The following is a 57640-nucleotide window of genomic DNA, read 5'->3' as shown; positions in this document are numbered from 1 at the left end:
CATTATCTTATCTATGTTTATTCGCGTTATGTAACATGACATGAATGGAGAGTTGTGGTGTAAATAAGGAAATCCACCCGTTTTGGTTTTCCCCCACGGCCACGCACACACACATGTTACCGGAAGTAACGTGACCGACTGTATCTTAACAAAGTCAGCACTTCACTTCAGGGCTTGATGAATTAATATTTATCTTAAAATAAAGGAAAATAACGCATGCTTCGGACTACTATAATTAAAAAAAAATGTGAATAACATTACATTAGCTGATTTTTTTTTATTTTTTCCACCGGAACTAACCTTTGACCCCATGCGGTCAACCAAATGAACCAATCAAAAGCGTGCTTACTACGGCGCTGGCTGTATCGGCTGTATCCAATGATACTTGGCGGAGGGTTATTTGAATGCTGAGGAGCTTGTTGTTAGCTGCATAGTTGATGTCCCGCAACAAAAGCGGTTTAAATACGAGATAAGCATTTATTTAGCGGACACTGCAACGACCATAACAATTATCGTTAGCTAGCGTTAGTTGAATACTCCAGGAAAGCATGTCGTCTTTGGAAGTTCAAGCTGCGGTGAGTAAACAAACGTTAACAAGTTAACGTTAGCTAGCTTAGCTCATTGCATTTGATCCCTGTGAGCGTTAACGTTAGTTTGTTTAGCTAGCAACGTAGCAACGACCATAAGTTAACATTATCGTTAACTAGCGTTAGTTGAATACTTCAGGTAAAGCATGTCGTCTTTGGAAGTTCAAACTGCGGTGAGTAAACGAACGTTAACAAGTTAACGTTAGCTTAGCTCAGTGCATTTTGACTCCTGTGAGCGTTAACGTTAGTTTGCTTCTATAGCAACGTAGCAACGACCATACCACTATCGTTAGCTAGCGTGAATTCCCCAGCAGCATGTCGTCTTTGGAAGTTCAAGCTGCGGTGACTAAACGAACGTTAACAAGCTAACGTTAGCTTAGCTCGGTGCATTTGATCCATGTGAGCGTTTAACGTTAGTTTGTTTCGCTAGCAACGTTAGCGTGCCTCCTTCATCAAGTTCTGTACTCTGCTTTATTTAGCGTTAGTTATTCCTTTGCCCGTCGTATATATCAATGCAGTAATTGTTCATGTTGTGTGGAGAACAGCTGCCACATCCTTACATTATTTAGCTATGCTTTGTTTTGATTTGTTTTGAATGGTTCTTCCTAACAGCTTACGGGCACCGAAAACCCAACACAGATGGGGAAAGCCACGGCACCTGTTCAAAAGAGACCTGTACTTGGAGAGCGGACCACCAACTGTCCAGGGATGCCGGTTAACACAAAGGTAACGTTATGAATCAACATGTGTTGTGTTGAACTAGCTAAGTCTAACTCTGAGAGTGACATTTAATTGTACTTTGTTTTCCTTCAGAAGACGGAGCCAGGCAAAGGTTCAGCCAAACAGTCTGTGAAACAAAAAGTGAAACAAGCTGTTCGTCCCATGCCCCGTGAAGAAGCACCTGAAGACCCACTACCCCCTGTGGCAGAGGAGACAGCTGGTGATGTGTACATGGAGGAGGAGGAAGAACTGTGCCAGGCGTTCTCCGAGTCACTCCTCGAGGATGTTGATGAACAGGACGGAGACATGCCGCAGCTTTGCTCAGAGTATGTCAAAGACATCTATGAATATCTTCGCCAGCTTGAGGTAATTCATTGTCTTTATTTGACCTTCCTATGCCATGTTCTTTCGTTGGCATTGGAGTGTGTATTTTATATTACAAGTTCTGTCTCCACAGGTGCAGCAGGCTGTGCGCCCCAAGTATATGCAGGGATACGAAATTACTGAACGGATGCGAGCTCTCTTAGTTGACTGGATGATCCAGGTTCATTCCAGGTTCCAGCTGCTTCAGGAGACTTTGTATCTGACAGTTGCCATCATGGACCGTTTCCTACAGGTACAAACTATTTGAAGCGTTTTCTTGTCTCAAACAAACAACAAAGCTAAACAGTTTAGCTTTTTGTGAACTAGCTCTCTAACATTTCCCATTCCCTCCCCACCTCATCACTTTTCTGCTCTCCCTCCCCTGCACGCTCCCCACCTCCTCCTAAAACATGGCACCGATTCTACCCTAAAGCATGGCACCCATTCTATCCTATATATTTTCTATATCTCTATCAATTGTTCAATGTGTTATCATTACTACTGCAATTTGCTACTGTTGTGTCAGCTAGAATTAGCTAGACATATTTTCTATGAATCCCTCTGGGACATGCTTGTGAATTAGGGCTATACAAATAAACTTGACTTGACACTCTTCTTAATGTGCTGCAGGTCCAGCCAGTGTCTCGCCGAAAGCTGCAGCTTGTCGGTGTCACTTCCATGTGGGTGGCCTCAAAGTACGAGGAGATGTACAGTCCGGAAGTTGCAGACTTTGCGTACATCACAGACGATGCTTTCACCAAGGGCCAGATTCTGGAGATGGAGCAAGTGATATTGAAGACGCTTAATTTTGAGCTGGGACGCCCTCTGCCTCTCCATTTCCTCAGGAGGGCATCAAAGGTTGCAGGCGTGAGTTTGTCTACTAAATAGTTCCCAACACCTTGAGGATGAAGTATGCATTCATGGCCGTTGGCAGAAAGCTTTTTTTATTATTTATTTGTTAATTTATTTATTTTTATGAATAGAAGTTCTGGGATGCAAACTATTCACCTTTAGGTGACAGTTGTCTTTTTTTATCCTAAATACAGTATGTCTGTCCTGGTATTTGTCACCTTTTATTATCCATGCATTTGCATCCCTGGAAGTTAGAGAGTTGGAATTTTGTCTCCTGTTTTCATGTAGTTTATGTCATCGAGGCTCTCAAAGTGACTGTCTTCCTTCTGTTTAGTGTGATGCAGAGAGACACACGCTGGCGAAGTACCTGATGGAGCTAACTCTCCTCGATTACAACATGGTGCATTACCGCCCATCAGAGATCGGTGCTGCTGCCCTCTGCCTCTCCCAGCTGCTGCTGGGTGGGCTGCTGTGGGTGAGTTCCCTGGAGTCAATCGGGCTACGAATGGATTCAAAGGTTGACTGAAGCAAGTAAACATGAGTTCATAAGGCAAATGACATTGAGTGACTTGATCTCTTCTCCTCCCTTGTGTTGCAGTCCCCTACTCAGCAGCACTACTCAACTTACGATGAGGCCCACCTCAAGCCGATAATGCAACTCATGGCCAAGAACGTGGTTACTGTAAACGAGGGGAAAACTAAGTTCCTGGTGAGTTTGTTGGCATCAGTGCAGTCTCAATAAGATGAAAGTGTCTTTTGGCATGATCTAATGTCTTCTATTCCCCTCCAGGCTGTCAAGAACAAGTATGCGAGCAGCAAGCTGATGATCAGCCTCCTCCCTCGGCTTAACTCTCAACTCCTCAAGGAAATGGCTGCTGCTGTGCTCGACAATCCATGAGTTGTTTTTCATTCGTGATTTGAATTAGTTTTACCTTGCACTTTATTTTAGCCAGACCAAGACTGGAGAAATTCACTAAATTTTAATCAAGGTGTTTTTCTTTTTCTTTTTGCTAATGCTTACTTGCTAACTTTGTTAGTAATTCTTGGCCCAAAATCTTGAGGTACACATGAACCCCCCCCCCCCCCCCCCCAACACACCTTAACTGTGGTGTACTACAGCCTGTCATCAAACCTGACTACCTGGGGGCTAAGAAGTCTTATATGACATGTTTACCTATAGCAAGGTTATAGTTGACAGCAGAAGTGTTCGAAAGTTAAGATGCTGTCGACACATGGGGTTTTTTGGGCTCACGGTCGTTCTAGAGAACATGCAGTTTAAAACTCCTGTTCCAAAATGCATTTTCTGCTGCCCGTTCTGTTTGGTGTGAGGACATTTCTTTGCCTGATTGTGTGCATGGCATGCTCAGTTTCACACGCACATGGCTGGTACATTTGTTTCAAATTATATTTGAAACGAATGAGCACAATCTTGGTTCCAGTTTGACTTTTCTACAATAAGGCACTAGGGTCAAAAGCTTGTCATGGACATAAGTATGTCCATGACAAGCTTTTTGTTGTGCAACATTGGGTTTTCTACCTCAATCGGTGACCCTAGTGCCTCATTGTAGAAAAGTCCAACTGGACCAAGATTGTGCTCATTCTTATTTTCCTGTAAGCAAATACCCCATCAGATGTGTTGACATTAGCAGAATTAAGGTGTCTGTAGAATGTGGTTTTTGTTTTTTGGACTTTGATAGCATCAAGAAGTCATGGGGATTTCTTTTCTATTGTGTATATATATCTATATGTACAAAAAGTTGTTCTTATTCTGGTTTTTGACTTTCATTTTGTTTTTCACTACATTTCTGATCCACCCTGTATAAGACAGTCAGAATTAATATACATTACTATCAGCTACATATACTTTACAGCTGCAGTGCAGGAGTTGTATCTCTGCTGTGATACATGCGGTGAGGGCCTATTGTATGATAAACATGAATCGTTCAATTCTTGACATTGATTTGGCTCCACATAGATTGTTTTAGAAGTGTGTAATTTGTTATATTCCCTTTGTGTTTTAGAAGTACTGTGAATAATTTGTTCATGGGGGGAAATTAAACCATCTTGATTTTTCTACCATAATTTAGTACATGGCTTGTCTTTCACCTTTTCATCCTTGTGTGCTGTTGATTCTGCAGCCTATATTCTGAGCGTTTCTTGGATCTGAATCATAGACTGTATATCTGAATATTCACAAATAGGGCAAGTTTACAAAAAAATGCTAACTTCATCCTTTTACTTAGACTGGAATGCCAAAATACAGAAGTGCTTGAGTTGTCACAGGACTTGGACTCGAGTCAAACGCAGAGGGGATCCAGTCGTCTAGGTCTAAAGTCTAATATGTTATGGTCTATATCTAATCTACATGAACCAAGCTCATCTGTGACCCCAACAATTTTGCAACCAAATTCATTTATTTTATTCATTTATTGTTCTAACCGGTGCCTCAGCTCTCCCTTGTAGCATCAACACTTCATATCCTGAGGAATGTGATGGGGATTTGTATTTAAATGAAGGAGTTCACCAGGATTTCTTGTCCTAAACAAGATCATGAGTCAAACAAATGCAACCTCTGCCTCACTTTGAACAAAGTCATGTCTTACCCAAAACATGACTGTCTTGAGTCCTTGACTTACGCTTAAAGACAAGACCTTGAAAGTAATTCAAAATTAATTGAATTTGTCCAGGAAACTTGTCTCACATTATAGTTATAAATTATTATTATTTTTAATCATATATTATAGTTTTTTTTCTTACATTATTTTTTGGCTCCATAGATTTAATTTATGTTATAAATGTCTTGATAAAAGTCTAATACAATTTTGATTTTCTTAGCATAAATGTATCTGACGTTTCACATCCTTTTAAGTTTGCCAACAATTCTGCACCTTATGAGCATTGATTAAATGACAAAATGAACAAGTGCTTTGTCTTTTCACCATTTATTACTAAAATAGGTTTTTGGTGTGTTTGTGCAAAGCTGACAGGTTTCATGTGTGTGCGTTGGTGGGAAGTGAGTCCTCAGGTCCTCTTGCCTGGAGTCAGGGGAGAGGAGAGGGGGGGTTGTCTCAGTTGAAGCGGACTCTGCGCATGGAGCCCACAGTGCTGCTCTGGCTGCCCCAGTCAGAGGAGTTGTTGTAGTCACGTTTCTCCAGAACGTAATGAGGACCTCTGTAGTTTGGCTCCTGGTACACCACCCACCTGTGGACACACAGAGGCTGGTTAGACTGGTGTACTGGTCTGTATTGAACACTTAAAGGAACACTCCGCCCATTTTCAACCAGCTTTGTATCATTAGAACATCAGTAGTATATCAGAAAACTAAACGGTTTTGAAGTCTCATTTAATTTGACAGTTATTGAGTGTTAAAGTGTGGACCAGTGACATCACTGGTCCACACTAACTCAAATTAATAACTCATTAACTCAAATCAACTCTCAATAACTGTCAAACTATTCATCATTCATCTAGTTTGACAGTTATTGAGAGTTGATTTGAGTTAATGAGTTATTAATTTGAGTTAGTGTGGACCAGTGATGTCACTGGTCCACACTTTAACACTCAATAACTGTCCAATTAAATGACAGACTTCAAAACCGTTTACAGTTTTCTGATATACTACTGATGTTCTAATGATACTGACAGCAGGAGATGGAGTGTGAGCGAGGCGGTGCACTTACGCTCCTCCCTGGACGCGGATGGAGGCGGCTCTGTTGAGGCTGTAGCGGTTCATCAGGTTGGGGATGTCGTCCTGGATCTCCATCTTCTTACCAGAGAAGCCGGCTCTCTCGAACAGCTGGGCTCTGGCGGGGTTGTTGTCCTATACAGGCGGCATCACATAGAGATACACTGAGTGGGTGTGTTTGTGGACACAATGTTATCCCTTTCCAAAACGGGACATTCTTTGTAATCAGAGACCTCCAGCAGGATTGGTGACACTGCACAAACCAGACTGTCTCAAGGGTTTGTGGCAAAAAAAAAAGGAAAAAATTTGATTGTGGGGGGAGTTTAAGAGACATTTTTGTTACAGCAGAGCAGAACTTTACAATAAAAACATAAATACTGTCCTTATACTATTTTAACATGAGTTTAATATTCTACTCTGGGGTGTCAAACATGCGGCCCGGGTGCCATAACCAGCCCGCCAGAGGGTCCAATCTGGCCCCACAGGATGACTTTACAAAGTGTGAAAATTGCACTGAGAAGTCCTTCAATCCAATGTGATGCACTTAAGGCTAATAGCTTATGTTCTATATTTTCAGTACCATTGAATACAAAGTTACAGACAACAGATTTCATCATTTATTTGATAGTCCTATCATAGCTGAGATAACCCTATGTGAGCACGTGTTCTTTATATGTACACAGTACGTGTAATTCTTTACACTAAAAGAAACTTGTAGATGTTATTTCCAAGTCATTATGCATGGAGTTTCTTTATCTGGTCCATTTGAGACCAAATTGGATCGCATGTGGCCTGTGAACTCAAATGAGTTTGACACCTCTGACCTCTGACCTCTGTCTACATAACGCTATTAACTTGTTACTTCTTTCTTTCTTTCTTTTTACCACCAAATCTATCTAGGGTTTTTGCTAGATTCTTTTGGATTTGTCCTCCATTTATTTAGATTTTGATCTTGTTTACAAATGTGTTTTTTTGACCATCAGACGAAGTTCAATAAGAGCTTTCCAATAACACACATTTTAAACCCTTTTGCATCAAACTCTTGATCTGATTGTCTCTTAATAAGGACAATAGAAATTATGCTCAGATTGAGTGCAATCCATTTATCTCTTGATTGATACATATTTGTATTTTTCTGACCACCTGATGTACACACCTGTATGTGGCTGCTGTACTGTACGTGTGCGCCTCACCTGCTTGACAGCGCGGACAGAGGAGATGTGGTCCATCTGGGCGCACCACTTCTCGTAGCAGTTGTACTCCCCTCTGTCGGACATGTCCCACAGGTACTGACGTCCCCGGAAGTTGTCATGCTCGTAACCGATCCACCTGCAAAGGACAGGAAGGAAGGAGAGGTGAGTCAAAGATAGGAACACAGAGAGAGGAGCAAGGGGGGAAAAAACAGGAAACCCAGAGCGCAAACCTTTAGCCAGTACTGCAGGAGAATTCTCTAACTTGATGATGTTACACCCCGACACATCTTTCCTATCACTTCAAATTTTGAATGTTAAATTGATTTCTTGATCCTGCAAACATATTCTAAGGAGTTGGAATCAAGACTATATCCCTGTGAGTTTCGTAGTTGGGGCTAAACAGCAATAACTCATCCAGTGGTTGAAATTCCAGATCACCACACACACACACACACACACACACACACACACACACACGTCACACACACACACACACACACAGACACACACACATGTCACACACATGTCACACACATGTCACACACATGTCACACACACACACACACACACACACACACACAGTACACACACACATGCACAAAATCACCAAAGGTCAATCTGTCCACCAATTTTCATGGAATCCATTCATACGTTTTTGAGATATTCTTCTTAAAGATTGAAAAACAAACCGATGAAAACATAACGTCCTTGGCAGAGGTAAAAATGGTGATATACTTGTGGATTATATATATATTATATCCTGTCCAGGTGTTTTTAGATGGTTTGTCAACTGTATATGTCTACTTTTTACACACGTGGAGCTTCTGTGAGCGGGTTTAACCAATAAAAGGCATACTGTGATGATGGAAGAAGAATGACCACTGAAAGGTCACGTCAAGAGAAAAAGGTTGGGTTTTTATTTTCAACATAAAATAGGTCTATACTCCACTTTTCATGCGATTAAGAGTGTGTGTGTTGCAGTGACATATACTGTGCCGTAGGTGGCGGTGTGTGGCCCACTTACGCTCCGCTCTCCACTTGCACAGAGTTGCATCTCTCAGGGAAGTTCTTCTCACTGAGTTTCTGGCAGTCGGAACTCAGGTCCAGCCGTCTGCCGGCGAAGTTCCTCTGCTCGAAAAGGGTCACCTGAGAGAAACACGAGAGGCTTGTGACCCCTTCAAATGAACTTTCCTGACAACCCCCCAACACGGCGAGTGGTGAACAGTTCGACATTCTTTCCGATTTGACCATCATCATCATCATCATCAGAGGTCAAGAGGCTGAAAACTAGTCAGTATTTCACAAGAAAGAAGATACATTTAGGAAACGTCAGAAAACTACACATGAAGTTGTATAGGCCTACTGTAGTAGAAATGTGCCCCCCCCTTCCCTATCCTATAAAACAGGGATACTCAACTTGCTTTGCTATGATAGGAGGCCAGGGGCCAGTTAATAAACAAACAATATACATTTTTCTGTAGCGGATTGTAGGTTTTTGGGGTGTCAGCCGGAGTTTAGTCTGACAATGTTGTGCACACCGGATAGTTAGTTAGGTTAAGTTAGTTAGGTTAAGTACATACATAAGTGCCTGGGTAGTGAGCAGACGGCGGTATTTGACAATTTAGCTGGAGCTCAGTCAAACTTTATTTCATGTTAGTTTTACAATGAAAACTAACGTGAAATTATTAGAAAATGGTCGGGGGGCCACTCTGCACCCTGTCGCGGGCCGCCTCTGGCCCCCGGGCCGCAAGTTGACTATCACTGCTATAAAACATCTGGGAACCCCCAAAATTATATATATATATATACAAAAGTACAATAAACTTATTATAAACATTATTTAGGTCAGCGCTACAAACACACTATTCAGTACCATATATCCCACACAGTCATGTGACTCACCCTCCCACTGGACCCGTAGAAGGCACGTTGGAGCACAGACCCCAGCTTGCTGTGGACAGAGAAACACGTTCATGGGGAATTATGTCATTCAATATGAAGAAGATTAATATGTTCAAGAGACACTTTTGAAGTGAAAACTGGAGTTATTGATCATTTTCATGAGTTGCTGTGGAAGTATTTGCATATCAGATCTGAGTCCCTGAGAATTATCGATGGAATTTTGGCTATGAATTTGAATTTTCAACTGAAATTTCAATTTCAAATTTCAGCTCTGTTGGGGCGTCTGGGTAGTGTACGTAAAAGCCCTCGCCTACCACCGTGGAGACCCGGGTTAAATTCCCGCCAGTGGTACTTCTACTGGTTCCTATACAGACACAATTAGCCGTGTCTGCGGGTGGGATCTGAGTCCTGGTCGCCGCACTAGTACCTCCTCTGGTCAGTTAGGGTGCCTGTTCGGGGGGGAGGGGAACTGGGGGGGAATAGCGTGATCCTCCCACGCGCTAAGTCCTGTCGGTGAAACTCCTCGCTGTCAGGGAAAAAAAGAAGTGGCTGGCGACTAGCACATGTATCGGAGGAAGCATGTGCTAGTCTATAGTCCCTCTCTCGGCAGAGAGGGTGGAGCAACGGCCGCGACAGGGAATAGGCCAGTACAGTACAGTATTGGCAAGTACAATTGGGGAGAAAATGGGAGACAAATCTGGAGGGAAAAAAATTGATAAAAAAAAAAAAATCAGTTCTGTTATAGTTTAAGAATGTTAGTTTTCTCCGTTTTAGTCGGATTGTACCTCAGATGTATGCGTGTGCAGCATCTCCGCTGAAATCATCAAAATTGTAATGATTTGGGCAACTGGTTGGAGGAAACCGAGGCTGGAGGTGGGATGTCCAACCATGACCCCTGCCCCCGCCCCTCCACCACACACACACACACACACAAACACACACACACACACACACACACACAGCTCAGCTCGGTGCCCGCGTGTGCTGCACGGTGCTCTCAAACATACCTGGTTTGTTGGGCTAATGCTGAGACCTTAGTAAAGATGTTCATGCCGGCTCTGCGAGGCCAGAAGAAGGCCCCTTAAATACAGCCAGGTGAGCCTGACCCGACAGGTACTGGAAAGCTCATAGTGGTTCTGCAAGAGTCGCCGGGGCCTGGCGAGCCATTGATATGCTAAACACACACTGTCCCATGCTCATGTTGTCCTCTCTCTGCAAAGTCTGAATACACACACACACACACACACACACACACACACACACACACACAAATGAACCACAAACAGCCGCACACAGATTAGCACAAAAAAAAACACACGGCAAGCAATAGCAATGCATGTGTGCACACAAGTATACAAACACAGAAAGTACACAGGTAGTGAGTACACAAGCATTGTGTTTCTGCACAAACAAACACACACACACACACACACACACACACACACACACACTTACATGTAAACGTGTGGACAGGGAGTGCAGTGCTAACAGTTTTGGCTTTGAACAATTCAGCATTTTCGACAACAATGCTTTGCCCCTGATGAGAATAGTTGTATTCATGCTTTGTGCAGGGCCAGCTTTAACACACTGTATTGACTGAATAGGCCCGGTGACCCTGAGGGAGGTTGCACTGATGGTGGAGGCCTCGGCCATGAAAATGTATGGCGATGTCACTTCTATGAACGTATAGTGGGTCTACTGCACCAAACCGGTCAGAACAGTTCCACTGGACAGTTGGGTCATTGGCATTTGACCGCTGATATTTCACAAATTACAATGTGAATGTAGAGATCCTCGTGATCTGACATATTGTGTATTGATCTGATATATGATATGTAGAGAGCAGAATTACAGCTTATTAAAGGCTTTATCTACCCTATAGCTTGTGGTATTTTCTGTTATTTCTGGTGTGTGTGTGTGTGTGTGTGTGTGTGTGTGTGTGTGTGTGTGTGTGTGTGTGTGTGTGTGTGTGTGTGTGTGTGTGTGTGTGTGTGTGTGTGTGTGTGTGTGTGTGTGTGTGTGTGTGTAATTTCTATTTATATCTAGGTTTGTGTTTGGACTCGGACACCCCCCCCCTCCACCCCCCACCCCAATGAATTCGGTGTAATCTGTTATTTTATTTTTTATCAACATTTATTCTAACAAAGGATTGACTTGATCAAAAGGCTCAGTGAATGAATACATTAATCTGTGTGTTTCAAAATAATCTAATATAAGGTCAATAGGTATTCTATGCAGTTTGCACAGATGTCGAGGGTGTCATTTCCTTTGACAAAAATATAGGATGAGGGGATTGGTTATTATGAACAGTGAAAGATTTAAGCACTATTTTATAGAATGGCTCCTGTGCTTTTTACTTGACTAATTCAGTGGTTCTCAAACTTGTTCACGTTAAGGACCCCTAAACGGGCACAAATTAGACCCCGGACCCCCATTAGATAGGATTTTGTCGCAGGGTCCCCCATCTGATCAAGATTTTTGCTTTTAGATGTTTTATTACAGAAAGTGTATGAAACCCATGACCAAAATAGTTATACATTCTGTCATTGTGTTATTTACGGATGGAATTATATAGTGGGAAATAAATGATTCTCCTTTTTGCTGGGGGAAACCCCTGGAACCCCTCGAGGACCCCTGGGGGTCCCCGGACCCCACTTTGAGAACTACTGGACTAATTAACCACATAATTATACCATGAAGCTCTCAGTGGGAATATATATTTTCACGACACTAAATATGAATGTGCTGAATGAAAGCCTTGCAAAAAGCTGCAAATGGATCAGACTCACTAACATGAACTTTGCTGACATTGTCAAAATCCATCCTTGTTCCAAAAGATCTGTTTGCCCCAGCAAATTACCCTCACAGTTCATTGATTTCAAATGGCAGGGTATTTGGGGGGAAAGGAGGGGGGGGGGGCACTGAATAGCAGGAAATGTACTGGATGCCTCACTGTGTTTTGTTCGGGGGACATTAGCTCTGAACCCACCCGGGGACATTTGTGAGCATTAACCAGGTCCAGAAGCTTGGGGACGTTTCTTGCATTTTGGAGTCGTTTCCAGCGGAGACAAATGCAGGACGTGCTACAGGTAGACATCTATATGTGGTTCTGAGTGGGGCGGCTGTCTGAGAAACAGACTGGGCAAAGGGACAGACACAGGGATAGACACAGCAGCACAGGCTTTGATAGGAGGCGACGTTACATTTTTAGCCTTTTTTTCCCTTCAAAACGCAAGGCGGTTATCTTATTTGATAAGATTAATATTTTATAAGGTTATCTTTCGCACCACTAAATTGTCTGGTTTGAAATGTCGCTCATCCTGACAGTGCTGGACAAGCTGGCTTATTTCCTGTCTCTTATAGCATTTTGTGTCAGTGTGTCTTATAGCTGGCTGAAATGAAAGTAGATTCTTCCAAATATCCACATGGTCTGAAAAGGGCAGAGTGGAATACATTGATCCTTAAGATTTAGGATTTGTTTTAGGATGGTTTTGCTCTAAACCTTTGGACACCACCTGACACCTTTGTGTAAGTTTCTTAATCTTTACCTTATCTTGACATCTCTGTACATTTCACATAGCTGACCTGTGATCTGTCATCAACAAAATATATATGATTCAGGGTCGACTCGACACTGAGATTTGCTTCAGATTGAGAGGAGATGCAGCCTTGTAACCTTTTTTGTAGGTTTTGACAGTCTGAGTTGCCATCTGGACAGTGTTGGGCAAGTTACTTTCAAAATGTAATATACTACATATTCCTAGTTCCTTTCATTTGAAAGGAATAAGTGACTTTACAATATTACTGTCTGTGTAGAGTAACTCGTTACTTATTATTACACTACTTTTGAATTACTTTCACCAAACTAACAGCAGTAGCAGAATGACATCGGAACCATTGTGAAAAATAATTTCAACCGTCTTGAAGTCAGTGTAAACCATCCAAAATTCTAAATGTTATCCTTTTCCCTTTGTTATTGTCATCTATAGTGGATATTTGCATTTAAAAAACACACACAATTTGATTAGGAAATTAATGTATCTTTATTTAAATATGTCCTTTGATGAAAAAAATCTAAAATAAATCCAAGTCCATTTGTAACTTGTGTTACTTGACAAAGTAACTGGTATAATATTACTGAAATCCTATTTGGTGATAAGTTATATTACTGAGTCACTGCTAAAAGTAATATATTACATGTAATAGTTTTGTAGTTACTTTTGTAATGAGTTACCCGCAACACTGCATCTGAAGCACCATATCTGTGAAATCAGTGTTGAAACTGAGATGTGTGGTGCTATCTACTCTTTGCGTAGGTGTAACCGAAGACAGTGCGCTCCTTGCCAAAGATCACTATGCTGCCACGCTGGATCCTGAGGCCGTACCATGTGCTTGTGTTGGTGCTGTGTGTGTCAGCCAGCGAGGACTTTGACTGGACAAAGAATGAGAGATCGTCTTTCTACTATAGCACCTTCCCAACTGGTATGACCGGTAGCAAAACAGAAATTGTCCAAACGAAGGCTCCAAGGGTGATTCAATGCCAAAGTCTGTGCCAAAGTGAACGTTCAAAACAAAGCCCATGACCGTTATGGCTTTCTGTTCCACTGTAGGCTTCTCATGGGGGGCTGGAAGCTCTGCATATCAGACCGAAGGAGCTTGGAATATAGACGGCAAAGGAATGAGTATCTGGGATGCATTTGCCCACAAAAAAGGCAGAATCTTCCTAAACGACACTGGAGACTCGTCGTGTGAAGGCTACTACAAATTCAAGGTGATTATGCAGTAAAGAGTGTTTGATATCTGTCCAGAAAAGTCCAGGAATTAGACGGATAAACTGGAAGGCACTCGGAGAGCGAACACTGAACAAGGCTCCCATTTTTCATCTAACTTAGATTTGAAGTTCAATTGATTTCTTGATTCAGCAAAAGCAACCGTAGGATCTGTAATCAAGTCTCTATCTCTAATAGTTCAATAGGGCGAAAATTGTCTAATGGTAGAAAACCCAGATCAATATCATCGCCAAAATCCAATCAATTGTGCATTGGCCCAAGGCCGATCTGTCCACCAAATTCCATGGAAATCTGTTCATGAGTTTATAACATATCCTGCTGACAGACAGACAGACAGACAGACAGACAGACAGACAGACAGACAGACAGGCAGACAGACAGACAGACAGACAGACAGACAGACAGACAGACAGACAGACAGACAGACAGACAGACAGACAGACAGACAGACCAACTATCAGGGGCGAAAACATTTCCTTTGAGGAACTTAAAACGTAAAAATTGAATAAAACACACATGGCGTAATCATAAAAATGCAACAATCACATTTTTTGAAATGTGTTTTTCTGCTCCATGTTTTTGAAGGATGACATTGCCTTGATGAAGGACATGAAGTTGAATCATTATCGTTTCTCCATCTCCTGGCCAAGGATTTTACCCAACGGACTGAAAAGTAACCAGACACCTCCACTTGTATCTCATCGATAGTATCAGAGATTCCACAAATATTCACTTGTACGCTGCATGACTGTGTGTTGATGCTATGATAGTGAATGCTGACTGCAACTGTTTCAGGTGAATACATCAACGAGAAGGGAATCAAATATTACGATGATCTGATTAGTGTGCTTCTGGACAATAAGATCACGCCCATTGTTACCCTGTATCACTGGGATTTACCCCAGGTGAGCGCTGTACACTTGCATTTGTTCTGACTTTCCATTTTGCTCGTTGAAAACAAAAGTTAGATGCCGGTCAAAGCCTTGAACTCTGCTCTATGCATGCTGTGACTTCCCAGGTCTTAGAGGAGAAGTATGGCGGCTGGCAGAACAGCAGCATGGTGAACTACTTCAACGACTTTGCCAACTTCTGCTTTGAACGATTTGGAAGCCGAGTGAAACACTGGATCACGTTCAACAACCCATGGGTACGTACAGTATGTCGTCATGGACGATATCAAGTTGAAATGTGAGATTGAGAAAGACGCTGTAAATGCAAATGTAATGGTAGATTGTATTGCATACTGTATCTTTCTGTCTGTATTGTGGTTCCAGTCCATGGCTGTAGAAGGATATGAAACAGGAGAACATGCACCTGGGCTGAAGCTAAGAGGAACAGGCGCTTACAAAGCTGCCCACCATATCATCAAGGTAAGGTAATACTGGAGTCATGGGTCAGTGGTCTATTGCTATCAGTGTTGGGCAAGTTACTTTCAAAATGTAATGTACTACATATTACTAGTTACTTTCATTTGAAAGTAATACATTACTTTACAATATTACTATCTGTGTTGAGTAACTCATTACTTATTACACTACTTTTGCATTACTTTCACCAAAATAACTGCAGTAGCAGAATAATATCCGCTGCCCCGGGAACCATCCCGAAAAATAATTTAAACTGTCATCTATAGTGGTTATTTGCATAAAAACAGACAGTTTGATTAGGAAATGCTTGTATCTTTATTTAAATATGTGCTGTGATTAAAAACAAAAATTAACTAAATTTGTAACTTGAGTTACTCGACAAAGTAACTGCTATAATATTACTGAAATCCTATTGGTAATAAGTTATATTACTGAGTTACTGCTAAAAGTAATATATTACATGTAATATGTTACTTTTGTAATGAGTTACCCCCAACACTGATTGCTATATATATACAGTATATGCATACAACACACATCAAGGTAATACTGTCCTTCTATCTTTCTTTGCAATAGGCCCATGCTAAGGTTTGGCACACTTATGACACTCAGTGGCGAAGCAAACAGAAAGGTAACTAATTTACCTTCAATTGTGTTTGTGAAACCCATCCGTGTCCTTTTGACTGGTTGGAAGTGAAACTGTGTGTCTGTCCAGGTTTGGTTGGGATCTCCCTGTCTGCGGACTGGGGTGAGCCGGTGGACATCTCCAACCAGAGGGACATCGAGGCAGCGGAGAGATACGTCCAGTTCTACATGGGCTGGTTTGCTACTCCCCTCTTCAACGGAGACTATCCTCAGGTCATGAAAGATTACATCGGTACGTAGCGGTCACACAGAGGCCATTTAATAATAGATTGTATTTGTATAGCACTTTTCATTTTGGACAAAATCCCAAAGTGCTTACAGAGTAAAAATAAAATAAAAATAAGATAAAATAATTAAAATAATAAAAAATTAAGAGGGGAATATTTTTTTTTTTTAAGTAAATAAAAGATTAAAAGAACATTAAAAGAACCTAAAAAATCACATAAAAAGCCTAAAAACTAAGGAAAGCACAAAACTAGAAGGCTTTATTAAAAAGGAAAGTTTTCAGTCCCTTTTTAAAAGCATCCACCGTCTGTGGAGCTCTTAGGTGGTCGGGAAGAGTGTTCCACAGACGGGGAGCGGCAGAGCAGAAGGCCCGGTCTCCCATGGTGCGGAGCTTGGTTCTGGGGGGATGGAGGAGGTGATTGTTATTTGAGCGGAGGTTGCGGGAGGAGGTTTGAGTTATGAGGAGTTCCTTGAGGTATGGGGGGGCATGGCCGTGGATACATTGATGTGTCAGCAGAGCGATTTTGTATTCGATTCTGGAGGAAACAGGGAGCCAGTGAAGAGAGTGGAGGATGGGGGTTATGTGGTCGTACTTTCGTACTCTCATCAGGATCCTCGCAGCAGAGTTTTGAATGTGTTGGAGCTTCTGGAGGCTCTTGCTGGGGATCCCGATGAGGAGCGCGTTGCAGTAGTCCAGCCTTGAGGAGACAAAGGCGTGGACGAGTTTCTCAGCGTCTGGCAGGCTGAGTGTGGGACGGAGTTTTGCAATGTTCTTGAGGTGGTAGAATGAGGTTTTGCACAGGTGTTTGATGTGGGCGTCAAATGACAGGTGAGGGTCGAACCTAACGCCCAGGTTGATGACCGATGAGGAGAGGGGGATGGTTTGGCCAGAGAAGGTGATGTGGGTTATGGGGGATGACTGGACCTGGTGGGGGGTGCCAACTAGAATGGTTTCAGTTTTGGAGCCGTTTAGCTGCAGGAAGTTGTCATTCATCCACGCCCTTATCTCCTCAAGGCAGGTGGTGAGAGATGATGAAGATGCAGAGGGGTTTGGGACAGTTTTAAGGTAGAGCTGCGTGTCATCAGCGTAGCAGTGGAATGAAATTCCATGCCGGCTGATGACACTACCAAGGGAGAGCATATACAGAATAAATAAGATGGGTCCGAGAACTGACCCCTGGGGGACTCCACAGATGACAGAGTGCGTCCGGGACTTTGCGTCCCCCAGGGCGACATACTCGGTTCTGCCAGACAGGTAGGACTGGAACCAGTGTAGAGCAGAGTCAGAGAGACCGATGCAGTGGAGGCGGTTGAGGAGAATGTTATGGTCAACAGTATCAAATGCTGCAGTCAGATCCAGGAGGACCAGAAGGGATGGAGAGCCAGCATCAGCCGCCATCAGCAGGTCATTTGTGACCCTGACCAGAGCTGTTTCAGTGCTGTGGGCGGTGCGGAAACCAGACTGGAACTTTTCGTATAGCTCGTTGGAGTTTAGGTGGCCCTGGAGCTGAGCAGCAACCACTTTTTCCATCACCTTTGAGAGAAATGGAAGGTTTGAGATCGGCCTGTAATTGGCAAGCACGTCTGGGTCAAGGGTGGGTTTTTTGAGGAGGGGTCTGATGACAGCAGTTTTCAGAGCAGATGGAAGATGGCCGGCTTGGAGGGAGTGGTTAATGACATGGGTGATCAGGGGGGATAGAGTATGGATGTTTGATTTCACCAGGGCAGTGGGAAAAGGGTCCAGGGTGCAGGTGGAGGCTTTCATTTTACAAATGATGCCCTCAACCTCTCTCGGTGTAACTTCATCGAAGTGGCAGAGACGCTGGGAAATCACAGGCTGAGGGTCAGCATTTGGGAGATGTAGAGATGAGATGTTGGAGAGGAGAGAACGGATGTTGTTTACTTTTGCCCGGAAAAAGTCAATAAAACCATTGCACTGTTCATCTGTGGGTTCCGCTTGTGATGGGGTTTGTGGCTTGAGGAGATGGTTTATAGTGGTGAAAAGCTGCTTGGAGTTTCCAGGATTTTTGTTTATGATGTTGGAGTAGTGTAGTGACCGTGCGTCTCTGAGGCATTACACCTGGCATTAACATGCGTTGTCTTCCATCAGATTGCAATCAGATTGTACTTGTCCACATTAGCCTGATTCCATTTACACCTGGTGCTAACATGCGTTTTTCCTTATCCAGATAACATCCAGATAACTTATTAACACCCAAAATGGGTGTCCTCTCAAGCCACATACAGTTGCTGTATCCAGATTGAGAGGACACATTGCATTTACACTCGTGTTGAATGTGTACACAATGCATCCCTGACCACCTCCGGAGGTGGTTTGGCCGATCAGATTGCAATCCGTCCTCAATGTGTCTTGGGGGCGTTTACACCTGGCATTTCAAGTGGTCAAGCACAATCTGATTGCAATCTGAAGGCAGAAAACGCATGTTAATGCCAGGTGTAAATGGCCTCAAAGAAACGCAACATGTTCTCGTACAAGCTGTTGTATGATATCTTAGGAAAAGTCATGCGCCCTTGATTCATACTGTACCTATAGGGTTATGGTGAAGGGAAGCAACCAAAGCAATTTGGTGAAGGTTAGGGCATCTCAACCTGGGGGCTGGAACCCCTCAGAAATCTTCTGAAATACTCTTGATACTCTGATAATCAAATGAAAGAACCTGAGAAGGCGAAATCATTCTTTGTGTGCTCTGCTCACTCTGCATATTGTAGCCTGCAAGAAGCTTTTATTGTAGGTCACTCTGCATATTGTAGCCTGCAAGAAGCTTTTGTTGTAGGTCACTCTGCATATTGTAGCCTGCAAGAAGCTTTTGTTGTAGGTCACTCTGCATAATTGTAGCCTGCAAGAAGTTTTTGTTGTAGGTCACTCTGCATATTGTAGCCTGCAAGAAGCTTTTGTTGTAGGTCACTCTGCATATTGTAGCCTGCAAGAAGTTTTTGTTGTAGGTCACTCTGCATATTGTAGCCTGCAAGAAGCTTTTGTTGTAGGTCACTCTGCATATTGTAGCCTGCAAGAAGCTTTTGTTGTAGGTCACTCTGCATATCGTAGCCTGCAAGAAGCTTTTGTTGTAGGTCACTCTGCATACTGTAGCCTGCAAGAAGCTTTTGTTGTAGGTCACTCTGCATATTGTAGCCTGCAAGAAGCTTTTGTTATAAGAGGTCACTCTGCATATTGTAGCCTGCAAGAAGCTTTTGTTGTAGGTCACTCTGCATATAATTGTAGCCTTCAAGAAGCTTTTGTTGTAGGTCACTCTGCATATTGTAGCCTACAAGAAGCTTTTGTTGTAGGTCACTCTGCATATTGTAGCCTGCAAGAAGCTTTTGTTGTAGGTCACTCTGCATATTGTAGCCTGCAAGAAGTTTTTGTTGTAGGTCACTCTGCATATTGTAGCCTGCAATAAGCTTTTGTTGTAGGTCACTCTGCATATTGTAGCCTGCAATAAGCTTTTGTTGTAGGTCACTCTGCACATTGTAGCCTACAAGAAGCTTTTGTTGTAGGTCACTCTGCATATTGTAGCCTGCAAGAAGCTTTTGTTGTAGGTCACTCTGCATATTGTAGCCTGCAAGAAGCTTTTGTTGTAGGTCACTCTGCATATAATTGTAGCCTTCAAGAAGCTTTTGTTGTAGGTCACTCTGCATATTGTAGCCTACAAGAAGCTTTTGTTGTAGGTCACTCTGCATATTGTAGCCTGCAAGAAGCTTTTGTTGTAGGTCACTCTGCATATTGTAGCCTGCAAGAAGCTTTTGTTGTAGGTCACTCTGCATATTGTAGCCTGCAATAAGCTTTTGTTGTAGGTCACTCTGCATATTGTAGCCTGCAAGAAGCTTTTGTTGTAGGTCACTCTGCATATTGTAGCCTACAAGAAGCTTTTGTTGTAGGTCACTCTGCATATTGTAGCCTGCAAGAAGCTTTTGTTGTAGGTCACTCTGCATATTGTAGCCTGCAAGAAGCTTTTGTTGTAGGTCACTCTGCATATTGTAGCCTGCAATAAGCTTTTTTTGTAGGTCACTCTGCATATTGTAGTCTGCAAGAAGCTTTTGTTGGAGGTCACTCTGCATATTGTAGCCTGCAAGAAGCTTTTGTTGTAGGTCACTCTGCATATTGTAGCCTGCAATAAGCTTTTGTTGTAGGTCACTCTGCATATTGTAGCCTGCAATACGCTTTTGTTGTAGGTCACTCTGCATATTGTAGCCTACAAGAAGCTTTTGTTGTAGGTCACTCTGCATATTGTAGCCTGCAAGAAGCTTTTGTTGTAGGTCACTCTGCATATTGTAGCCTGCAAGAAGCTTTTGTTGTAGGTCACTCTGCATATTGTAGCCTGCAAGAAGCTTTTGTTGTAGGTCACTCTGCATATTGTAGCCTGCAAGAAGCTTTTGTTGCAGGTCACTCTGCATATTGTAGCCTTCAAGAAGCTTTTGTTGTAGGTCACTCTGTATATTGTAGCCTGCAAGAAGCTTTTGTTGTAGGTCACTCTGCATATTGTAGCCTGCAAGAAGCTTTTGTTGTAGGTCACTCTGCATATTGTAGCCTGCAAGAAGCTTTTGTTGCAGGTCACTCTGCATATTGTAGCCTTCAAGAAGCTTTTGTTGTAGGTCACTCTGTATATTGTAGCCTGCAAGAAGCTTTTGTTGTAGGTCACTCTGCATATTGTAGCCTGCAAGAAGCTTTTGTTGTAGGTCACTCTGCATATTGTAGCCTGCAAGAAGCTTTTGTCGTAAGAGGTCACAAGCCAACAGGGTTGAGAACCACCTTGTTAGGATTAGGTCACTTTTGCTCAGTAGGGAAAATTGACAGAAAATTAAACGCATAGGGCAGCCATTCCCAACCTGTGGGCCAGGGCCCACTGGTGGGCCGCAACGGTATTGCAAGTGGTCCACCAAATCATTTGCAAAACATTATATTTGTGGGGGGGGGGGGGAGTAAATTATTATGATTATATATGAGAATGCATTTCTCCATTGTTGAATAATACCGTTATTCAATTGGTAATAAATTAATCATTCATTAGCCTATTGCAGACATCCCTTCACTTTTAGTTTCTGATTTCTGCATGGTGCTGATGGACAGCTCCTTTTATCATTAAAATAAAAAGTGCTCTGAGAACGCATTATTTGGCCTCCGTACGATTTACGGTCGCATGTGAGCCGCGAACAATTTTGGAGATTTTCAAGTGGGCCATGAGTTGGAAAAGGTTGTGAACCGCCGGAGTAGAGAATTGAACCCGGGTCTTCAGAGTTTAAGTTTACAAAGTTGGCATGTACCGACATGCTGCGTTATTATCCACTTTTTTCTATTAAAAATCTTTTTTTTTATTAATTAATTAATTAATTAATTAATTAATTATTATTATTTATTTATTTTTTCACTGCCTGGTCATTTCTGTGGTACAGGACATGATCATCAGATGTTTTGGTAAACGTTATATGGACATGTATCTGTCCCTACACAAATCAATAAAATTGAAATGACATGTGTTGCCCCGCCCAGGCAGGAAGAGTGCCCAGCAGGGCCTGGGAGTGTCGCGGCTGCCTGTCTTCTCGCCTCAGGAGAAGAGCTACATTAAAGGCACCTGTGACTTCCTGGGCATCGGCCACTTCACCACCCGTTACATCACCCAGAAGAATTACCCATCAGGCCGAGGGAGCAGCTACTTCGCCGACCGTGACCTGGCTGAGCTGGTTGACCCCCGCTGGCCAGATCCCGGCTCAGAGTGGCTCTATTCAGTTCCATGGGGATTCCGTCGCCTGCTGAACTTTGTCAAGGTACGCAAAGGCAATTTTGTGTAAAACCTTCCAAATCTGAAGCTATATTAGATAATAAGGTAAGGGGACGCTATATGAAGCTGTTAGGGACCTGGGTTGTAACAGCAGCAAAAGGATATAGCAGGTAAAGAAGTTTATATAAAAATAGAACATAAACAATAAAAACCAGGGTTACCGATAGCATTGATAAGCCTTTGAGACAAAGGGATCTGATTCAAGTTTTTGAAAACGAGTTTATGGCCTTGAAAATATTTATTAAAACATAGCACCCAGATTCCTCAATATGCCTCAGCTCTCTCCCTCCCAACATCAATACTTCACAAACCCCAAAAAATATAGATTTGTTTTTGTTTTTAAAGGAAGAGGGGTGCAGGATTTCTTTAATTAAAATGAGTAAAACATAAAGCTTAATATGATGCCTAATTTTGACATGACAGTTAATCAAAGTATACAGTTTCAACAAACAAGACATTGAAACCAAAGTAATTGCAACATGCTTGAATTTGATGTCCAAGTTTTTTATGTCCAAACATTTGTGTGATATATAAACATACCTGCCCACATTATAGACTGTAAGAGTGGGAAGTATGGTTAAAGCATATGTTTGAGACAATCTGGCTTGAGAGACTAACAGGAAGTACAAACACAATCGGAAGTTCTGATTGTGTTTACACTTCCTGTGACTCATAAACCTAGTCGGACTCATATGTGAGTCAAACTAGGTTTGACCAGGTGAGTCAGACTAGTTTGAGCAGGTAACACAGCCGGCGTTTTGAACAGGAAGTCGTGACACAATGGGTCAAGTGGGCGGTGCTACATAAGGTGAATGCATAGCATCAGTGAACATTATGCATTGTAGCTTGCCGCCATCGGTGTGAATGGGTGAATGTAGGCTTTGTAAAGTGCTTTGGATAAAAACCTGATAAAAACACTATAAATGCAGTCCATTCACCATTTATTGAAGCATAACAATATCTGCAAGTACAGACAGAGTATAACATGAATGTAATGCCACATCTCCCCAACAGAGTCAGTACACACAGAGTATAACATGAATGTAATGCCACATCTCCCCAACAGAGTCAGTACACACAGAGTATAACATGAATGTAATGCCACATCTCCCCAACAGAGTCAGTACACACAGAGTATAACATGAATGTAATGCCACATCTGCCCAACAGACTCAGTACACACAGAGTATAACATGAATGTAATGCCACATCTCCCCAACAGAGTCAGTATGGAAACCCCATGATCTACGTTACAGAGAACGGCGTCTCGGAGAAGATGATGTGCACCGACCTGTGTGACGACTGGAGAATGCAATTCTTCAGAGACTACATCAACGAGATGCTCAAAGGTCAGAAACAAAACTCCATACATCGCGAACATAGAGAGCCAAAGTGGAACGTCACTTCCTGCTTCAGCACTGTACCAGAGATTTCCATCCGCCATTTATTTTCCCATAGACATTTCGTAAAATGCTTATAAAAATAGTTTGACTTGTTCAAACCAAACGGTACAGATATATTTAGAAACAAGAGAGATCACATAACATTTCACTCAGACCAAAACGTAAAAAAACAAACATTTGTTCAATGTTATTTTTTTAAGTTTTGGACCGTCTGAGTGAAATGTTCTATGGTCTCTCCCGATTATAGCGCTAGCTGAACCATTTGGTTTGACCAAGTAAAACCCTTTTTATAACCTTTTTACGAAATGTCTATGGGAAAATAAATGGCGGATGAAAATCTCTGGTACAGTGCTGAAGCAGGAAGTGACGTTCACTTTGCCTCTCTATAGGTGTGATCAAGTAAATGTTGATTAAGTCCAAAGTCAGTCTCGAGTCTTGATTGAGGCACAAGTCTCAAGTCAAGTCCCAGTCTAAATAGAACAGCAAGTCAAGTCAGAACAAATCAATTTAATATCTTTAAAGAAAACAAAAATATCTAGGACTTTTCAATGCAAATTGATTTTAATAATAAGATAACAATTTGATAAGAGCATCATGAGTTTTGATTTCTACTTAATTTGGTTTCAACCTCAATCATTTCAATGCAATACATTCAATACATTCTATTCAAATTCAGAATTTAAATAAAGTCGTCTGGTGGAACAAATCTCATCACTTTCAATCTACCATTTACACAAACACAAGTTTTTTTGTCGAAACTTTAGAAACCTTTCCAAGTCATTAAAGTACAAGTCAAATTCAAGTCCCAAGTCATCAAAAGCCAAGTCATGTCTCAAGTATTCCCTTCGTGCATCAAGTCAAGTCTCAAAACAATTAAGATTGGGACTCGAGTCTAGAGACTGCCTCATATTTAGTCTTTAACCTTGTTTCTAATCTCCTTTTACTGATCAACTTTTTTCATTTTATTAATTTATTTTAGGTTTATTTAACTTGCATGTTAGTGGCAAATAAATAAACAACATGTCTCCTTGTTTTCTTTCTTCTCCTGGTCCATATCATAGCAATGAAGGATGGGGTGAATGTGAAGGGCTACACAGCATGGTCCCTGCTGGACAAGTTTGAGTGGGATGAAGGCTACTCCGAGAGGTTTGGACTCTACTATGTGGACTTCAGGAACAAAAACAAACCACGTTACCCAAAAGCCTCCGTTGAGTACTACAAACGCATCATCAGCTCCAACGGCTTTCCCAACCAGAGAGAGGTAAAGTCTCCTTCTCGTGAACTACAAACACATTCCACCATAAAATTACATATTGTATGAAAATATAGAAAAACAATGAAAAAATTGATTATAAGCCCACTAAGAGTCGGTTGTGTCTTTCCAGGTGGAGAATTGGAAGAGGAAAGCCATAGAGACTTGCTCCTCCAGCAACCAGCTCCTAGCTGCAGGTGAGTGCCACCCAGAATTACCACAAGGTGTGATAAGCTAGGTGGGGCAAAACAAAGGACAATTCTGTCTCGATTTCCTTATTCTAACATCTAACAGGGTTTGTCTTTGTTTTGCCCCTCCAGCTAGAAGAAAATCCCAGGAAAATAAGGAACATGCAGGGATGCCAAAGGCTTGGCCAGTGCATGATGAAGTTTAGAGCTACAAAGAGTCAAATGTGTGAGATGACGCTGCAGCTCACCTGGACATCACATTTAAGCACTGTTCAATGCATTTCAGACTTGTTTTGGGGAAATTCAAGGGCTCAAAATTGACCTTTTCGGGGCTAAGACATGACATTGGTGAGAATTAGACAGTAGACACCATAGATCTGTGATACTCAACTTGCGGCCCGGGGGCCAGATGCGGCCCGCGATAGGGTGCAGGGTGGCCCCCTGACTATTTTCTAATTCACAATGAAAACTAACGTGAAATGAAGTTTGACTGAGCTCCAGCTAAATTGTCAAATACCGCTGTCTGCTCGCCACCCAGGCACTTATGTATGTACTTAACTAACTTACTTAACATAAGTGTGCGCAAGATTGTCAGACTAAACTCTGGCTGACACCCCAAAAACCTACAATCCGCTACAGAAAAATGTATATTAATGTTTGTTAATATTAGGCCCCTATAGCCTCCTGTCATTTTACAAAAGTGGCCCCCGGCAAAGCAAGTTGAGCATCCCTGCCATAGATGATCTCGTCATATGAAGAAATCTTGTTGAATTCCTTTTCAACCTTTTAATCATTTTAAACAGAAAACAGGCATATTGATGAGTTTGGATACTATTTTAAGACCATCCATTCATTTGAAATAAATAAATAAATAAATAAATAAATAAATAAATAAATAAATAAATAAATAAATAAATAAATAAATAAAAATCAATTAATTAATTAATCATTTAATAATAATAATAATAATAATAATAATAATAATAATAATAATAATAATAATAATACTAAGGGCTTAATTTATTTTTTCAAATCCACAAACCTTCAAGGATTCCCAGGGCCTGTGTGAACCATGTCCAGTGGATGCTTTCTTTGAATATTGAACATGGAATTGGAAATGTCTCTGCTGTCTGTTTCAGATCCCTTGATAGGCCACATGGAAATGGTAACAGAGATTGTGGTGCCCACTGTGTGTACGCTCTGCATTCTCCTCAGTGCAGTCTTCCTCATGTTCCTGCTGCGCGGACGCCTCTGAAACACACACATGCGCACACACATACACACACACACACACACACACACACACACACACACACACACACACACACACACACACACACTTCTGTTTTCACCATGCAAGACCTCATAGCGGCCTTGAAGCGGAAGAAATCAACCTGAGAGTGATTTTGCTTTCAAAGCTGTTATGTGAAGCTATTTTCTGTCAATTCATTCTGTTGATTTATTTGTCATTCTGTTGCATTTTGAGCGAACAGACACTTTTTCAGGCCGACATGATAACAGCCAATAGATGTCAGCACGATTCCAGATGAATTAATTCAAGCTTGGTATTTGATGTGAAATGAGCTAATGAGCTTTGTTTCAAGATACCCTATTTTATTTTTGAACAAACTGGTCTTGTGTGGTTTTTGATAAGCAGTTAAACAATAGCCGTGTGTCCACCCACCACTTTTATACACATATTGCAGAGAGGATGGAAGGTTCCAACGTCAATTGGTTTTTAAAATGGAGAAATAAGATAAATGGAGAGGTTTTATAATCTATGACTGTATATTGTATGTATATGATCTGTGGATCATAATTGAATTCATCCTCAATAAAATAAAATAAATTCAAGAGTTGTGAAAATGCATACATGTAATTCTGTTTAACGATGAGCTGAAAATAATGCTAATTATTGAGTGAGAAAACAAGATTTATTTTTTTGACTCAATAGATCAGGTAATGTATAACTATATTTCAATGCATATGATATTCAAATTTCACTGTGTGTGTGTGTGTGTGTGTGTGTGTAACTATATTTCAATGCATATGATATTCAAATGTCACTGTGTGTGTGTGTGTGTGTGTGTGGGGGGGGGGGGGGGCCTTGAGTAGGAGAGTAGCAAAACTAACACAATAAGTACAGTGAATATATAAATAAAATCATTTACACAAATACACACACGCACCAAAAAACATTCTGATATTATCCAAGAGACTGGCTATCAAGAGAAGTTATCACACAAGATTATGCAAATATATGGCTCCAGAAACTAGTGGATGACCCCTGGGAGTTACACCCGCCTGGTCTGGAACACAGGTCTCCAAATATGTGACACACACACACATACACACCACACACACATCGCTCTCTGCTTGTGTCTGTGTCAAACCAAATGAATGACTTCAAAACTGTTTAGTTTTCTGATATACTGATGTTCTAATCATACAAAGCTGGTTGAAAATTGGCAGGGTGTTTAAGTTCACCCCCCCCCCCCCCAGGCCACAGTGCACCAAGGGGAACTCAAGAGCTCCTAACTTCATGCAGAAAAATGCTCATAAAGAGCTTCTAAATGTGGGGAAATGGCGGTGGGGGGGGGGGGGGTAAATTGGTTCAGACAGGACAGTTTCCTTCATTCTATAAGAGGATAGGATGTCAGAATAAACAGACATCAGGTTCAGACATCCCTGCTCAGCCACCCCAGTCAAAATGATATCACTGCTCATGTGTTTAGTCAGAAATATGTATTGCTTTTACTTTTAATCTTAGGAAAGTTCACTAAGAAATGTGTCTTAAGCACAGAATGAAGTATATTTTTTGCCTTGCAGTGAGATGTTTGAAGAAACTTTCAAATGAAAGACAACTGGATGGACACACCCATCTGTTACACAGAAACCCACACATGCATTGCAGCCACAGAGGCTGGTGTAATACTGTTGAACCCAGATAAGGCATGTCCTTTCCTCAAGGGGCAGCTTGCAGCACGGCATCCATTTGTGTCATCGTCGCTGGTCAGGCAGCCATCTTCTTGCATGTTTTTTGGGGGGATGGGCGTGTCATATATGGAGGAAACTCCAGGGGCGAACAAGCAAAATCCACACAGAAAGGCCATTTTGACAAGAGGCACAACTAGGGGGCGGGGGGGGGAACACACCCTCCCAGGTGGGAATCGAACCCAGGACCTTCTTGCTGTCAGGTGACTTGAGCTACCACTGTGCCACCATGCACTGGTGCTGACCACATGTGAGACAGTGGCCATTTTGGGAGGTCAACCAAATTTAAAAGTATTCTACCCAAGTGAAATATTGATTTTTTTGATCGATGGTCAACGTGTACAACAAAGACAAGACTGAAAGACTCCAAAGCAAAGTCTATGTAGAAAACACATCAAGGACGTAGTCTCTGAGACGAAAAGTACATTGCTATTGAGCAGCTATATTGTAACTGTAAGGAGCGGTATATTGTTTGTGCTGATAAAATAAGTCTACCATTGAGCCTCTTCAAGTAAGTCTCAATGAATGCATTTGTATTGTGCTCCTCTTTTATCGCTAGCCATTGATTAGGGGATTTCCTTTACCAGAAATGGGCAACTCTTGCGTTTACCTCTATAATGACAATAGTGTTTACATCTTTCCTTTTTGTGCACTACAAATACCAGTTGAGAAGCTTTACGTTGTTCAAAGAATACACCTTTTATTAAAACAAAAATTAAAAACAGTTAAAACAACACCAGTATAAGTAGTGCAGTCACTGCCTGGTTGGGGTGGGATGGTCCCCAGGCCTCAGACGGTCTCTCCAGGCAGTGGCTGCAGCTTCTCCTCCCCCCGCAGCACCTACAAAAAGAGTTGCACCATTACTGATCCGGTCAAAAGAAGCAGCTTCTGGAAACCCTTTGCAGTCACTGTATGAATGCACAAGGCTTGGAAAAGTAATAGGATTTTGTGAGACACTATTAAAAAGTTGTGGAAGACCGCATAGCCTACCGTCTGCAGGAAGGGCCACTGCTGTGGGGCCGGGGGGCAGCTGAGGGGCGACCCTCCCTCTGGCATTCCGCACCTCCTCCAGCAGGAGCGCCAGAGGACCGAAGTCGTGCCTGCAGACCGGGCAGTCCACCATAAGGCCCTGGCCTACGAGCCCCTGGTGGTCCACCCACTGCTTAATGCAGCGGAGGTGGATGTTGCCACCACACCCGAACCTGCGACAAAGGAAAGCTCAGAATCAAGGATGGCAAAAACTAGAAACGCATGCCTTGCGGTTGTATGCCTCAGCCAAAAAGTCCAAGTTGCAGTCTACATCAAGCACAAACACCTTGAAGCCTGCACGGTGCAGTGGTGTAGACATTCAGCCTTTAGGGTACTTGAGGCAATGTTTGGGGGGTACCTGAACATGGCATATAGTTTAAACATGGAAAATGTTCCGACCCCTAAGCCTAGCATGGCTCCAGAACGTTGAAGCCACGCCTACTCAGTTGTGAATTTCTGAATGAGTTTATGAATTGACGATGCCGTTTGAATATCAGGCCAATGAGAATTATTTGAGTTCCTCTCAAAACAAGTCAGAATTGTGAGTTTTTTTAGTTGCAACAATTTAGTAGGGTATTTTAGTGAGCGGCCGCCCGGAATGGGCCTCCATATCCTACATGAAGTGTACTGAATCACAGTCTGACCGCGCTCCGGCACTCACCTGCAGTACGACAGCGGCTCCAGTGTGTCCAGCAGGCCCTCGGTGCAGATCGGACACACATCGTGGGCTTCGATGGCTCGCCTCGGCACAGCGACCCGGACTTGGCGGTCTCGGGCTTTGCGGTCGCCGGCCTGGGCTCTGCTCTCGAGGGGGGCTTTGTGGTCTCGCCGATGTCGGGGCAGCGCCCGGGCCTCGCTGCGCCGGAGCCGCCACACGCAAGGGCGCAACGCGACCTGCCAGGGCCGCGTTGCCGGGGCCGCGTCTCCGAAGACTCGCCGATATTTGGCTTCCACAAAGCCCCCTCTGGAAGCAGTCTATAGAGCATAATCATTTTAAAGCAATCTCAATATTTATGTCAGTTCTTTGAAAATGACCAGCGCTGGTTAGCGCAATTGTTTGGAGTAGATATAGCTCTGGGTTGGCTTACACGTCAAGCTCTGGAGTATGAGACAACTAAGTTTTGCAGTCATTTAGTTTATCAGAGTTATCCATAACTCTAATCTCAAAATAGTCAAGTAAATGAACGCCTGCCAAACAGGTTTTAGTACATAGTTTGTAGTGATACAAAGCTGGTTGAAAATCTGTGACTGTTCCTTTAACCAGACATATTTCAAGCAATTAACCCAAAGCCCCATACAATTACACATAGGGAACAGGAAGTGCCAGTGCTCTGGACTCTAAATCTACTACTACTAAAATCAGAAAACGTATTGATCCGAGGGGAAATTGGGATCATCATGACACGATTACTGGATTTTAAAGAAAAAAAGTCTACAATTCATATATTCAACTTACAGCGGTCGTTGATCGGGATTTGGAGCTCCCGCATCAAAACCCTGAAATGAAATGGAAAAGGGTTAGAAATCCTTTCTAGTGTTGGGCTAACTTGATTGAAATAGATTGCGAGGCGTTTAAACTAGCAACTGCCATCTTAACAACCTAAAGCCATTAGATCTTCAGGCAAATATCACAGGTGGTTCTCTACTTAACCGCATGAAACTGTACACTTCCAACCAAGTGTGTGAAGAATGAGATTGGTTGGTTAAAAACACAAACACACTTCGATACTATATTATGTCATACCAGCAGATGTGCTTGCATGGCTCATGCTCCCGGAGGAACACAGGACAGGTACAGGTGTGCGGGTCGCCCAGAGACACCTGTTAAGAAAATGCATCAATACAGGTATTTTATACGACCCGTTGAAAAAGTAGACTCAACCTCATCTCCAAAAATCAAGATTTTTTGTATGGTATTTTGGTTAAATACCTATATGGTCTTGTGCTTAACAAAAAGTTTATGAAAACAGCCAACCTTGTGTTCAGCAAGAGGACCTTCACAAAACGGCACTACCGATATGAGCTATGGTGAGTTTTCTGACATTTGTAAAAATCATTGACTCTTCCAAAAAGTGGTGTTAATTTGTGAAGATTATCTTGATCAATACAAGGTTCAGTTTCAGAAGCTTGTTAACCAGAGCTTTTTCAGCCATTTAACCTGAAGCCATGACTTTTGAGATTAGGGAACCAGTATTGCCAACATCCTGGTCTCACGCAGGTCTTAGGACTCTTCCTGTGGTACTCAATGCAGCATGAAATGCAGAGTAATTACCCTGAAGGTCCTGTCCTGTGCCTGGTCTTTCAGGAGGAACGCTGTGGGGCCATAGTGTCGAACGATGAAGGCATTCAAGACTTGGGCTTCGTCTTGATGCCTTCTCAATGCCTCGCTAGCAGCGTTCCTCCACATGGTCCTCCGGGACATCCTGTCCAGGCAGAATGAAGTCAAGTCATTATTTATGACTTGAGAGCGTAGTGCCAAAGTCACACCTTCTTCCACATTCAGCATATGCACAGAGATTTCATTTTACCCATAGACAAGCGTTTTACTGAGTCCCAAGCAATGCAGACATCTTTAGAGTCATGAGATGCACTCGGACCAAAATTTAAAAAGTTAAGCCTATAGCCTATACACTTAAGACTTCCATTTTGGTCCAAGTGAAATGTTTCTCCTGATTCCATTCTAAATATACACTGTAGCTGAATCAGTTCATTTGACCAAGTAAAACTACGCATTTGAAATCCCTGTGCATATGCTGAATACGGAAGAAGGCGTGACTTTGGCACTCTGAATTATTAAGCTGTAGTCTTCATTGTCAACAAAATGGTTAGTAAAGGATTTTTAATTGACGATACTGCAACACCACCTATGTGCCACCTATGTGCCTATGTGAAGTGTTCAGTAGAGCAGGATAATAGACATTTTTATTCACGTCAGTCATAACTTCACTCACATCATGTGCTGCTTCTCCAGCTGAGGGTTATCCTTGCCTCACAACAAGACAGGACCGGCTCTGCCTCTGAGCAAAGATGGCAAGACTAGACAAAGAGTCTAGTCTTAGTATAGACCATATTAAAACAATTAGCTTAGCATTATGAGCATTTGGCAGTGATTCAGTCAAACATGAAGGTTTGTAAATTAAACGGTAATCACCATAAGGCATGACAAACAAATGAAGACAATTATGTTGTTGTTCACACAAGCACAAACTCAATAGTGCTAGCCACAGACAAACACATGCGCGGCCATTCTTTCCACAAAGGCAAAGATATAGAACATTCCTGAAAATATAAACAGGTGAAAGGACTTACACTACTGAAGTGACTTTTTGGAACGCACACTATGGAGAGGAAGAAGCGCACACTATGGAGGGGAAGAAACGCACACTATGGAGAGGAAGAAACAGGGGTAAGTCACAGGTAAAGCAGACATAACCAACGTTAAGGGTAATAAATTAACCTACATCAAATGAGGATGGGATGTGTTAAGCAGTATAATCACTGGTGCATGGCTTGACTGAAAACAAGTATGGTGTAGTCTGGTGTAAACCACCAAAGTGGACTAGGCCTACCTGTTTGAGTGGTTGAGAGAGGAACTAGGCCTACCTGTTTCAGCAGTTGAGAGAGGGTCAGAGCAGAGTGTATATTCACAGCCAGCTTATGTAGGCTACAGCTGAGACCTGCACAGGTGTAGTCAACGAGCACTGATTACTCCTCGGCTGCCAAAGTCACACCCACTTCCGGGTTGAGCATACAAACCAGGGGCTTCATCCGCCATTCATTTTTCCATCTACATTTCGTCAAATGCTTATAAAAATAGTTTTACTTGGTCAAACCCAAACGGTTCAGCTGTAGAAGAGACAGATATGTGGCGTGATACTGAAGTATATAGGCCATAGGCTGACATGAAGTTGCCTGAAAAGCATGTTGCAGAATAGAAAATATTGAATACAGAGCCATATTCATTGCTTTTATAACAATTTCAATGCTTTTGGAAGAGTTATGTCATTTGTAACATGTATATCTAAATAAGTAGTGTTTAGAAGTTAAATTCCCAGTAAAAAGTCAAACTCTAACTGTTATGTGGGCAAAACATGCAGAGTGCCTGAATATTTCATAGAATTGTCTCATAAATGGTGCGCTTTAGTGTATTTTGATCAAATTTACAGTTACAGTTGTAGTCAAGGAGTATGGCAATAGCAGCATTATTATTTGTGGCATCTTGATATATATTGCCTTTTAAAATTAGATTATTCACTAGGCAAGGTTGAAAATATTGTTTTCACTTTATTGCATCTCCATTTACTCTGGAATAGTAATAGATGCAGGTTTACTTGCACGTGATTGATATTCTATAGATTCTCACATTTCAAACAAGACCAGACATAGGCCTGATGGTTGAGAAGCCACCCTGATTTATTTGGGGTATATGTTTGTCTAGGCAAGAGAACACCCCCAAAGCAGCCTGGGCTAATGAGGTTAAAATAACCTTACAATTTCATTAATTTATTTTAATTCACATTAATTTGCCCGTTAATTAATGGTGAATCCCCTTAAAATTAATTAAGAGAGTTATTAATGGAGGTGATCTCATTAACCTCCTTAAACTCTTCCAGATCTGGCGGATGCGGAAACTGTCTGTGCTAAAAAATAATAATAATAAAAAAAATAAAAAATAAATGAAAACACAGGCATCATAGTAAATCAATGTGATGTGAGTTGTCTCACTATGTAACCACAAAAATAAAATCAACTAAAACCATATTAAAACCATCTTTCTATGGGCGAACGATAATAGTGCAACACAAACCAGAAACAAATTGACAGATACAGGCGGTGAGATATGACGAGTCTCACACTGGATGACAAAACTGACCAGTATGGTTCTACCTGCTGGATGTGTTGGGCTCTTTCTAAGGATCTGTGCTTCACACTGGAGCATGAGATCTGTGAGGAAATGTTCTGTCAGGCGCAGGGATGTATTACCAAACGGGCCTACCGGGCCCAGGCACAGGGGCCCAAGAGCTCAGGGGGCCCATCAAGGACTTTGTTGACTGGTGTGAGCATAACCATCTCCAGTTGAACGCCAGTAAGACAAAGGAGATGGTGATTGATTTCCGAAGGAAGAAGCCCCAAACTCCATCACCGGTGAACATCCAGGGAGTGGACATCGACGTGGTAGGAACCTATAAATACCTGGGTGTTCACCTCAACAATAAACTGGACTGGTCAAATAACACTGACATCCTCTACAAGAAGGGCCAAAGTCGTCTCCACCTTCTGAAGAGACTGAGGTCCTTTGGTGTTTGCAGATCTCTATTAAGCACGTTTTATGACACTATTGTGGCTTCTGCAGTCTTCTATGCAGTGGTCTGCTGGGGAGGAGGGATCACTGAGAGGGACAGGAAAAGGCTCAATAGACTGGTGAAAAAGGCTGGCTCGGTCCTGGGCTGCCCTCTGGACCCCATTGAAGTGGTGAGTGAGAGGAGGATGCTTGCCAAGTTGACGACAATCAGGGGCAACTCCTCTCACCCCCTGCATGAGACTGTGGGTGCCTTAAGCAGCTCCTTCAGTGCCAGACTGATACACCCACGGTGTAAGAAGGAGCGCTACCGCACGTCCTTTGTCCCTACGGCTGTCAGACTTTTTAACATCCAATAATAGTTCAGCACAATATAGCACTGTTGTTGTTGTCGTTTTTATTGGTAACTATTGTTATTGTGTGCTGCTGGCTATAGTTTTGCACTTTATAGTGTGGCACTTTACATTCTAATGCCTTTGCTGCTGTTGCTATTGTTGGTTGTTGTTGGTAAGTAGTGTTGCTGTTCTTATCTTTTAGTGTGTGTATTGGTTTTTACTGTATCTTTGTGTTTATTTTTTTAGAGCTGTTTTTATGTCTTCCCTGTGAGAGCTGCTGTAACGAGTAAATTTCCCCACTGTGGGATTAATAAAGGCAATCAATCAATCAATCAATCAATAACCCAGAGCCTTTTCACAGGGCCACTGTGGGTCTCTTGCATAGGCCTGGGACGAACTGATCCCTTTACACCAGTGATATGCTATTCAAAATAGTTGTCCAAGTCTAGATGAGGGTAAAAAACCACCTATATTGTCTCCATACGTTGTAACTCTCTTCCACTCTTTTCCTCGTTATCTCTCTCATGATTAAAGTCCTAAATTCCCACATCGCCCTGCTGTAAATTATCCATGTTTTATACATTTTTGAAACGTGTGGTGCAAAAGAAAAAGATGAGAGGAAGTAGGAAGGAGAGGGTGATAGCAAAGGCAAGTATGAATGGACGAGGGAGAGTTTCAAGCAGAAGTCATGAAATTAAAAAGCGGAAGGGTGGATGAGAAGAAGTAACAAAGAAAGGAGATTGTTTGGTAAATGAGTTGTGACACTTTGGGGCCTCTTCTCCTTCCTCTATCTGCTTTACATCATCCTCAGGATATTATGACACACACTGCCTGCCTGGGTGCACAGATAGCAAATGGACATGCACACACACAAACTCAACTCTCAAAGAGTCTCCATACCGTAGTTTCAGTTGGCTATGTCTCACCCTGGCACACAACCAGGCAGTAAGACAAATCAACCCAGAAACTGTCTCTTAATGGTCACCTTGTATACATTAGTGACAAGGCATTACACCGGAAGTCGAATGGTTAAATAAGATTGCTTTATGTAAACCTGTATGTAAACCTTTTTTGGTTTTGTCCTGTGTTACACTAACCTGACGTTGCCAGATGGATGGGTTTGCTTCACATTCTGTTTCACAAACTGTGGCCATCTGGCAGAGTCAGGCTAGTGTTAAACACCTTTTGGTCCGCAGTTTTCGAGTGCTTCTCAAAGGCCTATTCTAGAGACATTCAGCCACACCACAATGTGGCCATATTTGGATGTTCCGTGGAGACTTTTGAGCTTCCACGTGAGATACAGATGGCTCTGCAGCTAGGTATGATGGTGGCTAAGAAACTTATTCTCTTGACCTGGAAGTCTACCACTCCACCCTGTTTTAAACAATGGCTCAATGAGATGTTGTACATTATACAAATAGAAAAGCTACGTCTCTATAAACCAAATACACAGAGCAGATTCCAAGAAACTTGGGGGCCCTTCTTAGCACACTGTCATATCATTTAATTTTCATATACTGTCTCCTGTTTAAAAACATGTCGAAGTGGGTGTGATATTGGATTTATTTATTATGCTTAAACATGTTACCACTGGGATAACATTGACAGCCTGGCAGCCAGCTATGTGTTTTGTTGTTTCTTTTTTGTCTAGGTGACACTTGAGGTTATGTTGTGTTAGATTGTTTTCACATTGTATGTCTTTTAGTTATATTCACTATTGTAAAATTGAAAACGGTAAATAAAAAAAATCTCCACTGCAGTCATAGCATGTCCGTCCTTGTATCAAGAGCTCTACACCTAGGCTAAATAGTAGAATGTCTGCCCCATACATTCACACCTATGTACTCAAAAAGCTTTTATGTTGCAAGTAGTACACACACTTAATCATGGTTTGGAAGGAAGTTTAACCCTGTAACTTTTTCAGAAGGTATTAGTGGTTAATTACCAAACAAAAGACAAGTCTTTCAAGTAACTTCTTAGAATTAAAACATCCACAACCATCGAAATATTGGCAGTCTTTATTTCAACAAGACTATGAAATGTTGTTTAATATCAATGTCTAGATCAACTTTGAAGGTGCTAGACTCTAGTTGCTCTATAGATCAGATGAACAACATTCAGAAGCTGGACCAACTCCCGCCCAGCCCGAAAAAGTTGCTGCCCTCTGCTGGACATTTTGCCATCATCACCCAAAACATTTCCTTTCTGTGATTTAGAAAGTTGGGTCTCATCACCACACACAGCACAACTCTCCCACATGACACTTAACACATGCACAAGCCCTTGTAGAACATAGAAACAAAAGAACTGAACCAGTGACATACAGAAGTCATGTCAATTTGAGCTGTCAAATCGCAGCTTCGATGTCTTAAATCAAGGCTTCAATATTTGACATGGGTTGCATAGATGTTTCTGCTGCTTGGACCACCGAATCATTCAAAGTCTGATTTGTGTTGATGTCCTCACTGATTTGTTTTCCCAGTCTTCACAACTGGAGTGATCATCATTAGGAACCTTTTTACGACTACTACGGGACGATTCCGTATATTAAGGGACGGTTGGCAACCCTACTGACGAGTCGACGTACTGTGAGTGTTGCTCATGTGAGTGTGCTTCAGTTGGACAGAGACCCACTTTGCCAGCCTGGAGCGATCGGGGGGTAGTGTCCCCACGGTCTCCCACGTGTCCGCCTCGTCACTGTACCGCTCCATGGTCTCAATGTTCTCTTCAGAGGGCCTTTCGCAGGAATACAGCACGTAGATCATTCCATCCACCACAGCAGCAGTATCAACAGAGTTGTAATCTTCTTTCAGGGGACAACACATGGTCCACTGATTGCTCTTGGGGTTGTAACACTCCACCATATTGAAGAAGTTGGCTGAGGTGTTGAAGCCACCTATAACATAGATCTTTCCTTTGAGTGTACAGGCAACTGCTTCAGAGCAAGCGAACTGCATAGGTGCCACCTCTGCCCAGACAGCGGTTTTAGGGTCATACACCTGGACTCGATTTGTTGCAAAGCCGTCCAGCCAACCACCAGCAAGATAGAGCAGTCCGTCGAGGGACACCACAGAAGAACTGTGGACGTCTGCCATTTTGGTAGACTCTATAATATGCCAGGCGTTGGTGATGGGGTTGTAGCACTCCACAGAGTATATTTCCATGGCGAAGTCATCCCTCCCGCCCACCGCAAACACGTAGCCGTTCAGCATCACCAGGTGGCAATATGCGCGAGCTACATTCATGGGAGCCAGCTCCAACCATGAGTCCAAGCAGGAGTCGTAGCGCCACATCTTCCTGCTGACTGAACCATCATCAGGTGATACCCCTCCGGCCAAATACACAGTAGAGCCTGACGCCACCAGACCGTGACCGTGTACATTGAGGGGCAGGCAGCCCAGGTGCTTCCATTGATTAGTCACAGGATCAAAGCTATCCACGCTACGCTGGAGATACCCGCTCACTGTCAGGATCCCTGTGGGCCACGCCCTGCGGCAGGAGAGCTCTTCACGGTGGTCCTTCAGCAGCAGGTAGTCCTGGTACTCTTTCTCCACATCCAGAGACTGCATCACGTCATGGAGGTAGGAGGAGCTGATGAGAGGCAGACGGATATGCTCCAAGACCTTTCCAAAGCTCTGTTTGCGGGTAGAGCACTTGTTCAGCCATAACATGGCGGCCTCTAACACCATCTCCTCATTGGGCACATTGATATCGTCACTGCAAATGATCTCCGTCAGTTGGTCCACAGAGAGAGACAGGAACTCCTCCTGCTGGTAAACAGTGCTGAAGTTCTGGAGAAGGTAGTCCATGCTGCGTTTCTCCAGCTCCTTACAGGAGTGGGCCTTGGCAAAGAAGTGGATCCCCACACAGTTCATTACATACATCTGATGCTCCATGAACCGACAGCAGGCCTCTCGAACCGCCATAAAGTCCAGCAGGTTAGCCGCTGCTAGCAGGGCCTGCACATTTGCTTTGGAGATGACCACCTGTGATGTGTACGCATAGCTCACCAGCAAGTCAATCATCTGAGGTTCAACTCCACTGATGGGAACCTGTTCCTGTCTGGACTCTCTGAAGCCCGCAGAAAACATAGCCTGGAAGTAAGAGCTACATGAGGCCAGTACAGCGCGGTGGCAGGGGAACTCCTGCGCCCCACAGCACAGGGTGACATCACAGAGGGCGTTGGTGAGCCGCAGGTTGTTCAGACCCTCTAGCACGCGTTGGGGTGCTCCGCCTCCACAAACACACACTGGTAGTCCTTGCTGCCTGGATGCTGAGAAGAAGCTGGAGGAGCAGCAGCATGGACTGGAATCATTTCAGCCATGTTTTCAAATAAGATCCACTCGAGACAAAGTGTGAACTAGCGTTATATCAACTCTATTAGTGCAGCAACTCCGTGTTTGTATGCCATGTGCTCTGCTCAACAACAACGCGTCCCAGCCTATCTCTGTTCCGCTAGCAACAATAATAGCGGCAACAATAAGCATTTCCGGTGGCCGTTTTTCAAAGTAAAAGAACGTTAATGCACAAGTCTACAGCACACAGAAGCCATTGAAAAATTATAAATGTGCACATAAAAACTATAAATTAACCATTTAAACGAAGCTATACTTGGAATTATGCCAGCCTCGCGTTCCACAAGGCTTCCTGTTGGTCAGACATGAAAGAACATAGTCATAGTGTAACAGACTGTTGAGTTTATCAGTTTATCGGCAATAGAACACAACACTCAACAGTCTGTTACAATAATACAGTGTATTCACCACCCGGTGTAGCAAAAGGGGGTGGTCTCACCCTGTGTGTGTGGAGTCCACACACAACCACAAATACATATCCCACGTTATTATACAAATATGACTCACCCAGTGACCCAGCCCATTCTACATGCAGTTAACGCTGATAAACTGGGTTATAAAAAATAAACTCAACCCTCGATCATTCTACATGGTGTCAGAAGTGGCCGGTCACAAAATAAGAAACGTTTTCATATTCATATTTGATGTCCTGTGGAGCCGCCCGGCCTAATTTGTACAATCAGAGTGACAATAAACATTGTGAATCATATCTTCTTCAAGTAATAGAAAGTTGTTTCAGAAAAAACATCACATCGAAGGTTGCATACGCCCTCCACTGTAATTATTCATTTAAGAAGGTTGGAATGGATCGGCCGGAGGGACCTAACCCCGCCTCTGACCCTAACCATAACCAATCATCACTCCCCATGGTTAAACCCAACCAGAGCCCCAACCAATCGTCACTCCTCGTGTCACCCCGGCCGATACATTCCGGCATCGACTGTTGGAACGGTTGGAACGCGTTTTGCATGTGCAAGCGCCGCGCGTTCCCAGTACTAGCTCCAGTTCCTGTTCTGCTGTGCGCGTTCATGTGCCCGAAATTCCACCTAGTCTCACGTGTTGTCTGTGTATAAAAGCGTCTTGTCTCCCATCATCATGGCTAGTGTGTCACCAGACAAACGGCGAAAAATGGAGTCAGCGCTGAACCAGCTGAAGAAGCACACCGTGGTCGTTGCGGACACCGGGGATTTTAACGGTAAACTTGCTACTTTTAACACCGGCTAGCTAGCATGCCTGAATGAGCCAACATTAACGTGAATGACCGCCATGCCACACTTATGCGATCAAGAGTGTCTGACCCGTTACGTTACATCATTTACTTCATTGCAACTGGCTAATGTATCTCTACTAACGTTTACTTGTATAACCGCTAAGGTGCCTCAGTTAGCTTGGTTGCGAATGTGACGCATTCACCAAACACGGTCCGATGTTACGAGCTGATAAGGTTGCTTTCTTAGCGCATTACGTTTACATGCTAGCTAGCTTTAAAGCTAACAGGTGTTATGCCGAATTCTGCATCCCGGGATGCAGAGTATTAGGGTTACCCGTTAAGTTAGAGTAACGTAACGTTAATGTAAAACATAGTAAAGTAACGTTGAGAAGTTTCATCCCAATTCTCGGCGGGGATGCAGAATGAGTGTATTGTGCATATTATTTAGGTTGGCAAGGGTTTACTTTGCTGTAAATGACAAAAGAGTAGTTGGCGAAGCTTGTAATTTACAGCAAATCTAAGAATGACTGGTAGTACTTAGCAAACCCGATAAGGAAATAGAGATTTCCTTTTTATGCCACTGAGGAAAAGTCTGTTTCCCAACAGCAATGCCCTGAACGAGGAACTGTGAGTGGTAATGCATTTACATTGTGATGCAAACCAGATTATTTCCTCATGCCAGGCCTGCAAGTCAGGATGACAAGACAGAACTGGTTTCCCCATTCATTCCAGCCTGTGCAGTGTTATTATATATTATCCTGTGTGTGTGTGTGTGTGTGTGTGTGTGTGTGTGTGTGTGTGTGTGTGTGTGTGTGTGTGTGATCACTTCTGCACCCCACAGGCTAGCACCTGGTCTCGTTTACATAGTTGATGTAGTTCCCTGATATAGTATACTCTAGTTCCTGAATGGCTGTTAAAACCAGAAGGGTCAGTTGAGCCTTAGCCTGAGTTTTGATGCAATACAGTTTCTGAACGGTTCTGTTGGCTGTTTCAGGCTACACGTGTAAGTCTTCTTGTGTGTATTTTAGATGTGAAGTCATTAAAGGCCCATTCCGTCGGTTTTGGCGAGAAATAAATGTGCACAAAGTGTTTTTTATTGCAGTATGGTTTCTCTGGACTGAGCATAACATCTCAGATTAGAAGGATCCATTGTCATACCTTGTCAAACCTATCAAGATGCATGTAGATGCACTGGATGGCATTTTTATATTGGCCTGTCTTTGCCCTTTGGTATCAATATGTAATTAAATCATCTGCATGTAGACACATGATGTGGTAGAGAGTATAGGATATATCGATATTCAATCGATATGCAATTGAAGGAAGTGGAACTGATATTGATTCATAAATCCCAATGTCGATCGTTTAATATAAAGCCTTTTCCCATGGATGCTTTACCCCGTTAGGCTCAAGTCATTTCGTTCTTGGCGCAACGAGATCTCGTAAACATGATTACTATTTTTTTAAAGATTATTTTTCTTTTCTTTTTTCATTTTCTCTTTCATATCCAAGATGGTATTGCAACGGAAATATTGAATTGGGAATCGAATCGTGACTTTATGTGTATCGGAATCGTATTGAATTGGGAAATCAGTGGTGATACCCAGCCCTAGTGTTGTCTGTGTTGAGGCATTACTTTGCTGAATTAATGTTTTATAACTCAACCCTTTTGTTGAAAGGTTGTGGTTCAGAAGAGCTCGACTGTTATAGAAGAATACGTTTTTGCTAAGACAAAAATAGTGTTAAAAAAGTTCAAGATTTGCTTACCCTGTACTTGAAAAAAAATCCCCAAAATAATAATTATATATATATATATATATATATATATATATATATATATATATGATAATGTGTGTGTAAGTAGGCGAGATTTGTTTAATCAAGGCTTTACATGAATGTTGTAAGATCTGTTGGTTTTCAAATCAAACAGCAGCTCTGCTCTTTGTGACAGTCAGTAGGGCCAAAAGGGTGAGTCCATACTTGCTTAACTTGTATCTGTGGGGAAACGCAAAGGTTCTCTAAACTCAAGTTGCAATACATGCATAGTGGTTCTCTAAACTCAAGTTGCAATACATGCATAGTGGCGCAAACGCACTTCTTGCAAAAATATTGGCAACATTACCCACAGGCTGCTTTGTAACTAATCGGCGGCCTGTATACCTGGAAACATGCTACGATGTCAGCCTTGACTTGGAGCCTTTCCGACGGCAGCTAGTCCTGCTGTATTTCACTAGGATTTCAATGACTAGAAGGTCATTGAAAGGAGGTAATGTTGTAGTGCATACTTGGTAATAGATTTCACTCGCTCCTGGTATCTCCCCATCTACATTATAGTATACTTGCGCCGTTCACGTCACGGCCAAAACACACAGCGCAGCGCCATGGTGCGCGGCCCGTTTTCCTTCGGCTGCCCATGTTAACTGATCTGACCGTCCGCAGTGCCCGCGCCGCGCAGCGGAGCGCTCTCTGCTGCACTTTAGTTTGCCGTTTGTTCTATTTTTTTACGCTGAGTTGCGAGCGAAAGAGACAGCGGGAGCAGGGGGAAAGAGAGAGAGAGAGAGGGAGTGACATTGCTATCTGCTATGTCACTCCCTCTCAGGTGGTCATCTGGCAGAGAGCTAGAGAGAGAGAGAGAGAGAGAGAGACTATAGACCTACCTAGACAACAACGTTGTTAACAAACACTCTTTGTCCTACTGTGGTCAGCCATTCAGTGTTTACCCCAAACTCAAGACATGGACATGCCATGAACTGTTATCATGAACAAATGACGTTACATGAGGTTATAAACTCATGATCAAAATGAGGTAGATATATGTGAAAACAAAAGATGAAGACGAGCGAGTCGCTGATGCCCGGCGCGGAAAAATGCGCTCCTTGTGTGGACAGCCAGGCGAAAATGCAACTCGCTTCTGCCCCCTGTGTGTCTAGAGCGTCAGCTGCGTCGTCGAGTCACATTTTCGGGGAGCTGAGCTGCACGCGCGGCGTAGCCCTACGGCGCCTACTGCGAGGGCTTCTGACGCCCAAACACGAATTCTGCTCATGGTTACTGATGGTGTAAAAAAAATAATATGTGGCATTCAGGGGAGGCTCCCGTCCCCCGTCTGATCAAATCAGCCAGGACTAGGGTTGGGTACCGTTCACATTTGAATCGATACCGGTACGGTACCGGTACCTGGAATTCGGTACGGTACCAAAAACGGTACCTTTTTCGATACTTTTTTGAGTTAAAAAAAAAATAAAAATAAATAAATAAATAAATTTGAAACAACAAAAATGTACAGTTGTAAAACAAATAAGTCCAAACTTCTCAATTTCAACATTGTTCTTTATTTAGATTTCTTTTTTGTTTAGCTGCAGCACCCAACAAAATAAAACCCCTCCCTCCCTCCCTCTTCCCTCCCAAACCAAGAGTTTACTTGTCGCAGCAAGGTAGTGACCGTGAGGTAATGGTCTTGTGCCACACTGCTCCATCCATCAGCGGTCACTGCAATATGGTCAACTGCCCTGAGTTCCTCCTTCACATTCTTCTTCTCAACACGATACCAAGCTGGGATAAGTGTGTTTGTGAGAAGGTCTCTGGAGGGAGGGGAGTATTTTGGGTTCAGGGTCCCTGTCATCTCCCTATATATAGACAATAAAAATAACTATTGTTAGTAACTTAGCTTACTCTATGAATATCACACACACACACATTATCACCCATTATACATAAATAAATAATTTACCTGAACCATGGAGACTCCACCGTTGCGAAGGGCAACATGCCTTTTACAATGAAGGCAGTCACTGCCCTGTGGCATTTATTTACTTTCTGCCGGGGTAAAGCTGCTTTCTTCGCCAGGGTGAAGGGTGTCTCCTGTGCGACTCTCACACGGTGGCCTAGCAAAGAAAGCAAGAGTGTAACGTTGAATAACACGTCTCACGGTGACACGAACTGAGGATAATAATAACGTTAGCAACGCTAGTTACGCTACTAAACATGCTAAGCTATAAGCTACAACTATCCAGCTAACGTTAGCTAATTAAATGACGTTACCTGATGTTGAAGAAGTCGACGCCTCACTTGCGACACTTGAAGTTTCGTCGTCGTCGTTGTCCGTTTCACGGTGGAGCCACATCTACGCGTCATTTGACGCGGGCTGACGCTTGGCTCTATGGATGCTTGACGCTTGGTGGGCGTGGAAATCCGGAAGCAGCAGCTAGCTCCCAAGCTAGCTGCTGAAAATGCAACTCGCTTCTGCCCCCTGCTCCCAAGCTAGCTGCTGCTAGATTTACTTTGCTTCTTTGAAAATTGGTGTTAGAGAGGAAGTGGAAGAGGACAGGAAGGGTAGGATAGGTCCTAGGACGAGCTCAATTGGCTAGCTTTGTACTTTGTCAAATTCCACCCGCCCCCTCTGTTGCCCACTGTCGCTTCACAAGCCTGCTACGCTCGCTTGGTCTCCCAGCATGCTTTGCGAGGCGTCGAGCAGCATGTTCCAATACAAAGTGGATGGGCAGCAGCGTCAGCCCGCGTCAAATGACGCGTAGATGTGGCCGGGCCGTCAGCTAGGTGCTCTTATACTCGAGCAGAGGAGCTGCTGGCTGTAGGTGCTTTGCTGCTGGTGGATGCAGCGTCCACCCTCAGGCTATCGAACACTTTACAGTCTTCCGCATTTAAAAAGATTTTATGCTTGACCAAGTGTTTCCTCAAGTTAGAGGTGTTCCCCTGGCCAGCTTTGCACTTCGCATCGCAAATGTTACAGCGAGCGTTGTCTGAGTCTATCTTTGTGAAGTGTAGCCAGTGCCACACTTTGGACCGCAAGCGAGAGGCCATCTTCTTCTCTTCTGCTTGTTTTGGCAGTGACGTGCTGACGTAACCCACCCTCGTGTGTGTTGCCTTCAAGTTTGCGTCGGAATTTCTATCTCGCTCGCTGTCTTTGTATCACTGAGATGCGTTCAAGTACCGACATTTTTAAATTATAATAGAAAAAAAAAAAGTACCGAAATGAGGTACTGTTTCATGTCATGTGAACTGATACTCGGTAGTACCACCCACTTTCGGTCGGTGCCTGTAAAAGTACCGAGTTCGGTACCCATCCCTAGCCAGGACTCACCCCAGGCAGCGTTTCCCAGAGCCAATCATTTGGCATTACTGCTGTAACAGACATCAGCTGCCTTCAGGTCAACTGGCCACAGTTTCCATATTAAAACTGCAGATCACAAGGATCCCATCCAAAGTCACTGACTTAACGCAGGATCCCACTGAGAGATAACTGTTTCTCCAGGGAACTGAGGGAGGCCTTGTCCTCTGGAGCTCAGGCCTGGCATCGCTCGGATACCACTCAGCTGCTCAGTGCTCACGCAATGCTACGGTTCTCTATTATGGCCTTTCTTCTCACTCAAATCAATCTAAGAGGGATTTGTAGTTCTAAATAAAGAAGTGTGTATATGTATGTGTGTGTGTGTGTGTATGTCTATATATATATATATATATATATATATATATATATATATATATATATATATATATATATATATATATATATATAATGTAGATTACAGTCAACAGGTCTCGACTCGTATTATGTTTTTGTCCAGCATTTCTTCAGGATCATTCAACAAACTGGTTGGCCATCTCAAGTCAAAATATTGCCGATCTATCATTATATTGTAGATTAGCCATTCCCAACCTGTGGGCCGTCAAATCATTTGCAAAACATTACATAATGTTTGTGGGATTAAAAAAAAAAAATATGTATGAGAATGAATTTATCCATTGTTGAATGATAGCGTTATTTAATTCAATTATTCGTTGATTACAGGGTTGCCACGATAGATTTCAAGGACAAATTATTCAGAGATGTTAACACTTAACACCAGTCTGATAAGTCCTCTAATGCACATGTGTTTCCAGTCATGCGTACACGTCAGACAGAATCCTGAACACTTGACATAAACTCAAAAGCAATCTGGAGCAGCAATGACACGGCGAGAGGGATTACTGGTAGACAGGAAGAACGGAAGGAAGAACGGAAGAAAGTGTATCAAACTTGGCCCAGCAATTGCCAGACGCGTGGCAAGTAGTTAGCCTATTGCAGACAGACCCTCACTTTTAGTTTCTGACTTGTGTGTGGTGGTGCTGATGGGACAGCTCCTTCTTTTATTGTTCAAATCAAGTGCTCTGAGATTGGCCTCTGTACTGTTGATGGTCAGATGTGGGCTGGAGACATTGGGACCCGCTGCTGTAGAGCTCAGGCATTTGCAAGTTTTTTTTTAATTCAATAAACAAAGTGCATCTGCATCTGGCAATAACAAATTTACAGTATACAAAAATTCAGACTGAGCATTTGCAAAATTGGATCAAACAATCTAATAAACAAGAAATAAATCAAATAAAGATAAATAAATAAAACAAAAACAGTAAGTCATAGATTTAAACGGGAATCAAGATATGCATTGTTTTGGTACACACTCCATGCTTGTTTGGTTTTAACGTATTTCAAAGCTTTCTTAAAGTTAATTATCTCATTCATGAAGACTAAGAACAAAGGTCTGGCATTTTGAAATCTACATCGGTGAATAAATTGTTTAGCCATAATAATTAAACTATTGTACATCATTTCAATTTGTTTATCATTCATTATAACTCAAAATTTAATATCATTATATTCTAAATTGGGCGATTGAGGGTCTTTTTATTTGATGTCTTAGATCAGGGGTGTCAAACATACGGCCTAAGGACTGTTTGGTGTTTAAGATTCCCATCGGCATATAATCCTACTTTTTTTTTTTTTTTTTTTTTTTTTACAAATAAACAAGTGTTGTTAACATACCAACATCTATACCATCTTCAAAAACACTAAACAAAGAAAAGCCACTACTGAAACTTGTACCTTGTTTATAGCCTTACTCATTGAGTTGAAATGTAACCCTGAACAGTTTAATGTTCAGGGCAGGGGTGTGGCCCAGGTGGAAGTCATCTCTGTAGTAATAATATTGTCCTGCAGATGGCGCTTTAGCACCGTTTGCTACCCGACAGCAGCTTAGTCAGAATCTTTGGTTTTCTGTCACTTTTCTCTACAATTGTAGACTATGCCCACCTATTTAGACGAACAAGCTCCACTAACGACATGTGTGATGTTTAGGCTTACACATGGTAAGAACTGGTTTTGTCTAAGACTCCTCTAACAGAGATGCAATACCAGTTACCTTTTTAGCTGTGTGTTTTCTAATCACGTCGCCCTACCTGTCCACCTGCAGCCATTGACGAGTACAAGCCTCAAGATGCCACCACTAACCCCTCTCTCATCCTGGCTGCTGCCAAGATGACGGCCTACCAGCACCTCGTGGACCAGGCTATCAAATACGGCAGTGCCAAAGGCGGGTAAGTTGTCACACTCTAAAAGAGGATTTAAAAACCAAGCACTCCTAAGGCCATGTTCACATTACAGGCAAATCCGATTTGCTGCTAAAGTCATTAATCATCATTATCTTGATTGGTTTCCCAAATCTGATTTGGGAGTGTGTCCGCCCACACTGCCACAAATCTGATTTGGCCAAGTGTTTTCAAGTCGGATCCGTGTGTCCACATACAATGAGCCGATGAGCCAACATACGTTTCTGGCAGTGTTTGCATGTCTGCTCTCTGCTCTTCAAGTCCCCGCCCCCTGCAAAAGACACTCTCACATCGTGGAAACTACCTCCATAATATGTGGTTTGGGACAAGTGACACAAATCAGACTTGGAGGCGTCCAGACTCATAAAACCAATCTGGATAGAAGCATTAACAGGTCACTAAAGTTCACAAATCAGATTTGGCCTCCTAGTCTGAACATGGTAAAGAAAGGGCCTTTGTGTCTGCAGGTGTTAAAAAAAAAAACATAAGCCAATCGGGTGTGTTTTTTAGCGCACCACACAGTTCCTCTGCCCGGTTTTTGACAAAGTTCTTTCATTTTAAAGCAGGCATTTGAGACGGTGTGCCGGTGCTCTTTCAACTATAGCGCTATAATCACTACACAATGTTCATTTCTTGTACTGTTCCCGTTAGTGAACTGCACTAGCATGATAATTTCCCCACCTCCCTGTTCAGAACTGACGAGGAGCAGGTGGTCAACACCATGGACAAGCTGTTTGTGAGCTTCGGCCTGGAGATCCTCAAGAAGGTCCCCGGCAGAGTCTCCACTGAGGTGGATGCGAGGTAGGACCAAGCAGCCTAGTGACCCGTGAAAGTCACTGATGAGATGACAGTAAACATGTGAATACTATAAGTATGTATAGCACTTTTCATAACTGCATTACCAGTGCCGGCGGTTGGGTGACTTTCATGTTTTCAATTTCAACTGATCTGGCACAAATTAAGCCCAGAGTATCTGAGTGAGAGCAGAAGTAGCAGAACGGTTTGATGCGTATGTATGTATTGTTAAGGTTGTGTGTGAACTGTCACAATGTTTGCGCAAGTTGAACCCTGTACTTCTCCGCCTCTCCCTGGCACAATGTGTGCTGCATGCTCCGCCTCTCCCTGGCACAATGTGTGCTGCATGCTCCGCCTCTCCCTGGCACAATGTGTGCATGCATGCTCCGCCTCTCCCTGGCACAATGTGTGCTGCATGCTCCGCCTCTCCCTGGCACACTGTGTGCATGCATGCTCCGCCTCTCCCTGGCACAATGTGTGCTGCATGCTCCGCCTCTCCCTGGCACAATGTGTGCATGCATGCGTGTGTGTTTCACCGAGCCACGGCGCCTTCCGTCTCCACTGCACTTCTTTGTAGAGAAACAACCCCCCCCCCCCCCAATCCTGGCGTTCTCCTGTGTCGCGTGTTGCACACAAAGATCATATATACGGAAGATGAACACTCCAACTTCCTTGACAGCTAGATCCACATTTTTCTTCTCGGCAATTCTCAACGGCTTCTTTGTTTTGCTCGGGAGTAAAAAATATTTGTTGTCTGCGCAGCCCCACCACACAACAGCTTTTAGCTATGTTTAATTCAAGGAAAATGACGCTGGTGTATGGAAGTGAATGGAGAGCTTTCCCCCGTGATGGGCGTGGCCTATTTCATGCAGTGTCTCTAAAATATAGGATGCAAAATATGTAAAAGCATAATAGGCCTCCTTTAATCTAATGCTTTATTATTTCTTGAGCAAAATGTAATTTTGGATAGTTATTGTAATGTCGCCCACCTCTACCAGGTTGTGTTAAGCCGGTTTGGGTTTTTGCGGTGAAACGTCGTCTAGACACTTGCCACTTATAATAGTCCATCTGTAGTATGATCTGGTTCACGTACATCCACATACCAGCACGTAGGAGTATGTTATTTTCTGTTGACACACATCCACATGCCAGCAGGTATGAAGTCAGGCTACAGGTGCAGTGCTGTCCTATTACTAACTACTCATGGCGGGAAATGTAAGCAATGCCCCCCGCCCCGCCCCCTGAAGGACACGTCTCCGTAAAGATATTCACCTTATTCACCACGCCCACTTTTCCTCTCTTCCGCGTTCGACGCAACGTATTTGTTCTTCCGGTTCAGCGCTAGTTGGTGGCCATTTTCAAAATAAAACATCAGTATGAATGAAGTTTGGCAACATTCAGAAGCTACACTGCGGCCAACTTCAGTTGCATGTTCATAACGTTACTGCTGCGAGGAGCCGATGGCTGTACCCGGTTGGCATTTAACGTTAGTTACAAAAGCACGTCGACAGTGTTTTTCTCACTGCCAGTAGCCTACAGTAGGGTTTGACAGATAGCACACTCAGCGCTCCCGGTCCTCGCTGCTCGTTAGAGATTTCCAATAGGCGTTATTCTGATAAACTGGTCACATATATGTTACGTTCTCACCCGACAAATATTAAAACTTTAAAACAGTTTGGGGGTTTTTTAGCTTGAAAACAGCTTTTTGGCAAGTCTAAATGACTGCGGTAGGCGTACTCTACTTCCAAGTTTAAAACCGGAAAGACGATTACAAAATGACGTCATGCAGAAGCGTCCTTGTATGGGCAAAGAATAAGGTGAATACAGCACAGCTGTCAAGACTTGTCACATGACTAATTGTCTGTGGTGTTCCCGAAAACAGGCTGTCCTTTGATAAAGACGAGATGGTCGCCCGCGCCCTGAGGTTCATCCATCTCTACGAGGAGGCGGGCATCAGCAAGGATCGTGTTCTCATCAAGCTGTCATCCACATGGGAGGGCATCCAGGCCGGCAAGTAAGTCTGTTGTCACTGATGCATGCATAGTCATAAGTCTGTTGTTACTGATCCATGCATATTCACCACGTTTCCTGGTGAGGCCGCGGGCGCTTCCGTGACACCCTCCCTCCCCGTTTCCAGCTGCCGGTTGCCTGTTTCCGCCCAGGACCGTTCATAGCGAAAGAGACTGAAAATAATCATAATAATTGTTGTGACTTTGTACCTACCTATGTCTTGTAATGATGCCCCCAGCACAATAATTTCACACATGCATAATTGTACAACGGAGTGACAATATCTTGAATCTTGAAAGGGAGAGACCGCTAAAGTTCCGTTCAATGACCAAATAATAAGAGTTCCGGTTTGGACGTTTAGCCTTCAAAACAAAAGCGGCCGCTATACAACCACCTGTTTTTAGCCATTTCGGCTAAAATAAGCCCGTACATTACGAGTGAATTGACATTCGCCTCGTTTTTGTAAAATTATCGCCGCTATGCAACCACACAACGTTACCATTTTTAGCCATCAAATAAGCCAAACGTTCCCACTCTTTGACAGCGGCGCGCACGTCCTTGCTAGTGAAAACATTTTAAACAGGAAGTCGTCAACCGGCTACCGCTGAGAATCATGGGAAACGTAGGTCCAGGAATAAGGTGAATAGGCTGCATGTGCCTGCTCTTTGGTATTGACTGTCAAATGGTCACGTGTCCAACTCTGACACTGCGTGTCCTTGGGTCCCAGCAACACACCCGCCGCCCAGTGGGAAGTGGATCGGACCAAACGGTTCTGGAGATATGTGGAGGCCACACACACACACACACACACACATGCAGACAGAGATTCGTGGAATGAGTACAGAGATGATGTAGCGCCATTATGGACGAAGCTCGGCTGCTGTTTCTGCCTCTGTGCATGAAATGTGCTATACAGAATAAACTTGCCTTGGCCCCACCCAGTGTTTCAGTTATCCGCTAACTAGTCTCGCTGGCCGGCCTCCTCTCCCGTCCGTCCGAGGAGTCTGGCGCCACGGAAACAGGCAACAGGGATAAGCCCTCCCCTGCTCTACAGCTGCTCTCCCATTGGAGCGACTGTTTCAGTGGCAGCCGGATGTCCGCCGCCGGCTTATTACAAACTCTTGTCATTGGCTCCGACCATGTCAATCAAGAGCGGCTTCCGCTCCCTCCTCCCTGTGTGTCGCTGTAAATAGTGCCCTGCCGCCTCAGTGAAAACAACAACGCTAACTAGCTAGCAAGCTAACGGCAGAAACCTACACGCTAGCTCGTTGCTACACGCTGAAAACGGCAAATTGGATTGTTGGAAACTATTTTCCAAGGGCACTGCCGCTAAGCGCACGCCCATCTCAATCCCACTATGGAGACCTGCGGCGCCAGACTCCTCGGACGGAAGGGAGAGGAGGCTGGCCAGCGAGACTATCCGCTAATTGCCGGACTTTTACCGTTAAAATAAATCAAAGTCCGACAAATTGAAATCTCCGGGATATAAGAATATCGTCCGATATATCGATCTCGGAATTTTTTTGCTCCCTAATATCGTATCGGCCTCAAAAATCCAGTATCGGTCGGGCTCTCTAGTCTGTACATATTGTTTGTTTATGATGGGTTCAGATCAAATGTGTGTGTTTTCCTGCACAGGGAGCTGGAGGAGAAGCATGGCATTCACTGCAACATGACCCTGCTGTTCTCCTTTGCTCAAGCTGTGGCCTGTGCAGAAGCAAAGGTCACCCTCATCTCGCCCTTCGTGGGACGCATCTTCGACTGGTACAAGGAGAACACAGGCCGCAAAAGCTACGAGCCAAATGAGGACCCAGGTAATAAAAACCACGGACCGAAATAATATGGACAAAAAAACCCAGCCACTATTTTTTCGACTCAACGTTTTGCAGCAAAATGTTGTCTTGTCGCCATCTCGGGGTCCTTGCGTAGCCCCCTCCCCCTTAGTATAGTAGTGAGATGTTTTGTGCGTCATCTGTCCAATAATGCCATAAGCTCCCATCTTAATCCTCCAGCTGTCCTCGTCCCCTTTCTGTTCTCCGTCCCCAGGTGTGCTGAGCGTCACCAAGATCTACAACTACTACAAGAAGTTTGGCTACAGCACGGTGGTGATGGGCGCCTCCTTCAGGAACACGGGGCAGGTGAAGGCCCTGGCCGGCTGCGACCTGCTCACCATCTCCACGGGCCTGCTGGCAGAGCTGAGCCAGGACCACAGCACCGTAGCAGAGATGCTCAGTGTGGAGAAAGGTACCTAAGCCTCATGCTTATTATTCCAGAGTAATGGGAGAAGTCTGCTAACATGTCGGATTAGGCAACACATTAAGGGCATATTTCAGGGCGGAAGCCATTGTCTCCTCCGTCTGGTTCTTCCCGATTCTACCTGCTCAATCACTGATGACATCATCACTGATGACATCATCATTGAACTCACATTATTATATCACTGATGACATCGTGTGTGTGTGTGTGTGTGTGTGTGTGTGTGTCCTCATGACATCGCTGATCAGTCTTGTCATTAAATCACTTTTGACATCATCACTGATGACATCACATCATTAGCTAATTAGCCTAATTAGAAAATCCGGCTCCGTCAGGTCACCTGCACAGGTGCCTTTTACACACCCCGACGGTTTCAGCCTGATCGCACGTAAAACGGCATAGCTGTGACTGAACACAGAACTTGAAACGGACAAACAATCAAACAAAATCCACATACTCGATTGTATAAATAAGATATATATTGTATTATAGAGCTGCCACGATTAGTCGATCGACAGAAAATTCATCGACTACTATTTTGATATCATTTTGAGTACAATTTTAAGAGAAAAGGTCTAAATTCTCTGATTCCAGCTTCTTAAATGTGAATATATTCTGGTTTCTTTACTCCTGTATGACAGTAAACTGATATTATCTTTGAGTTGTGGACAAAACAAGACATTTGAGGGGCGTCATCTTGGACTTTGGGAAACACTGATCGTCATTTGCTACCATTTTCTGACATTTTATAGACCAAACGACGAATCGATTCATCGAGAAAATAATCAACAGATTAATCAATTGTGAAAATAATCGTTAGTGTGCAGCCCTAATATATTATAACCCTTTATTTTTGAATAAAGTATTTGGTGTTCTACCCTGAATGAAGGTTCTACGTTTGTGTGTTTCTGCAGCCCAGGCCTGCGAGCTGGACAAGGTCCACCTGGATGAGAAGGCCTTCCGCTGGCAGCACAACGAGGACCGCATGGCCGTGGAGAAGCTGTCCGACGGCATCCGCAAGTTCGCTGCCGACGCAATCAAGCTGGAGACCATGATCAAAGTAAGAGGCAGTGAGCTTTTTAGATCAGGTGTTTGTGCGTTTTCCTGCTAGAGACTTACCCCGACGCTGCCAGGTGGTTTGTTTCACAGGACGCTCGGGGAAACTCGCCGTCGTCACACCTGCCTAAACTGCGTCGGTAGCGGCCTCCGGATGCTGATTGGTCCGATCATGGCAAGATGGGAGTTGTCATGTGATCCTGATCGCGTGCGAATCCAGCTGCCTCGACGGGTTACTAATGACCAGGGATGAGACAATATGCTTATCATAATGTGGTTCACACAACTCAATACAACGATGATGCCATTTCATTGAACTTGTATTTATTACAACGCAAAGTATGACTATGCAGAATTCTATTTCTGAGCCATAAAGCAATCAGTTTATTTGAAGTGCAAGGTCACACTAGGGTGTCTCCGTACGCTTGACAACAATAACGCAACATTAAGAGAATCAAGGAGAGATGAGAATTAAATCACAAAATGTATAGAGAAAAACATCTGAAAATAGCGTATCATGTGATACACTAAAAGTACCATGCATGCAGATCTTTTTTTTTTTAGCAAGAAAAACAATCTATTCTACAGCAACACAAAACCCAGGCGTGCCTGGACACAGACACACCCACACAGACATTACAATTTCTGTAAATACTGCCAGGCTAGGTAGGACAAGGGAAAAAGACCCCGGGCCAACAGTGCTAACTGCTAACGAAGGTCATATGATTGCGAGAATAAGACCGGAGATATACTTGCCTTTTCACTGTGTTCGCGTGCGCATTATGGCTGCCTCGTGTATCCTGCGCTGCTGAGAGAGCTGAGCCAAGACCACAGCACCGTCACAGAGAATCTTCAGAAGTCAAGACGACGGTGGTGGACTGGGGAGGTCGGTGGGGCGAAACACGGCTCCGGAGAAGACTACGAGCCCGAGGCACGACCAGCCCCTGAGATGAACGATCGGGAATGACGTGATGATGATGACCACTGCTATAATACTGCTCACGTCCTCTTCGGCGATTGGCTCGGCAGACGGAGATGTATGACATCACAGCAGCAAGTATGACATCACCGATGACATCAGCAAGTATGACATCACCGATGACATCACCGATGTTTTGACAGATGTCATGGGCTGATTGGCTATTGAGGATGGGGTGATATATATGGTGACGTGACTGGGTCTTCATTCATGAAACTCGGTCCGTGAGGAACTAAAAGTGTGTATTAAGGTCTCTGCATCATTTCAGCTCTTTCTAGCAATGGCACTGGCTTGCTTGAATGTAAACAACAAAGCAGAATAAAAAAATAAAATAAAATTGAGCTAATATCACAATACATTTTTCTGTCCTGTGATGCACATTGTCACATTTGTGTATTGCGTAATATTGAATTACGATCTATCGTCCCATCCCTACTAATAGCTACTGTATATACTCCTATAGTGCACCGCTTGGAAGTTGTGATGCTGACGACGTTTTTCTTCTCTGCCCCACAGGAGAAGATGCTCAATGTGAAAAACGGACAGTAACGAGTGGCTTGGCCATAGTGAGAGGACACAAGGCGTCAGGAGACTGGCTTATTTGTCCCCTAAGGGAACGGGTCCGATGCACCAGAGGGGCCTTCCCTCCCCTGATCCAGACTCCCCGCTAAACCCATGGCCTGCCTCTCTTAGTCTGCTATCGACTCTGAATTTGCACCTGGTATTCTGTCCACACATAATGCACATGGTGATTGTTAAATAATCTTATCAAATACTAGCGATTTGGCCAGATGATCATTAACATAAAGGAAGACATTTCTTAGTCACAGTTGGCCCAGTTTCTTTGGGTCGCGTCATGTGACAGTTACTAGGAAGGACTATGAACACTTTTTGGCAAGAAGGGACCACCGTTTTCTATTTTGTTGCCCATTTGAATAGGGTTGATGGCCAAAGCTAAAAAGGAGAAAAAAAATAACATTCCTGTAAATTATGAAGAGTTTTACTGTTTCATTAAATAAACTTGTCCTCAGTCAACATGATTGTGTTTGGTCATTTTTACATACCTTACTGTTGGTTCCAATTGAAGGTAGACCAATTCATCCGGCCGATTAATGGCATTTTGCAGCCATTTTGAGATAATAGACCCTTTTCACGGGGGGGGCGTTTTGAAACACTAATGAGGGTTTCCAATTTGCAATCATGGAAGTTGGAAACCCTCAGTGTTTTGCTTGCACCCGTGTTTACCCTGCCTTTTAGACACAAAATGGCTCCCGTGAAAAGGGTCTATTGGTATCGGCCGATACCTGCCTGAGAGATGCTGCTACCGTGCACTACACTAAAAAAAAATCAGAAAGGAGATGCTGTTATCGCTTGATAAATGCTGTTAACACGTTCACTGCCATTGACGAGATATCTCGGCTTACAGAATCCAACGGTTCACTGCCAATGACGAGATATCTAGGCTTAAAAAAAAAAAAAAAAATTTGGACGGTGGGATGTGGATCAACGCTCCCCACGTCTCCTATAAAAATATTGGAGTCAGCGAACGTGTACAACCCATTCCACGGACCCACTAAGTGGCGACAGTGCTCTCCACACTAGTAAAAAGCAGAGCCAAAACTGTAGGGGAACGCGCAAGGAAACCATTCTCTACTGTAAAATGGATTGGCGAAAACGCTTTCACTTTCGCGCATTATCGCGCTGGGAGCTGGCGGTGGGGGATTCCAAAAATAGACTGGGTGGAAAACACACTTTGAAACACGCAGCATAAAGCCTAGAATCGCACAAAGCTTCATCAAAGCTCTCAAACCCAAGAAACGAGTGAGCCCTATCCACACTCGCTGCCAGGGAGGGAGGCTGCTCAAACTCGCAGCAGCAGCAGAACACTCGCTTGTGACAAACGCTGCTGAAAGCCACAAGACACGCCCACGGAGGGAGGAGTTTGAAGGAGAGGGCGTTCAGAACTATATTGTTTAGATGTCTGATCTCTCACTGCTGCCAAAAATAAATGGTTAAAGTGACTGTTCTGCCTGTTTGATTGAATTTCACAAAACTGCGATTATCTCAGCTTTCAGTCTCAGACCCTGAAACCATGCTGTACTCAACGGCTAATATCTACATAACTACTAACTCTACAAACTAACTCTTTTAGACAGAGAAAGCACACATTCTATTAGTACTTTTGTGAACTTTGTGTTCACAAAGTCCAAGCAGAAAATAATCTTCGGCTCTTGTAAAATGAGCCAGAATCCTCAAACACCCTCTGGCAGAACCTACCTACAGTAAAAAAAAAAAAAAAGGCTGGCAGTGAATGTGGACACTAAAATCAAATTTTCATTCATGATTATCTTTGCTTTTTTTTATTATTATTGCTTGTGGCCTTTTTTTTTGTGTGTGCACTGCTACAGAGTGCAGGTCTATAGCAAGCAGACAATAACATTAGTGTTAAATAAATGTTCATTTAAGTTCAGCAATTTTGATTTTTTTATCAGATGGAAAAACAAAAATATTGGCAATATATACTGTATATCGACCATCGGCCCGCCCTGCTTTCTAAATATTTGCATTGGCCATTGAAAAACCCATATTGGGCGACCCCTGACCCCCACATTTGAAGGGCGACCCCTAGTTCAAATGTGTACGCTCTGCCCTCACACTTTTACCCTTGATAAGTGCAGGAATGGAAGAATCGTGCAAGCCAAGGCCAGATTAGTTTTTTCCATTGTGAACTAATACAGTGCTATGAGCCCTCCCCTCGTCACCGAGCTATTGTCATAGCTCTCTCCAGTCTCTGGTCTAGCCAGTTTAACATCATTCTGTCCCGAAATAAAATTGGCTTCAACTTCACCTGCATCTACCTGTACAGTAAAGGAGCGTACTGACGAAAGGATCAACCGCTTCTATTAATTGGAGCCAACTTAGCCGAAACCAGTCGAAACACCAGGATTAAGTGGGATTTCGAAAGCGGAAAAGATTTG

The 57640-nt window shown here is 43.3% G+C and overlaps 5 protein-coding genes and 1 pseudogene across 7 annotated transcripts in view; 4 read left to right on the top strand and 2 right to left on the bottom strand.

The window, feature by feature from the left end:
• The first annotated feature begins 438 nt into the window (after positions 1-438).
• Positions 439-3986, top strand: LOC310790859 (G2/mitotic-specific cyclin-B2-like). Of its 2 annotated transcripts, none has more exons than XM_083652570.1 (8): positions 439-575; positions 1200-1313; positions 1404-1673; positions 1765-1923; positions 2301-2537; positions 2857-2997; positions 3121-3231; positions 3313-3986. In XM_083652570.1, exons 1-8 carry the CDS (start codon positions 549-551, stop codon positions 3418-3420), a joined length of 1167 nt encoding a protein of 388 aa, XP_083508696.1. In that variant the 5' UTR covers positions 439-548; the 3' UTR covers positions 3421-3986. The 2 variants fall into 2 exon arrangements, with proteins under 2 accessions (XP_083508696.1, XP_083508695.1); XM_083652569.1 differs by having other exon boundaries at positions 1401-1673.
• Positions 3987-5590: 1604 nt separating this feature from the next.
• On the bottom strand, positions 5591-10365 carry crybgx (crystallin beta gamma X; the record flags this gene model as incomplete). Its single annotated transcript, XM_083653078.1, has 6 exons — positions 10310-10365; positions 9303-9351; positions 8425-8546; positions 7401-7536; positions 6203-6342; positions 5591-5723 (listed from the first exon to the last, which is right to left on the bottom strand). The coding sequence occupies exons 1-6, from the start codon at positions 10351-10353 to the stop codon at positions 5591-5593; spliced, it is 624 nt and encodes a 207-aa protein (XP_083509204.1). The 5' UTR covers positions 10354-10365.
• A 3292-nt stretch (positions 10366-13657) lies between these two features.
• Positions 13658-26222, top strand: LOC310791378 (lactase-like protein; the record flags this gene model as incomplete). The annotated part of the gene is made up of 13 exons (XM_083653070.1): positions 13658-13784; positions 13913-14073; positions 14678-14765; positions 14888-14997; positions 15111-15239; positions 15367-15462; positions 16036-16090; positions 16175-16340; positions 21840-22110; positions 23347-23473; positions 24589-24788; positions 24913-24976; positions 26107-26222. The coding sequence occupies 13 exons, from the start codon at positions 13658-13660 to the stop codon at positions 26220-26222; spliced, it is 1710 nt and encodes a 569-aa protein (XP_083509196.1).
• Positions 26223-37191: 10969 nt separating this feature from the next.
• Positions 37192-38948, bottom strand: LOC310791199 (kelch-like protein 23; annotated as a pseudogene). Its single transcript has one exon. The product of its transcript is annotated as a kelch-like protein 23 (transcript).
• Positions 38949-40014: 1066 nt separating this feature from the next.
• taldo1 (transaldolase 1) lies at positions 40015-55691 on the top strand. Its single transcript, XM_083652743.1, has 8 exons — positions 40015-40174; positions 47431-47554; positions 48260-48367; positions 50244-50375; positions 52010-52185; positions 52418-52615; positions 53542-53687; positions 55179-55691. Exons 1-8 carry the CDS (start codon positions 40075-40077, stop codon positions 55209-55211), a joined length of 1017 nt encoding a protein of 338 aa, XP_083508869.1. The 5' UTR covers positions 40015-40074; the 3' UTR covers positions 55212-55691.
• Positions 55692-57539: 1848 nt separating this feature from the next.
• The window catches only part of LOC310790965 (uncharacterized protein), a 19872-nt gene continuing 19771 nt past the window's right edge, over positions 57540-57640 (top strand). Inside the window, exon 1 of the mRNA XM_083652682.1 lies at positions 57540-57640. This exon is cut by the window's right edge and continues 14 nt beyond it. The gene's annotated coding sequence lies outside the window, so the exon portion shown is untranslated.

The sequence above is a fragment of the Poromitra crassiceps genome (assembly GCF_964638095.1).
Source record: "Poromitra crassiceps genome assembly, chromosome: 16".
Taxonomy (NCBI): Eukaryota; Metazoa; Chordata; class Actinopteri; order Beryciformes; family Melamphaidae; genus Poromitra; species Poromitra crassiceps.
The sequence above is the reverse complement of the archived record's forward strand: the minus strand, read 5'-3'. Positions and strand labels throughout refer to the sequence as shown.

Bases quoted from the DNA above. Each gene is read 5' to 3' on its own strand.
- LOC310790859 (XM_083652569.1), top strand. From the start codon at position 549: ATGTCGTCTTTGGAAGTTCAAGCTGCG. The intron at 1,314-1,400 runs GTAACGTTATGA...GTTTTCCTTCAG, and splicing joins GGATGCCGGTTAACACAAAG to AAGACGGAGCCAGGCAAAGG. The intron at 2,998-3,120 runs GTGAGTTCCCTG...CTTGTGTTGCAG, and splicing joins TGCTGGGTGGGCTGCTGTGG to TCCCCTACTCAGCAGCACTA.
- taldo1 (XM_083652743.1), top strand. From the start codon at position 40,075: ATGGCTAGTGTGTCACCAGACAAACGGCGAAAAATGGAGTCAGCGCTG. The intron at 50,376-52,009 runs GTAAGTCTGTTG...TTTCCTGCACAG, and splicing joins GAGGGCATCCAGGCCGGCAA to GGAGCTGGAGGAGAAGCATG. The intron at 53,688-55,178 runs GTAAGAGGCAGT...TCTGCCCCACAG, and splicing joins AGCTGGAGACCATGATCAAA to GAGAAGATGCTCAATGTGAA.